General features: G+C 35.5%; 3 protein-coding genes and 2 pseudogenes across 11 annotated transcripts; all 5 read right to left on the bottom strand.

Annotated features, from left to right (window-relative positions):
- Positions 1 to 10430: 10430 nt before the first annotated feature.
- On the bottom strand, positions 10431 to 12865 carry LOC115958858 (annotated as a pseudogene).
- A 10081-nt stretch (positions 12866 to 22946) lies between these two features.
- Positions 22947 to 39955, bottom strand: LOC115961978 (annotated as a pseudogene).
- Positions 39956 to 43948: 3993 nt separating this feature from the next.
- Positions 43949 to 48871, bottom strand: LOC115961977 (glutamate-rich protein 6B-like). Its single transcript, XM_031080859.1, has 2 exons — positions 48843 to 48871; positions 43949 to 44240 (listed from the first exon to the last, which is right to left on the bottom strand). The coding sequence occupies exons 1-2, from the start codon at positions 48869 to 48871 to the stop codon at positions 43949 to 43951; spliced, it is 321 nt and encodes a 106-aa protein (XP_030936719.1).
- A 3648-nt stretch (positions 48872 to 52519) lies between these two features.
- Positions 52520 to 64682, bottom strand: LOC115959063 (disease resistance protein RPS4B-like). Of its 9 annotated transcripts, none has more exons than XR_004084749.1 (6): positions 64463 to 64672; positions 63711 to 64362; positions 63155 to 63333; positions 61508 to 61734; positions 53338 to 53463; positions 52520 to 52914 (listed from the first exon to the last, which is right to left on the bottom strand). XR_004084749.1 is itself a non-coding variant. In XM_031077365.1 (3 exons), exons 1-2 carry the CDS (start codon positions 64649 to 64651, stop codon positions 63712 to 63714), a joined length of 840 nt encoding a protein of 279 aa, XP_030933225.1. In that variant the 5' UTR covers positions 64652 to 64682; the 3' UTR covers positions 62939 to 63333; position 63711. The 9 variants fall into 9 exon arrangements, 2 of the variants coding, with proteins under 2 accessions (XP_030933225.1, XP_030933224.1); XR_004084747.1 differs by having other exon boundaries at positions 53338 to 53518; positions 63155 to 63217; positions 64463 to 64671; XR_004084751.1 differs by having other exon boundaries at positions 52520 to 52909; positions 63155 to 63217; positions 64463 to 64671.
- Positions 64683 to 64854: 172 nt separating this feature from the next.
- On the bottom strand, positions 64855 to 68403 carry LOC115961976 (TMV resistance protein N-like). Its single transcript, XM_031080858.1, has 5 exons — positions 67916 to 68403; positions 66071 to 67169; positions 65622 to 65963; positions 64955 to 65536; positions 64855 to 64887 (listed from the first exon to the last, which is right to left on the bottom strand). Exons 1-5 carry the CDS (start codon positions 68401 to 68403, stop codon positions 64855 to 64857), a joined length of 2544 nt encoding a protein of 847 aa, XP_030936718.1.
- Between the last annotated feature and the right edge of the window lie 3066 nt (positions 68404 to 71469).

The following is a 71469-nucleotide window of genomic DNA, read 5'->3' as shown; positions in this document are numbered from 1 at the left end:
ATCAGTGTGTACTAACTCCAATTTTTCAGCCTTCGGTGTCCTGCCAGTTTTCAAGAAGCTCACCTTTTTCTGCTTTCCTAAGATGCAACTTTCACACATGTCAAAATCAATGGACTTCAATTCTGGTAGTTTTCCTTTTGACAGCAGCATCTTCATCCCTTTCTCACTCATGTGACCAAGTCTGCGGTGCCATAGGCTTGTATCAGTACTTGCATCAGCAACTGCAATTGTGTCTCTCGGACTTGAGGTCATGTACAGAGTACCAGTTTTCTTTCCACGAGCCAATACCCTAGCTCCCTTTGTAACCTTCCAAGTACCACCAACAAACAGTATTGCATGTCCTTCATCATCAAGTTGTCCAACAGAAATCAGATTCCTCCTCAGGTCAGGAATATGTCGAATCTTCTCCAGTAACCAAACAGACCCATTAGGCAACAATATTCGAACATCTCCCATACCCACAACATCCAAGGCTGAACCATCAGCCAAATACACCTTACCAAAATCACCTGCAACATAATTCTGTATGATTTCTCGGTGTGGAGTGGTATGAAACGAAGCTCCTGAATCCAAAACCCAATCATCAAGTGGACTGTCTACTGCAAGAAGTAATGCATCCTGTACCTCTTCTGTTACAGCATTAGCAGAATCATCTTCATTCTTCTTCTTAGGATTTTTGCATTGATTCCTAAAGTGACCTGTTTTCCCACAATTCCAGCATTGTACTTGTTGGCCTGATCTAGATTTACTTCTGTTCCGATTAGAATTTCTGGATTTTGATCTGCCCCGATTTGAATTTCTGTTATTACCTCTGCCTCTTGTCTCAAGGTTTAGGGCAGAACCAGATCCTGAGGATTCACCTGCATCTCTTCTGCGAATCTCCTCAGCCAGAATTAAATCTCGTATATCATTGTACTTGAGTTTTTCCTTTCCTGTAGAATTGCTTACTGCCATCCTCATTGCCTCCCAACTGTTTGGCAAAGAAGCCAAGACGATCAGAGCACGAATCTCATCATCAAAATCAATTTCTACAGACGACAATTGATTTGTGATAGTATTAAATTCATTCAGATGTTGTGCTACTGATGCATTCTCTGCCATCTTCAGATTGAACAGTTTCTTCATCAAGTGCACCTTATTGTTTGCTGACGGCTTTTCATACATACCAGACAAAGCCTTCATCAAATCTGCTGTGGTCTTTTCTTTTACAACATTGTGTGCAACAGACCTAGACAGAGTTAACCTAATAACTCCCAATACCTATCTGTCAAGAAGAGCCCATTCCTCAGCCTTCATAGCCTCAGGTTTTTCCCCTAGAAGCGGTAGATGCAACTTCCTCCCATAAAGGTAATCCTCAATTTGCATCCTCCAAAATCCAAAGTCTGTGCCATCAAACTTTTCTATTCCAGACGCCTTTCCTGCTTCCTCTGCCATTGCTCTCACTCAAACCTAACCCTAGGCTCTGATACCAGTTGTAGGGAATTTAACCAAAAATTCCTAACCTGTGAGAAACAAAACAAATAGAGAAAACACACGTCAAAGAAAATAATCACACGCACAAGACAATATTTACGTGGTTCGGCAATTTGCCTACGTCCACGGAGTTGCAGGGATTTCACTATTATCAGGGAAAATACAATAGTGCACAAGAACACTCTCAAGAAACCCAAATCCCAATTACACCCTAGCACTCTCTCACAGAAAAAAATAAGAATAGAAGCTGACTGCCTCTCTTTTCTCTATTTTCTCTCATGCGGCTACTCACTAGGTTAATTAGGATTTCTCTCCATATATGTTCTCACGGCTGCACTTTTTCTCTCAAACCTAATATATATATATATATATATATATATATGTGAAGGTCGGCTACACTAGGAACTAAATTCCTAGTTGAATTCGGTCAACTTGGGCTTGTAGAAATTCAAGCCACATGAGCCCACTTCAACACAAATAACTCTCTATAACAAAAAACTGTAAGTAGGGGTAATATGCCCGCGTGGGTAATGGAGGGATCTGGGTATGTGAATGTATTTGAAATTTTAAATATGAGAAAGAGAAGAAAACCTGTCTCCATTTGTACTCTTTGTGGAAGGGTTCTTAGGTAGTGGATTCATGTGTTTTGATTTACGCAATGAATTATTTGATTTACACATATTTTAATCCAAATAATGCTTCAAGAAATAACTAAATATGAAATTATTAATTTAAAGTTGTGTTTAATAATTTCAAAATTTATTAATTTTTTTTATATCATAATAGCCCCACACTTTCAATAATGATAATCCAAATTACTCACATATGAATTTTCCTCAATTTTCATGTATATATTTACAAAATGTAAAACATTTTACTCTTCAAATAATTTATATAAATATCATATGGGCTCAAATATCACATTTAACACATTAGACATACCACTATACTCACAAATTACTCCGAATTTTCACCTTTTCTTAGAATTCCTAAGACCTCAATTTTAGCAAATCAACTCTAAAATAATTTAATAAATATTTTCAAAATTTAATTTAATCAATTCTAACCAAATTTTAGGAACTAATTAATGTTTTTTCTCTTGGATTGAATAAGGTGCATGCAACTCCACAATAAATTAAATCTACAACCAATAGTATTATGATATCTTATTAATTAAACTTAATTTGGACTAAAATAGACTAATTAAAATTAAGAGTTCATAATCATGTGTGATTGGAACTTAATTCAAGCAAGTACACATTAACTTTTAAACATGTTTTCTTGATATCTTTCAATCCGGTGGTCTCCTATTAAAGCTCATGAATTGTCATTTTGATCATTATGACTTCAAGATTTAGTTTATGTAATGCGATTGGAAATCAAATGATCAAAAGTTCAATTTTACCCCTGTGATGTGATGTGATGATAATATGCAAAATGAGATGTCTATAACCATATGATATGTTGCATAGTGTCAATAATCCAAGAAGTGCAATCAAAGGCTGTTCTTTATACTATTTGAGAAGAAAAACTGAATGACTCAGGTCAACATTAGGATTTTGATTTGGATGATATAGAAGAGGAGTACCTGAGAAATTATGCATAAGGGAACTTTGAGATGCAGATTGAAGATGAGATCGAGAGATCATGATATTGGCTGCTTGATGAGGAGCTCCAATCTTGGATTCCCCAATATACTGAGCACTGAGAAGTCCAACAGATGGTGGCATTGTTCTTGGGTTATTGGACATTGAAATCCATATTTTCAACAGATGGAGAATTGGTGGAATTGGTGTTAGCCTGCACTGGAGATCCACCATTTCCATTGGATCTAGAAACCTGGTTCATTGAGGACTTAGATCTGGACTTTTAACCTGGTGGATATTCATGAAGTTTGTAGCATTTATCAGCTACTGAGCTACAATGACAACAAATTGACCTTTCCTCCTTGTTATTGTATCTTCCTCCAGAATTGGCTTGCAGTTTGAATAGAGAAAAAAGAGAGTACACCTTGCTGATAGATGATACTGACTCACTCATGAGGGTTTAGCTACTATACCATAATTCTCATTCAAGCCCACGAGAAACCTCATCATATAATCTTGTTTTTCTTTGCTTCACAAGAACATTCAGGCATTGGATCCTAGCTAACCAATTCATCCCAAGTTGATTTGAAATTAGCGAAATAGTCACTGATTGAAAGGTTGTTTTGAGAAATGTGAGAAATTCCATTGTCATGGGTGGCTCTGTTTTTTTCTTCGTGGAATCAAAATCTTTTGAGTTTTCTGTAGAGTAAGGTGGTATGTTTTACCAGCTGCATATTTACGAGAGAGGCAGAGATTCTCTAAGATCAATATTTATGGGAAGAGGAAGTGCAAAGAGACTGTTGTTCTATGTGGAAGAACTGATCTCTGGGCAGTCTAGTGGGCAGTTTGCAAAATCTTGCCGTGAGGGGGACAAATGCTTTATTCTTCAGTTGGGTTCCAACTCTCATGGAGCTTTCTTATTAATTTTGGAACTCACTCATGGTCATCGTCAGGGTTTTATAGTGGTGCCTGAAGGAAAGACGGGGAGTGGTTGGAGAGGTTTTGGGTTACACCTGAGGAAGGTGTTAGCCTCGGAGTCTCTAGCTCCCAAGCAAGCTATCACAGGTATTTTTACAGATGCCTCAAAATCCTTTGCGTCAATGGTGGTGGGGAAACAGAATATCAACGAAGGCGGAGGTCATAAAGGGAAGAAAAAAAATGTATTGATTCAAAATACACATCCTGAGCAACCTGAGGTGAAGAGTCTGTCAGGCTCTAGCCGTAATAACAGTGAGGAAAGTATCCTAGGACAGAGGGAGCCTCTTGGGGTGAAGATTTTGTCAGAATCCAGCCGTGTTAACCGGGTTACCTACAAGGATAGTACTCTGGGATAAAGAGATCAAATTGGGGCTAAGATTTTGTCAACAATAGATGGGATTAAAGATAAAGGTATTAAAGTTGAGTTGACTTTGGATATGATGTTGCGTTTGGAGCGTGGGTTAGATGGGAATTGGGCTTTAGTGTGGTCTGAAGTTAAGGAAGTGGGCCCAAAAGTTGTGTAACCTAAAAAGCCCACTATTCAGAATCTTCAAAAGGTTAATACCTTTGGCCCATTCAAATATGTCAAGCCCAAACCTGTTTGGAGGCCTCGCCAAAGTCAATCTTTGGCAAACCCAGTCCACAGGCAGTGGGGTAATACTGAACTTGTAGCCTTGGGTGCGCGTGAGTCTCAGGTTCTGCCTTCGGGACAAGTGGTTGCGAGCTTGAGTGTCGATGGGTCGTTGTCGATGAGTATTGGATACTCCGGTGACCAGAAAAGAGTTGGCGTCAAGGTGTAGTTTTGTTTTAGGCTTTCTCGACTCCGGCAAGGCTGTCTTTTCTGGGTTCTCGGGCTCCGGTGTCGAGGGAACTCAAGGATTAGGCAGGTGGGATGCTGGGTTCACCGGGGATTTGGTGATTACCTTGGCAATGGTTGGTTTTCAACCTTCGATTATGAAAGAGGGGCCGCCGTTCTTGTGTCGGCAACCTTGGGTGGATCTCAATAGATTTTCCCCCCTCTTAGGCTTGGGTTTTGGTTTGGAAGTTGAAGTCGGGGAAGGGGAAGCTCATGAAGAAGAACGGAGTAATGGATTAGTGGATTGTGATGGGGATTTTCAGCCAGAGTTTGGGCTGCAAATTCTCCCATGGGAAGCTAGTGGGGTGGATGACAGTGGTTGTGACTCTAGTGAGAAGGATAATTGGGTGTTGGATTGTGAACCTTTGCCTCAATGTGAATCTTTGCCTCAAGACTTTATCAAGGGAACACAGGTGATGGAGTCTGGGCCACCTTCGTATTGGGTATCACAATTGATGATTTTTTTTTTTTGTAAAATGGTGGGTTTCCCTATAGTGAAACATGAAGCTCAATGTTTGGCTCTGTTTCGCATCCTGGAATAGTAATGTCTCAAGGTGAATGATGCTAGGGTGTTTAAGCGATCTGCAAACTTAGGGACGAGAGGTCTCAGGGAGCTTAAGGGGCTTATTTCTTATGTTAATTACGACGGAGTTTCTGCTAGAAATAGGAAGGGGGGTGCTGATTGTCTTAAATGACTCTACGACTATTGTCTTGGAAAGTAAGGGGGCTTAACAATCCCCGAAAGAGAGTGATTTGTAAGAATCTACTAAGAGAATGGAAGTGTGATAATTGTATGTTTTCAAGAAACAAAGGTTTCTTCTTGTGACGTTGTTTTTGTGCGGAGTTTATGGGGTAGTCCTTTTATTGATTGGGCTGCTTTGGATGCTGTGCAGACTTCGGGAGGGGTCCTGCTAATTTGGGATAAGAGGGTTTTTGAGAAGTTGGATGTTATGGTTGGTCAGTTTTTTGTCAGTGTATCATTGAGAGGAGTGGTGGATGATTTTGTGTGGGCTTGTATAGGTGTGTATGGTCCTAATGACAATAGTTAGCGGTCTACCTCATGGGATGAGTTATCCCAGGTGCGTGCTAGGTGGCCTATGGCTTGGTGTCTTGTAGGTGATTTCAATATTATTAGGTACCCTAGTGAAAGGATTGGCTGTGAGTCTTTTAGCCCTGCTATGTTCGTATTTTTGGATTTTATTGAGAATAATTCTTTAGTTGATTTACCTTTAGAGGGGGCCTCCTTCACTTGGTTTAGATATTCTGGTGTCCCTTTTATGTTAGGAATTGATAGGGCATTGGTTTCTCTTGATTGGGAGGAGCATTATGTCAATGTATCCCAACCGGTGCTTCCCCGGTTCTTTCTGACCATTGCCCTCTTTTGTTGGAAGCTGGTGTTGTTTGGCGTGGTCGAAGTGCCTTTAAATTTGAAAATATGTGGTTAAAAGTTGAGGGTTTTGTTGATAGAGTTAAGCATTGGTGGGATGGGTACAGTTTCACGGGCTCTCCAAGCTTCATTTTGGCACAAAAATTGAAGGCTTTGAAAGCAGATTTAAAAAAATGGAACATGGAGGAGTTTGGTGATTTGGCTTTCAAAAAGAAGAACTTGCTGATTGAGCTAATGGGATTAGATGCGAGGGAGGAGTTGGTGGGACTTTCAGATGAGGATTAGATTCGTCGCCTTCAAATCAAAGGTGACATAGATCAGTTGGCTTCTCCTGAGGAGATTTCCTGGAGGCAAAAGTCTCGGGCCTTGTATGTGAAGGAGGGCGATAATAATACTCGCTTCTTTCAAAAATTAGCAAACTCCCATAGAAATGCTAATCAAATTAAAAGGATTGAGGTGGATGGTGTTCTTTATGAGGATGAACCTGATGTTCGCTCTCAGTTAGTTATTTTCTATCAAGGACTGTTTAAGGAAACTGAGGTGGGGCGTCCCACAATGGATGGGTTAGATTTTGCTTGTATCGAAGAGGGTGAGCGGTTATCGTTAGAGAAGGAGTTCTCGAAGGAGGAAGTCACCCAGGTATTAAGGGAGATGGAGGGGGATAAAGCCCCTGGTCCTGATGGTTTCACCATAACTTTTTTCCACACTTGTTGGAGTGTGGTGGAAAAGGATGTTATGGATTTTTTCTCCTATTTTCACCGACACTTGGGGTTTGAGAGGTCTATGAATGCTTCGTTTATCACTTTAATTCCTAAGAAGGGTAATGTCGTTAACATCAAGGATTTTTGTCCCATCAGTTTGGTGAGTAGCGTGTACAAGTTGCTATCTAAGGTTTTGGCTAATAGGTTGAAGGTGGTTTTGGACAAGCTCATATCTGAGACTCAAAATGCGTTTGTTGGCGGAAGGCAGATTCTGGATTCAGTGTTTATTGCAAACGAATGCCTGGATAGTAGGTTGAAGAGCAGAAGTTCAGGGGTGATATGCAAGCTTGATATTGAAAAAGCTTATGATCATGTGAACTGGGAAGCCTTGTTTTATTTGTTGGATCGGATGGGTTTTGGGATGAAATGGAGGGGGTGGATTAAGGTTGTGTTACGTCTGTCCGTTTTTCTGTCCTGGTAAATGGATCTGCTGAAGGTTTTTTTGGATGCTCGCGTGGATTGAGACAAGGGGATCCACTATCCCCGCTAGGTGGGTGATGGAACTCGTATCTGCTTTTGGCATGATAGGTGGATTGGTGAGAATTCTTTAAAAGATCGCTATCCTGCGCTTTATGCATGTTCAGCGGTCAAGGATGCTTGCATCTCTGAGGTTTTGTGGGCTCTAGAAGGGGGTACTGTTAGAGTGTGGAATTTAAGGTTTTATAGAGCGTTTGAAGATTAGGAGTTGGCTGCTTTTTACTCTCTTTTTCAGCTTATCCATCCTCGTATTCCTAGGGGTGATAGGAGAGATACTCTTCGCTAGCGGCTGAAAGGGGATGGGAAGTTTGACACTTGGTCTTACTACCATGAGATTCGGGGTGCCTCGAATTCTTTATTTCCTTGGAAGGGTGTTTGGAAACCAAAGATTCCTAAGCGCGTGGCTTTTTTTCTGTGGACTGCTGCCCATGGTCGGATCCTCACTTTGGATAACCTAATGCTTAAGGGTCGTCCTTTAGCTAATTGGTGTTGTATGTGTTGCTGTGATGGAGAGTCGGTAGACCACCTTCTTCTTCACTGTCCTATTATTCATTCCCTATGGGCTTTCATGCTTCAGGCTTTTGGTATTCATTGGGTTATGCCGGGTTTGGTGGCGGGTTTGTTATCTAGTTGGCATCAATGGCTTGGGAAGCATAATTCAGAAATTTGGAACTTGGTTCCAGGGTGCTTAATGTGGATTGTGTGGTTGGAGCGAAATCGTCAATCTTTTGAAGATAAAGAGAAAACATTGGAGGAGTTAAAGATTTTATGCCAACGCAGTCTAATGGAGTGGTCTCGTTGCTGGGGTTTTACTGAGTGTTCTTCCCTCTCTGAGTTTATGCCTTTCCTTAGCTTAGTTTCCTAACTTCTCTCTTGCTATTGTGTTGTGTAGTGTTGTGCTGTGTTGCTGTTTTGTTGCTGTTGTGTTGTGTAGTGTTGTTCATCATCAGGAACATCTTGTACTTCTCTTTTTTTTTTTTCCCCTCTTTAATATAAGTTTTCTAATTACCTATCAAAAAAAAAAAAAAAAAAAAAGTAATGCATATATTCTCAGGGAATTTCCTTGAGATTACCTGTGCTTCAAACCCAACCAGATTTGCCTGGGAGTCTCGGTATACATCACACTGTAAGCTATGCTCTTCAGGATTGAATTAATGAGACAGGACAGTACTGTCGTGTTACAACAAATCCAAGCATTGAACAAAAGAGCAGTAGTTTATGTCATGGTGATCTCGCCATTAACGAAACCAATTTTGTTCGTTGCTGTAACAGCAACGATCATAGATCTTGCAAAAGAGGGATAGTTATCACTACAAATCAGTGGCTGAGTGACAAGAGAGCTCCCAGGGCCATCACTATTACTGAGGTGTAGTGGGGATTGGAATTCAAATAATCTGCCATAGAATTTGGAGATTGAGTAATAGATTGATTGGAGGATGCCATGGATGAATATCAGAGAAGCTCTTATTTTCACTCTTCCTTTCTCTCGAGACTTTCTCTCTAAATATGAATGATGGATTGAATTATTAACCATGAGAGCGTAATGAATAATAAAACCAACTGTGTAGCTTAAAAGAAAAGAAAAGAAAATAGCATCTAGAATTGTAACAAGGATGTTTGAGATAGTCGTTACCACGTGAATAAAAAGATGAATCTTTCAATTTAGTCCGACAGCAAGCTCCTAGATGCACTAGGTCCTGGATCGTTAAAATCGTCATTACCACTGAATGAAGAGACGAATCTATTAATTTCCCTAAATTTCTCAAGTTCTTTCTTAAAACTCCGGAACTCACTAAGCTTCATTTCATCATGAAGGACACCATCCCAACCCTCACAAGCAATAATGCTGTTTCTGCTGCGTTGTGTAATTGTTTGGTAGAACCCTTCCACACTCTGCTCGTATACCAAACTGACCCCACATTTGTGAACTTTCTCCGTTGAGCCACAGCTCTCAAATACAACCTTAATCTGATTGTATTCACCATTCGGAAAAGTAGCAAACCAATCATCACGAGACAAATACAATATCCAAATGTCACCTGCACCAAAAGACACTTCAAAGAAATTTTCGGAGTTGAGTTGACCGTGAAGTGAATCACCAAAGGCTATCACACGAGCTCTAAAACCAAATGTTTTGTTGGAATTTAATTCAAAAAGAAAGTCATATCCTTCCAACTTAGCACAGAGAGCGAATCCCATCCACCTACTATTACACCAATTTGGAGGCAGGTCTATACTTACTGAGTTCCCCACACGTTGATGAGTTAACCACCGAGGAATTTCAAATGCAGGAATAATTATTTGAAATTCAGTTCTTGATCCTTCCTTTTTCTTTTCGGTAGGAGTTTCATATCCAGTTTCATATCCTTCAGCATTTATATATCTAACAGTTGATGGAAGCTCTGGCAATGATTGAAGCTTACAGCAGTTGGACAAATTATATTACAAAAAGCTTCCAAATCAGTTGGACAATATCTCACAGCCTGTAATGCTATGGTGTGGAACAGAGTATAACGGTTAAACACAGGGGCGTAGCCAGGAATACAGACTTGGGGGGGCCGGGTTGTAACAGAAATATGCCAAATATAATTTTTAAGTCTATTGGATACAAAATTATCAACTTTCATATATTATTATATACTTGAACATGTTGGGAATTCAACCGAAATTTCAAACCTGTGATAAACAAAAAAATAGAGAAAACAAAACGCCAAAAGTAAAACAATCACATGCACAAGACAGTATTTACGTGGTTCGGCAATTTGCCTACGTCCACGGAGTTGCAGGGATTTCACTATTATCAAAGAAAATTACAATGTGCGGCTACAGTGTTTTTCTTTCTCAAAAACAACAATAAGACAAAACCCTAATCACCAAAAAAAACAGCTTTTATATCCTGCGCACAGGATTTACAATGGGTTACAAAATGGGCCAAAAATTTTTTGTCGGCCCAAGCCTCCGCTCCATGGACTAAGCCTCAGTAAATCTCCCATTATTCGGGTCAGGTCGGGTCATCAACCGAATCAAATCATGCCTGACGACGATTTTTCATGGAATAAAATTCATCCATTATCATCTCAATAGTGAAATTCCCTGCAATTTCCTTCTCTATATAAATTATCATATTATCTGCCAAAAACTCATCCTCCATTCTATTGCAAAGTCTTGTTTTTAACAACTTCATAGCTGAGAAAGCTCATTCTGTAGTTGCTGTAGAAACTGGAAGGGTCAACACAAGACGAATAAGTCTATCAATCAAAAAATATATTTTAGACTTTCCTGAAATTTTTAATCCCCTACATAGTTCGGAAATTGTACTCATATTCTGAAAATCTGGATGTTTTATCACATCAAGCTCATAATGTCGCAATTGAGACTCCAAAAGTTCTTGTTCATGTTCAGTGAAATCTTGAGGATAATATTTCTTAACCAAATTGCATATATCAACAATCTTGAATAATCTAAAAGCATCCTTGGGATTTAAAGCTGAACTAAGAATGACAAGTTCCGTTGTTAGCTCACAAAATCTACTTTTCAATTCTTGCAATTGAAAGTCTATTGTAACTGTAAATATGCCAATTCTAAAATGATGTTCCATTGTTAAATCGTCATCTTGACGACGATATCTACCTCGACCTTTAGTGTAACGAGCATTCATATCAGGAATATCAATTTCATGTTGCTCACAAAATGATATAACACTAGCAAGTAAAGGCTCCCATCCATCATCTCTCAACTTTTGAATAAGTGATTTTGTAGTTGAAACTAAATGCATGGCATTTAAAAGGTCTTGAGATTGTTGTTGCAAAGCTTGACAAAGAACATTAGTAATTCCCATTATCTCTTTCATCAAATGCAAGATTAAAATAAATTCAAATGATGTTAATACCTGATAAGCTCCCTCGACATCACCGCGTTGTTTATAATTAGCCCCTTCCTCAGAAATAATGTTGATAACTTTGCAAGTAGCATCAAACATTTTAATCAAACTACAAATAGATTGAAAATGAGATCCCCACCTAGTATCTCCAGCTCGTTGCAAAGTACCAATCTGGTTTGCACCTCTTCCAGTCTCAATTTCATTAGAAGCAATCATATTCTCAACTTGTTCTGCTTGAGCATGTTGCAATTCATCATTACGCTTACTAGAACCAACAACAATATTGATAATATTGACCAAATGATCAAAGAATTGATGAACATCTTTTACTTCTCTAGATGCTGTAACTAGAGCTAATTGCAACCTATGAGCCATACAATGTACATAATAAGCATATGGGCAATCTTTAAGAAAAAGAGCTTGTAATCCATTCCATTCACCACGCATGTTACTAGCCCCATCATATCCTTGACCTCGAATATTTTCAATGTGGAGGTTATAACGAGAAAGGACAGCACATATCTCATTCTTTAAAGTCAATGCAGTAGTGTCTCTAACATGCACAACATGAAAAAAACGCTCTTTAATAAAACCTTCTTTATCAACAAATCTCAAAATGATGGCCATTTGCTCTCTCTTCGACTCATCCCGAGCTTCATCAACAAGAATGCAGAATTTTGCATCTCCAGTTTCTTCACGAATAGCATTTCGCACATTATTAGCAAGAATATGCAAAATCTCCTTTTGAATTGTGGGTGATGTATATTTGGCATTTCCAGGAGCATTTTCCAAGACAACACTAGCTACTTTGTCATTAAAAGTTGATGTGAATTTTATCAATTCAATGAAATTGCCTCTATTTTTTGAATCAAGACTTTCATCATGACCTCTAAAAGCACAAGCTTGGAATGCTAGCCATCGAGCACACTCTATTGAGGTTTTGAGCCGCAACCGATTATTCTCTAATTCTTTTGACGTTTGTTTCTCAATTAGCTTGTCAATATGTCGTGAATAATTCTGTAAATCCTCGCAACATTTCACAGCAATTTTATGTGGAGAGTTTGGTTCTTTCCCTTCATGACGAATTAAAGGACAATTCATTCCATCTTTCACCTTTTTCCAATTATTAAAACCTGTTGAAATGAATACATCTGATCCGGGACGACCTATTGGTTTCTTACTAAAAAGGTAGCAAGGTAGACAATATAATGCATCCGTTGTAGGTGAGTATTCCAACCAAGTCTTATGTGAATCAAACCATGAAGGTTTAAATCGACGACGATGAGTATCATCATTGTATGGACAGACTATATTTTCAGGTTGGTATGGACCCTCTATGAGATAAGCTCGTCGGATTTTATCTTGTTTATTGATAGGAAATTCACATATTTGTTTACGTGTTCCTGGATCACGATCTATCTCTTCAGATTGAAGGTTTGGACATTTGGAGGGGTGTTCATCAGGCATCGAAGTATTAACATTTGTTTCTATAGCCACAGGTGTCCTAATTTCTGAATTGCTAACATCTTTTTTCTTAAAGAATGCATCAATTGTTTTTCGTTTGTTCATAATTCTTTTAGCTTCAAGAATATGACTCAATTAACCTGAAAAGAATTTTAAAAAATAAAATTTTAATTAGAAATTTTTGCTTAGTTATATGAATGTTATTCATACTCAAAGAAAAAAACAAAATTTTCACTATAATTTAAACAGTTAACCCATTTTTAATACAACTTTAATTAATAATAACCCCTCAAATAATTTAATTAATTTATCTTTTATAATGTATTGGTTAATTTAATTATATAGCTTAAATTATTAAACAATTAAACAATTAACTTTTGAACAATTAAATAATTCTTAAAAAATTACAATAAATGATAGCAATAATTTAATTATTAGCTGTTGAATAAATATTAATTCTTATTTAATAATGTTGGTTTACACTAAAAACCAACACACTGACCATTGACCAATGAAAAGGGATAACCGGATAAGATAAAGACAAAGAGAAAAAAAACAAAAAAGGTAAAGATCAACCAATGAATAAGATAAAGACAAACAGAAAAATAAAAAAGGTAAAGATCAACCAATGAATGACTTAACGTTTGCTATTAAAGTTAAAAGAATAAAAGGACTCAGGGCTCAGGCAGATTTCATTTCCACTAAGCCATTCGGTCATTCAGTGAGATAGAGAGAGAGAGAGAGAGAGAGAGAGAGTCAGAGAGAAAAACCTTGAGGGAGGGCCGGACTGCCGGAGCCGGAGCCGGAGCGGAGGAAGCAACGAGTCAACGGCAGATCTCCGATGAGTGATGACCGATCTACCGTCTGGCGCCGACGATCTACAAAAATTTCGTTTCATTTTTCATTTTAGTGATAGTGAGATAAACAAAGAGAGAAAAAGAGAGAAATACCTTGAGGGAGGGCCGGAGGGAGCACCGGAGCAGAGGCCGATCTCCGATCTGCGATGAGGGGCGAGCGACGACGGCGACGACGAGCGAGCTGCGGCGTCGCGGCGACGTGACCGTGGGTTTGCTGGGGTTTGGTTTTTATTTGTGTATTGGAGATTTTTTTTTTTTTAAGATAAAAACCTCTGTCTCTATGTGTTCTCTGTGTTTCTTTCTGTGTTCTCTGAGTGTTTGGTTTGCTGTTGAGTTTGATTTGCTGTTGAGTTTGATTTGCTCTGTATAGGCAATATCGGGCATTGGGGTATGCATTCTCTGCCACCGATTTGATTTCTCTGGCAGGGACGTGATGGGTGGATTTTCATTTTCTGATTCTCTGTAATTTTATTTTTTTTTATTTTTTTTTATTTTTTTATTTTTTCGGTTGAGAATGCGTGGGCTTGCCGTGAGCGAGCTACTGGGCTCACCGTGGGCTTAGCTTGCCGTGGGCTTCTCTGTAAATTTTTTTTTTTTTTCAGATTTTAGTTCAATTTTTTTTGGGCTTTTTTTTTTTTTTTTTTTTTTGTGCTTGAAAGTAGAACAGATAATTTTTTTTTTTTTTTTTTTTTTTAATTTGAGGATGTTTCTAATTTTTGATTGAGGCCTGGGAGAATGGGTGAGAATTGGTAGGGGGGGCCGGCTGTCTAAGGTTGGGGGGGCCTAATTATTTTTTCTTCATAGTCTAATGGGAAAATTTTTTTTTTTGCAGGGGCCACGGCCCCCCCAAGCCACTACGTGGCTCCGCCCCTGGTTAAACAACCAGTAGACCAATATTATATTAAAGAGAAAGTTTAGGCGCACTGTTGAAATTGAAAGCGACAATCCAAAGCATCATAGCAGAGAGAAGAGCAATGATCAAGCACAAGTGGCAGAGTCAAGGAGTTGTTGGGAATCAGTGCCATATTGTGAACAGTTCATCCATTGCTTTGAAGAGATGATGTCACGTGGCTAAGGAGGCAGTTAGAGATTGAGCTACACGTGTAATGCTTAGATAGGATCCTTCTTGTAACTGATTTTCCCTCTAAAATAGGGAGTTAGTTTTCCTGTTTTTCCTTTTGCTTGCTTGGACAGTGTATATATAGAATTAGGTGCTATGCATTACTCAGTTGTTTGTATTCATTTTCTCAAAATCAATAATATCTGAGAGAGTTCTATAAGTTTTTACACGCACAACTTTTGCTACAACTTTAAAGTGGTCAACAGTGAGTAGAAGAGAAAATGTGGCGAGTCCATGTGAAAGTGATTGTTCACCATTCATAGTCGACTACTTCAAGTTATGGTAAAAGTGGAGGCAAATTGAGTGGTTGTAGAAAAAAGTTATATTTATACATGTAATCTTTCCAATAGTGTATAAAATCTTACCTTTCTACTAAAAAACCAGTAACTGAGGAAGAGCTCAAAAGGCACAAAGGGTAGTACAAGTAGAGGAGAGCCTTTTCTACAACTTGTTAAACCTTTTCTTCAAGCATGGGATCAACAGATGTCATTAGCGTTTCAGGTTAAAATTCCTGATTACAACTTTATAGTTCTACTGGGTCTTACTTCACCATTACAATTTTGCCTATTTTTTTCCCTAATATCAATTATCAATTAACAAAGGAGACCCCAATTGTAAGATAAAGAAGCCATGTAGTGCCTTACTGTTTGTCTGTACTCTGCATATCATCATGATGTTATAAGACAAAGCCTACATTACTGCACTGCCAAGCTTGGGCAACAGCTAGCAATTAAAAAGCTTCAATGCAATTGCATCAAACAATCTGAAAGTGACACACACCGTATATATGGGACAACCACATCAATTCACCTAGATGGAACAACATGACATCTGTTTCCAAGTTCCAAATAAGACAATTGAAAGTTTATAATTCCAAATTGTCAACAAGAAATACCTCAGGCCCTATTTTTCTTAATACAACAAACATAAAAACGAAACTGTTTCTTTAGATGAATTCTCTTTCCTCCTTTTTCTTAATACATTAATCTTCACCATCAAAAATGAAAAAAGTTGCATTAGTTTAATTATTAAGTTTTTTGGGTCTTTCCTTCACATATGTATTCAAATTTCAAATATAGCAGCTTAATAATATTCGAGGTCTATTAGACTCAACAAGAAAACTAAACAAATGATTTCATCATCCTTTTTACAATTGTAAGCCACCACGGCAGTGCAATAAAAATTAATTAAAAGAAGCAAAAGAAAAACTCTCTTGAATCTACCTTTGAAATAGTTGATGCAGTGGGGGAAAAAAATCACATGGCTAGCCTGAGAGAAAACAGCCTCTTTGGTGAAAAATGGCCCAAATTTTCTTCTTTCCTTCTGATTTTACAACACTGGAGTTGGACAATCTCTCCTCGCCAATAAACTACAAAGTCCAATAATCGTATCCAGTATGGGGGGCAACTAGCAGAAAAAAGAATCACAAATTACTGGACTCAAACGAAAGAATATGACACTAATTAATGAATTTTAAAAAATAAATATACTGCTGCCAAAAAAAAAAAAATCCGTAAAAGGGAGAGAGATATGGACTTACAAAAACTTCAGAGAAAAAGGATATTATCAGCTGTACAGATTCATCAAAGCTACTACTTTCACTGGGATTCCTCTTTTTCGGAATCAGTGTTACCTTGTCCTTGTGTTCTTAAATTTTCAATCCAATTTCCCAAATGTCGAATGGATCTTTCAATTAGATTAGGGAGCTATATCCTCTTTGGGTGTGGTACATCTACCTCATTAGAGGTACCTTCTCCATTGGTTCCATCATAGTCATCACGGCTTCGCTTAGTTTTGGTATCTTTTGCTAAACCTTCGAATCATACTCATAAGGAGTGCTGCTACAGCTGCAGCTGCTGCTGCTGCTGCTGCACCGGGCATAGTTTGGTTCAGATCTTCAACGTCTTGCTCGAATATCAAACGGCCCCCGCATTTCATAACCTCCAATCCTGGACCATTGTGTGTAAATTTAATCTCAATCTGTGTGAATATATCAACTTCTGCTTGACTCAATTTTTCTTTCCATTCCTTATTGAATGATTGAACAATGGGATAGTAATTCTGCAATAAGTGATACGTTTCAACCTCACCAAATTCTTCCGAAAAACAAGCCACTAACCACAAATTTATCGCTTTTCAATGAACACCGAAGTATATGTGTAGCTCTATAACTTCTAAAGTTGAACAATGAATTAAGTTGGGGAAATGGATGATGCTGGCAGAATACAAAAACAGCGCACACAGTGACTCCCATCAATTTATTACATAAATTTGAAGGCACTTGCAGATTCATTGAAGCCCCTACGCTTTGATGGGTGAACCATTTCGGAATTTCTCTTCCAGGAATAGCGAACTGATGACTTCTTTTCCTCTGAAACATACAAAATTACAAAGTCATGATATTTAGGGGGGGGGGGAGAGAGAGAGAGAGAGAGAGAGAGAGAGAGAGAGAGAGAGAGAGAGATAGACAGACAGACAGACCTGAGACTGAAAGTAATTTCTTAGCATTGCTAAACACATGTCAGGGTAGTCTTGATAGTCAATCAGTTTGATACAATTGATAAGATGAATAAACGGATGAAAATTGGCATCAAGTCTTAATGGTAATGTATCCAATGAGGTACAACCATCAGCATATATATCTTCAATATTTAATGGAAGCTGTGGCAAAGATCGAAGATGTGTGCAACCACTTAGAAGAAGAGACTTCATATTAGATAGTCCAGTGATACTTTTAGGAAGGCCAACAAAATTATTTCCCCTAAGATCCAAATGACTTAAAGAATGCAAACAACCAAGACCATCAAGGATTGCCTGAAATTTGCAATAACTTAGATTCAATTGGGTCAAAGACCATAAATCAGAAAGAGAACGCCCTAACATGCCCGTGGGATCTACTCTTCTTTTTTGCATTAAAGTAAAACTGAGGAGTTTATTTGATGATACAGATGATAAGCCTTCACATCCACGAAGAGATAGTACTTTGAGATTTTTTAAGAGAACAAATGAAGAAGGTAATTCTATTATAGCAGTTCCACTTACATCTAGCTCCTCCAGACCTTTGATATTCCCCAAATTCTCTGGCAGTTTATTGATTTTTGAGCAGCTGGACAAAGTGAGAATTTTTAGAGACATCAAATAACAACAAACATTTGGAAGACTTAAAAGGTTTTTGCAGTCTCTTAGATCCAACTTAATAAGGCCAGTTAAATGCTCCACTGACAATGGTAGTTCTTTTATGGCAGTCTCATTCAAATAAAGTTCTGCAAACTTGACATATTTCCCACAACCTTTGGAAACTTCTTTAGTCTTGAACAACTAGAAAGAATAAAAATTTCAAGAGATTCCAAGTTGATCTTGGGTGGAAGGCTCTCAAGGAACTTGCAACCATTCAAATCCAATTGAATGAGCCATTTGAGATTTCCAAGAGATGCATGAATCTTAGATAGTCTTATACAACATTGAAGAATCAGCTGCTTAAGAATTGGGGCTCCACTTAGGTTTGGCACCTCAATCAAGTTTTGGGAGTCACTTAGGTCAATAAATCTTAACTCGTCTAAATTCTGTTATAAACCAAAAAAATTATTAGATAAACTCAAGTATTAATGAAAAGGAAGAAGATACACATTTGCTTGAGTGAAAATCTTACCATAATTCCTTTACACAGTTGTTTGACGCAATTGCAATGCATTCTGAGTTCAACAAGTTTGTTTAGTTGAAAACTAGTTGGCATGGATTTAAAAGGATATCCATGCCATTCTATAATGCGTAACTCATCAGGAAGATAATTAAGGCTTTTCAGAAGTTGCATAGTACCATTTGTGAAGTATTGTGGAAATTTCTCATTTCCAATTTTAAGCAATCTCAAATTTTTCATCTTTGAGAAGGCTTCAGCACGCAAGTGTTCCATTTTTTGAATAGGTAGTTTTAGCATTATGCCTTCAATTGCCTCTGTTCCCTAATAAATAAAAACAATGAATTTAGAATAATTGGTAAATTCTTGGAAAATTTTATAGTAACATATATACTTCTTAAAGTTCTGGTTTATACTAGTCAACTTACAATATTATTCTTCAATACACGAAGGGCATGTCCTAAGGTTTGAAGATACAAATACTATCAATTTTTGGACTTCACTTGCCATAACAGCTAGGCTCAGAAATAACAAAGAAGAATGGCACATAAAAGAAATTCAAGTATATGCCAATGAATGATATATATATATATATATATATATATATTTGATCAGCTTTTATTCTGACAATCTATCATCCCAGCCAAGGTTTGTCTTGTGCCATTTGAGTGGCGAGTGTCTCACGTGCACCATGATCAGTGAAAGGAGGCAATATGGTGACTTACAAAAAATTCAGTGAAGAAAGTTTATAAGCCTTCTGGATTTGCCAAAGCTACCATTTTCACTGGTATTTCTCATAATCAGAGTCACCTTGTGTGCTTAAACTCCCGATCAAATTTCCCAAACTTGGCATGAATCTTTCAATATTATTAGAGCTACCTTCTTCACTAGCATGTCCTGCTACATCTGTTATGTCTATGTTGAATGCTGGTGTGATTGTATTTGATGTCCTAGTAAGAGTCAAGATGTAATTAGGACAAGCTAGGATTTGTGATGAGAGTTTTGTTCTTATTTTAATTTATCTATATCATGTCTAGTTATTCTATTGTTGATACAAGTATATTGTGTGTGGCTTTGTACTGTGTCTTTACTTAATAATATATTTTCATTCATCCAAAAAAGGAAAACTGGGTACAATATCATGTAGGCATGCAACTTTGGAAAATTTGATTGACAAGAAACTTAAATAGAGGAAATACGTAAATTTGGTATAAATTTCTGCTAACTGTTGAAGTATTCATCCACAGAAATTTGGAAGAGAAAAAAATGAGGCAGTGCTAATGTGAGTTGAAGTTACCCATGGTAAAGTCAAATCACAAAGAAAAGAGGAAATAAATGAGCTATTTTAAATAAATCTTTGACAGAGGACTAGAGGGTGGATGACACACCAATAACATAGAAATGAAGAGCTCAAAAATATTGAAGGTAGCAGTGCAAGCAAAGGAGGGGTTACTCTACAACTCAGTTTCCCTTGTCTTTAAGAATGGGATCAATGGTATTCTCTTTAGTTTGAAATATCCATCACAGCTACTAGTTCTACTGGGTCTTGCTTCACCATTACAATTTTGCTTATTTCTTTCTCTATTATCAAACATCAATTGACAAACGAGACCCCAATTATTTGATAAAAATGCCATGTAGTGACAAAGCCCATGCTTCTACGCTGTCAAGCTTGGGCAACAGCTAGCATTTGAAGCTTCAATGCAACTGTATTGATTCAACCAATCTGGAACTGACCCACATATTATATAGGAGAACCATGTCAATTCACCAGGATGGAACAACATGACATTGGTTTCCAAATGACTAATAAGACTATCCTAATTCCAAATCTTCAAGGATGGTAGCTGGATGCTCATAGACTGAAAAAGAAGTGCGTAGATAAAGGTCTTAGTTAGTGCACAAAACTTCCACTTTTTGCAGAGTTTGGAGAGGTCATGGTAGGCAGCCTTAACACAATAAATGATATTCAATCAATAGCAGAGAATCAATCTACCGCAAATTTAAAAGAAAGAAATCAATATTATTGCTTTACGTAATTAACTCAATAGAGCTAACCTGTCATATAGAGACACAGATTAGGAGTTGACAACATTTCATTTCTAGAATTAGATTTTCAATGAAAACTGAAAATAATGGTATTAATTTAGTCTCTTATTTTGAGACCCAGAAAAACAAGAAGGCCTGCATTAGAAGGAGCCTAATTTAACTATTATAGGCCCAATTTCAGGGCAAACTCAGCAAAAACTCCAAATAACTAAAAGCAAAATTTCCACATATTTCTAATCAAGAAAACAGAACAAAGTCAGCAAAATTTGTAACTACCTTAGAGATCATCAACAATATAATCAAAAAAAATAATTGATCAGGTTTCAGACTTTGGAAAATTTCGAAGTCCAGGTCTATATGTTGTACTACAAGACCAATCATTTAAAGGCTACAATCCCACACACATATCTGGGAGCAAAATCCTTTTCAAGTCTTTCAACATATAAGGAAAATTTCATTGCTAGAGTAACAATCAAATTACCTTAGACATAAAAGGCCAAGTTGCATAGGTTTAAATATTAATTAATTGACTCTTTACTTCACACACACACACACACACATGTATATAAGAGAGGTTAAAGTTACCCTTTTTTAAAAACATATATTTTCATAAAATCTAATGGTCAAAAACTACTATTCATGTCCTTAAATGAGCTCCCTGCCGACAATATATATATATTTCCAAAATTTAACACATTCTCTCTCTAATACCGAAAATTATCACCTTCTCTCTCTATGCTCACTTCCTCCTCCTCCTCCTCCTCCCTCTCCACTGCTTTTGCTGAGTGCCAACAACTTGGTTGTGTTGGCCATAAAACCAGTTGGGTCTAATATAAAGTAAACCTATGGCCTTCAATTTCAATGCCACTGGAGAAGATAAAAAAGTATAGGGAAACTACTATCCATACATTTGGTTGTCATTATTGTAACAACAACGGGCGTTTGAGTGGTAGAGGTTTAAATGATGAGAATGTAAATAGAATAACACAATATTTACATGGAAAACCCTTTTGGAGGAGCAAGGAGAGTGAAAAACCACAGGTGAGGTAGGGAATCCTTTACCTCTAGCCATTAGTATTACTGATATTGGAAAAAAGGGTGAACAATGAAGTATCTTAGAGAGGTGAATTGTGCTTTTTATGGAGGTCAATCCCCCTCACCAAGGGAGGAGATGGACCACTTACAAATGTTGAATCCTTATTGGTTGTGAATACAGTACAAAAAGATTTTCTAAAGTAGAGGAATCGTGAAAATAACCCTTAACATCCCCAAAATGACAAAAGGTATGCACACAATCAGCCATCAAGCAATAGTTCCACAAGAACTTCTTGATGTTGCCCAGCATTTCAATGAGCACGTTTAGAGGCCACATGAGCATATGTCATTCTCACTTATCCTTTAGTCCATGGCTACAAGAAGGAAAGGGAATTGTACCCTTTGCATAAGCTCAAAACTCTGGCATTCTTTCCCCAAAACAAGGAATAAATTACACTGAATCTAATCAAAAGAGCTCACAACCTCAATTAGCCACTACAATCAATTATATTAAACATATATGTGTTTGTATGTATGTAGTCACAAGTGATGTACTAAAACGAATTACAATTGGAAAAGGGCTGCTCTTTAAACCATTTCTGTAATGGTCTATATTATCAACTAAATACTAGAACATGTGAATTGTATCTAGAAATAATAAACATATGAAATTCCCTAAGTTGTGGCTATACTCCCAGTTCTACTTTTGTTAGAGAATCCATGTTCTAAAAGTCAAATCAAATAATATCCTCAAAAATTTTGAATTTTCATGCAGTAGAAGTAAAAGCCACCATATTATGAGATAAAAAAAATGTATCCCCATTGACACTAGAAAGCAAGAGAAAAAAAATAATTAAGAGTTCAAAAGGATTAATTACCAGAGCTGTTAGAGGCAAATCAGTCTTGTAGAAGCTAAGCACCCAGGATGACATTTGGATTAAACAAAAAAAATCCTGCCAGTCCTTTTCTTTGGCATTGCAATCAAAGACAAATCCTTCCAACAATCTGCATCTACCGTGAGCAATAAAGAAAGTGTATCATTTTCGACAAAATCTCTTTGAACTTGGCTGAAGTATATGGTATAAAGGTGAAATTGATAAATTGGTGGATGTATATCAACAACCAAATTCTGCCAGCTACCCAGCTGGATATGGATATGTTGGATGGGAACATCTCATAGGACTGTACTGGTTACCAAGCTTCATCTATACACTCCTTAGAGGTTGTAGTATGCAATTGAGCTGTTAGCTTGCTTGTCTCTTCCATTACCCCATTATAATATTAGCAACTTGCTTTCCTACAGAGATGTCAGATCCTACCCTGATATTTCAACACCTCAGCTGTGACAAATCCAGCAAAGAGAAAGGAAATCTATGCACATTGGCTTCATCAGTAGTCACCACATGAGCAGATCCCATTCTTGAAGTGATGAAATCACTTCACATCCCTCACAACAATCTCTCTGTTAACAATTTTCGTAATGAATTTGGTTGCTTCATGGCAATCCCCACACACCCTAAGGTTCTTTATGATCAGTAATCTAGTTCCAAGCCCTGTGTTTAAGAGATCGAAAGCAATAGCAAGCCTCTCACTCTGATTACATAACTTTCTCTTCAAGGGAATGCAACACAAATTCAGTCTTTGGGACATATCCAATAGCTCTCATTTTGTGGGCCAACTTATCCAAAAGTTGCATCATATTCTCATATTGATAATGACTCTTATCTTCCATAAGAAAAGCATGAAGTTTTCCTTTCACTTCCACTACACTATACGCTGGCTCTTTCTCCACCCATCTTTTTCATGATTTTTCTCGCACTAGCTACATCATCCCACTTCCCTCTGCCTTTGTATAGTAGTTTGAGACCAAAGTATAAATTCCCAAGTCATCTGGATTTAGCTCAAGAACCTTCTTTGCGGCCATCTCTCCAATCAACAACTTGCCATTTTTGCAACAACCTGACAGGAGAGCAACCCAAACAGCAAGCCCAGATTCAGTATTCATGGAATCTATTAGCTCGCACATTCATAACAATTTTCGTAATGAAATCACTTCACATCCCTCACAACAATCTATTATCATCATCTGGTTTTAAATTTGTTTTTGTCATCTCTAGGAAGGACAGAGCTTCTTTCCATGCCTATGAATTTCATAGCCGGTAATGATTATATTCCAAGATCGTGTCGTTGGAATTTGTTTGATCAAAGAGAGTGCATGCCCAAGAAAGGGCTCCACATTTTGAATATGTGTCAAACACTGCAGTACCTAATACTTGATCAAAGTTGAGCCTTCTCACAATATATCTGTGTTAGATTTACCCAATTTCCAAAACCCAACTTGGGAACATGCTAGAAGTGCACTCACATGACACCAAATCTAGTCTGTATCCACAACCCAGCATCTCTTCCAATCTTCAAAACCATTTTGAGCAAAGCCAGAAATAAATGCACCTAAAGATATGGCATTCTTATAAGGCATCTTCTTGGAAACATGACAAGCAAAGCTTCAAATGTCCATTCTTGGCATACATATCCACAAGCTAGTTTGAACTACAAAATTCATAGGAAGATCTTTCTGAATCAAATACCCTTGAACAGAAAGGCCCAGTTTTTAGTCCCCAATATTTGCACAAACCTGTGTGAACCCCACCATCACAACCCCATCTCCTTCCATTCCCTCCTTTTGCATTCACCTATACATATCAAACGCTTCTATTGGCAGCCCACTCTTTGCAAACCCACTTACCATAGGTATCCAACAAACAAGGTCCTTTCTCAGCATACTATCAAATGCCACAATTGCTTCATCCATCTTCTGACACTTTGCATACAAATTCAAAACTGAAGACCAACAAACACATCAAACTCAAACCCACAATCCATTGCTTTACAACAAAGTTCCTCTCCTGTTTTCAAATCCGACAACCTCAAACATTCCTTGAGGGCCACCGTGAAAGTCAAGTTATCGTTATTGGGTCTAACACCTTCAAAGATCATCTGACGATATAGATTTAGAACTTCATCTGGGTACTCATTGTGTGAATAGGCTATTATCATGGCATTCCATGCATCTATGCCTCTTTGAGGCAATACATCAAACACTTTTTGGGAAACTTCAATGTCGCCTATATTTACACATGAAATATACTTTGGAGCACAATGCTCTTATCTACCAAAATACAGTGAGTGTATAATATCAGATAATTTAATTAGAAAGAATGTCTCCTTGCTCAAACTACCTTGATTAAATTTACTTGTCTAGCACCACAAATTCAATAGCTAAGAATTTCCTGAAGAGCTAATGTGACAAAGCCTAATCCATGAGAACAAATACATGGGCTATTTAAATAAATCTTTGGCAGGAGACTAGGGGTGGATGACATACCAGTAACTTAGAAATGAAGGCAGCAATACAAGCATAGGAGATGTTATTCTACCACTCATTTTCCCTTGGGATCAATGGGTATTCACTTCTAGGTTGAAATTCCATGTCACAAATTCCAGTTCTTGTGAGTCTTGCTTCACCAGTCCATCACAATTTTGCTTTATTATCAAATAAAGAAGCCGTTTAGTGACAAAGCCCACACTGTCAAGCTTGGGCAACAGCTAGCATTTGATATTCACTTGATACCAGAGTATCCCTCTACTGAAAATATTCTAAAGAAATAAATCAATTTTATAGTTTTTCTCTTTTAACTCAATAGAGCTAACTTGTCATTTAAACACAAACATCAAGAATTCTAGACAAAGTTTCATCCTTATATCAATTTGTTTAACTGAAAACAGAAAATAATGATATTTTGTAAGTTTCTTATATTGGGACACAAACAAACAAGTCAGAATTCAGAAGGAGCCTAATTCTTCTACTGTTTCAGGCATAATTCTTGGGCAAACCATCACAAAATCCAAATACCAAAAAGGGAAATTTCTACAGCTTTCTAATCAACCAAACAATGAATGGGTGGTGTGGTGTGGGGTTTAAAAAAAAAAGAAAAAAAAAAGTGGGGTCCTTTAAACATAAGAGACACAGTTGCACTTAAAGAAGCAATTTTATCACCTTTGCTGCAATTTCAACTCACACGTAACCCCAACCCCCAAATGCAATACAATTAATTAAAAGACGCAAAAGGAATGCTCTCTTGAATCTAATTTCAAAACAGGGTCCAAAATTTCTTCTTTACATTTGATTTTACCACGCTGGAATGGCACGCATCTATTGCACGGAAAGTTGCAGTAAATTCTATGAAAAGAGAGCAAAAACAAGAGTGGCAAATTTACCCTTCATACAATCAGTTGCGACACTTTGTCCTCGCCAACTAGAGTCCAATAACTTCTTGGTATCAACTATTAGAAATTGGAATAACAAATTTGTTAACCCATATATATGGCCCTTGTCACAGACTAAAATGAAAATTAAAGAAAATGCAAGCATATGCCAAATGAATATTTAAAAAAGAAAAAAATTAAATAAGAAAGAGGGGACTTACAAAAAAATCAGAAAAAAAAAAGTTTATCAGCCATGCATATTCATGAAAGCTAGCAAATCCAAATTCACTAAAATTCCTCTTCCTCTTCGTTGCAATTATAGTCACCTTGTTCTTGTTTGCTTGAATTCCCAATCCAATTTCCCAAACGTGGAATGAATCCCTCGATTATATTAGGGAGTACTCGTATCCTCTTTGGGTGTGGTACATCTACTTCATTAGAGGTACCTTCTCCACTTGGTCCAGCCATATCTCCATCAGAGTCATCATGATGATTTCATCGCTTAGTTTTTGTATCTTTTGCTGAATCTTCAAAACCATCCTCATATGGAGTGATGACACAGTTGCTACTCCCAACCTTAGTTTGCTTGAGATCTTCAATGTTGTTAGATTCTAAGACTTTAGGAATTAATGTATTAAAACTTCAATTTGTATTATGTTGGCAAACCATGATCAAAACATTGAGTCTAGGTTTAGGCTTGCTCAAAATATGTTTATTTGTAAAATTGAAATCGAGTGATTGCAGAATTTATTGGACTAAATCTGCAAGGCTCAATCGATCGAAAATTAGACTCGATCTATCGAACTACTTGCAGATTTATTTTTTTGCAAAATTCCAATTCAGCCCAAACTCTACTTAAACGTATTGGGTTTCAAGTAAAACACTCCTAATATATAAAGGAAACCCTAAGGATGTTTTTATAAGTTTTTTAGAGAGATTAGAATGCATCTTGTGCCTCTTCTGTAGATCTAGGGTTTGGTACCCAAAAGCTCTCTAAGGCTGTTGTTTATGTTGTGTGTATGAATCTCTTGTGAGATCTAGAGGTGTTTGCCTTCATACATACTAAGGGTTATCAAGATCGAGATTGATGTCGAGAGCTTGGCGATCGTTTCAGTTGTTGCACAAAGAGCTTAAAGAGAAACACAAGTGGTGTACTTGTGGTTGCTGTGAATCCAAGAAAGAAGTAGTCCGTGGAGTTGGAGCTGTTACGTGGTCGTGGTAGTAAGTTTCCTACTCGAGGTAGCAATAGGATGTTAGTGGTCTAAGTTGCTATTGTGTAAACTTCAAATCTTTCATAGTGGATCTGTTTTACCTTGAGGATAGCTAGGTTAAATCCTCCTCAGGTTTTTTATCGGTTTGGTTTTTCTGGATTATCATATCGTTGTGTTCTTTATTTTCCGCACTATTTCAATGATATGATTTATCTGTGTTAACCTAGATCTGCATAATTTACCTAAGTTAATCAATTGGCTAAATAACTAGGTTAATTTGTTTGTGTTTAAAGGGTCTAAAAACGTACAAATGTCTTGCTCATAATATACCAAACGAGCCCCACATTTAGTAACCTCCCAGCCTGGATCATTGGTTTCAAATGTAACCTCAATTTGGCTGAATCCATTTGCATCGCTTTGACTCAATGTTTCTTTCCATTCCTTATTGAAGAAATTATAGGAATAATATATCAACGAAAGGTGATATGTTTCAAACAAACCAAACTCTTTAGATATATGTAGGCCCAATTGATAAGCTTCAAATCCGTTGGCTTTAACGGAACACCAAAGTGAAGGCAGAGAATCATCAAGTCCAAAAGCTTCATCAAGTGGGTGGCGGAAAACAAAGCACGTGGTGATTCCCAAAAATTTGTTACATAAATATGAAGGCACTTGCAATTTCACCGAATCCCCCACATTTTGGTTGCCATACCATTTTGGAATTTCACTTACAGGAATCTGGACACTATAGTATGAACGACTTTGATTATAGTTTCTCTAAAACTAGGAAAAAAAAAATTAAATAAATAAAAATCATGATGCTTAATTAGAACTTCACATGTAAAAAAAACACACATAGAGAAGGAGAGAGAACTGGTAATTAATGAAATAACGTCTTAGCATTGTTGACAACACGTCTCTGTAACCTTGATTCTCAATTAATTTGATGCAATTGAGAAGATCCATTGTTGGACAAAAATCATCATCTGGTCTTATTGATAATGTTTCCAATGAGGTACAATCTCTTGCATGAATATTCTCAATACTTAATGGAAGCTCTGGAAATGATTGAAGGCTCGTGCAATAATTCAAATCAAGAACTTCCAGATTAGATAGTTGCATCATACTTTTAGGAAGGCAAACAAGTTTTTTTCCTTTTAGATCCAACTTTGATGAAGATGACAAACAACAAATAGCATCAGGAATTGTTTGGAGATTGCAATAATGGACAAAATGGGCTTCTGCCCTTTTTGGGCAAATTAATTAGCCTTTTGCCCTTCTTCCTAAACTAATTAGGGAAATGCCCTTCTTTTAAAACTCGATTTTCTCAAAATCGAGTTAAAAAAAAAATAATTCTGGAGCCCTATAGTGACGTTTTAAGAACCTATAGTGACGTTTTATAACTTGGTATCCATGAAATCGAGTTATAGGCAATAAAATTGCCGTTTATTGCCTATAACTCGATTTCATGGATATCAAGTTACAAAACGCCACTATAGGTCCTTGAAAACGTCACTATAGGGCTTAACTCGATTTTGAAAAAGTCGAGTTTCAAAAGAGGGGCATTTCTCTAATTAGTTTGGGAAGAAGGGCAAAAGGCTAATTAATTTGCCCGAAAAGGCCAGAAGCCCATTTTGTCCTTGTAATAACTTATATCAAGTTTAGTCAACGAACATAAGCCTGATAAAGCATGCACTAAAATGCCCATTGGATTCGGATCTAGACTTCTTCTTACCATTAAAGGCAAATTTAGGAGTTTAGTGGAAGATTTAGGTGATAGCCCTTCACATCGATGAAGAGACACTACTCTAAGATTTTTTAAGAGATTGATGGATGTAGGTAGCCCTTTTACAGCAGTTCCCCTCACATCTAGCTCCTTTAAGCCTTTGAGATTCTCCAATGTCTCTGGCAATTCATCAAGTTTTGAGTAGCCAGATAATGTAAGAATTTTTAGAGACATCCAACTACAACAAGAATTTGGAAGACTTGAAAGATTTTTGCAATCTCTTAGATCCAATTTAATAAGACCAATGAAATGCTTCATTGATAACGGTAGATCTTTTATAGCAGTCTCATTGAAATAAAGTTCTGACAAATGAGACATATTTCCCACAACATTTGGAAACTTTTTTAGTCTTGAACAACTAGACAGAACTAAAACTTCCAGAGATTCCAAGTTGATCTTTTTGTGGAAGGCTCTTAAGACACTTGTAACCATTCAGATCTAGTCGAATAAGCTGTTTGAGATTTCCAATAGATGCATGAATCTTCGACAATTTTGTACAACCTTGAAAAATCAATTTCTTAAGATTTGGGACTCTACTGAGGTTTGGGGTCTTGATCAAGTTTTGAGAGTCACTTAATTCAATAAGTTTTAACTCATCTAAAATTTGTTATAAACCAATAAATAATAAGAAAAACTCAAGCCTAAATGAAAAGGAAGAAAAATACACAATTGAATTAGTGTAAATCTTACCATAATTCCTTTCCATAGTTGTTTGATGCCGCTACAATGCATTTTCAATTCAACAAGTTTGTTTGGTTGGAAACCAGTTGGCATAGATTTTAAAGGATATCCATGCCATTCTATAATGCGCAACTCATTGGAAAGATAGCAAAGGCCTTCTGGAAGTTGCAGATTACCGATTTTAAGCATTCTCATTTTTTTCATCTTTGAGAAGACTTCAGCATTTAAATGTTCCTTTCTTTGATCAGATGTTTTTAGCATTATGGCTTCAACTACCTCTGTTCCCTAATAATCAATAATAAATGAAATTAGAATAGTTTATGAACATTTGAAGAATTTGTGTGTGCGCGTGCACGCGCATGTGTGTGTGTGATTCTCCAAGTTTAAGTTTAGATTTGTTAGCTTACAGTATTTTTATTCAATACATGAAGGACATCCTCATACATCCATAACCTACTACGTCCACCGGGCTCTTTAGGGGATTCACGACGAACTATTTCATGGCCCATTTCTTGTAGCAAATCATGCATCTACAATTTCCCCGATATGCCAATGGTTATGAGAGATTTTTCCATAAGGATATCAATATTGTAGTCTGGGTAGTAACCAAAACTTTCTAGTACATCTCTTATGCCACCTTTGTTCTCTCCTTCGAAGAAACATGCAATATCTAAAAATAGTTCTTTCTGCATATTCGTTAACCCATCAAAACTAATTTGAAGTATATCCAAAATTTTGTTATTAAGTTTTGATTTTAGTTTATCACGAGCAGTTCTCCATGCATCGATTCTTCTACCAAATAGTGAAGAACCTAAAACTTTAAGAGCTAAAGGAAGGCCTTTTGCGTAATTCACAAAATCCATATAACTTTATTTAGGATAGGTTTTCTTAAAAGCACCCCAACTAAAAAGCTCTAAAGCTTCATCATCGTTCAACCCCTTAATTGTATATATATCATCCACTCCATTTCTTTTCAAGAGATGACTATCTCTACTAGTTATAATAATTCTACTCCCTGGACCAAACCAATCATGTCTCCCTACTAATGCTTTTAGTTGTTCATCTCTATCCACATCATCAAGAACAATAAGAACCTTTTTATTATGTAGTGTATTTCCTATAACATTGATTCCCTCATAAAAATTCCATATATCTATTTCACTTTCTACAAGGATCTTAGATAGAAGTTGCTTTTGTAAAAAAAGTAGATCTTGATTTTTAGTTTCTTCTTTAACATTAGCAATAAAGCTGCTAGCTTCAAAATTGCCAAAAATTCTTTTATAAATTTCTTGTGCAAGAGTTGTTTTGCCTATTCCACCCATCCCACAAATCCCAACAAAGCAAACATTGCCCAACCCTTCACCTTAATATAAATCCAACACTTCCTCCACACCGGATTCTATTTCAACAAGGTCCTTGGAAATGGTACTTTGGAATGCTAGATTCAATTTGCTAAATATCCTTTTAAGGATTTCTTGGATAGCAATTGATTCATGCCTACAAAGAAGATAGTAGAACAATAATTTTGTTAACTACAATCATATCATATATCTATATATTACTAAAAGCTGAAGCGTAGCATTTAATGTTGCTATGCTCAGGTTAAGCCACATCAGCTGTCATGTCATTACCATTCTTTTTCCTGAATTTGTCCTGCGATTTAAAATTAGTTTTCTTAAATTTAAAAATACTAATAAAAAGAAAATAATTCCCAACCCTTTGTGTTCCACGGTTACAATTTTAGATGGCAACCCTTTGTGTTCCACGGTTACAATTTTAAATAGCAACCCTTTGTGTTCCACGGTTACAATCTCAAACGGCAACCCTTCAGCATCCTAACTCCAGACTTTGGCTTTCTAACTCCTTCATCTCTTCCTCTCCTCACGCTATATTAATATTGAAAATCTAGACAATTCAGTTTAGGTCTCTAAATCCCAATTGCTCTTGACCTCTATTCTTGTGGCTGCCTGCATAATAGTTCAATGTAAGAATTAGATTAATAGTGTTGTTCTTTTATATTGTTGTTTTTTTTTTCTTTTTTAATTTTGTTACTACCTTTTTTGTGTTGTGGGTCATATATGAGTTTTTATGTATTTAGGTTAGGTATTTGTACTGATATATGATTGTTGTTTCTATGTTTAAAATTGATTTTTTTTTTGAATGTTTGAGATGGTAACATTATTGGTTTATATTGTGTTATCCGTGTGATAGAGTTTTAGTAGTATTCGTGCCTACAGAAATTCAATTTGCTAAGGTATTTTAGTAGTTAGCAAATTGAATTACAGAGTTTAAAATTCAATACTATACTTAGAACATGATACTTCTCCTTTTTTCTTGGTCTCCTCATTTAAGTGAATCCCTCCTTCATCATAGAAATTGATTTAAAATTCCTTCTATTAGCTTTGATTGTTCTCTTGGCTATATCATAAAAGACTTTTTTGATATAATCTTTTTATGGTAATTATCGTCATTTTTGTTGTAGTTGAATCAAAATATGATTATGCTAGATCCGCATAATTAGTAGTTGTTGTATCTTCATCATTATCACAAGTTTAAGATAGTGATTACCCTCATCAATAGCTGTTGCGTCTTCTTCATTGCCAAAGTTGATTATCTTAACAAAAATTTTATTTATCTGATTGTACCACGTGTATTTATTTACTTATGAATTCTATTTGATTGTAAGATTTTTATGTCTTTTGATATAAATTAACTAGCTGGTATGCTAGCCAAACCGCTTGCTTCTTTTGTTTTTTTTTTTTAATATTTTACTTTGCCTCCAACATTGTCGTAATTGGTTGTCTCTTTAATGGCATGTTCTGTCTCCATCGCTATATATATATATATATATATATATATATATTGTTTTGTAAGATCCAAGCAAGAAAGAGTTTAAGATGCTTGCTGTGTTTTTCTCTCAAATTTTTTACAGCATGAACTACTTGCGGTATTGAAGTAATTATTGAATATTTTATATCAATAGTTATTTGTTAATAGGTGTTTGATGACTTTTGGATATGAAAAGTTTTAGGTTAAATGGGTAACAACTTTAATTTTGTTAATTTTTGCTTTCTATATTACTAATAGTGATTTATCATGTTAAATTGGTAGTTTATTTGTATATTAATCAGCTACAATGTTGTAATGTTATTTATTTTTTCTTTCTAATTTGTGAGGTTTAATTCAAATAATTTTGAATAAGTCCTCTGAAATCAAATTCAATATAAAAGAAATTTTGTTAGAGACTCTGTAAGACTAAGGGGAGCTTGAAGATAATATAAGTTTTGGCCTCATATAATATACTTATATTGTGAGTTTTAGATGCTACAAGTAGTATTGTAGTAACTTACATATGAAACTCTAGATGTAATGCAAATAGTTAAGGATAATGACATTCACTAATATTTGTCTTTTAATTTAAATGGTATTTTGCATAATTGCTTTGCATTCATTAGATTTCATTTTCAGTAATTTTCCGCGCATCGCACGGGTTAGTGACTAGTAACATATTAAAGTGGAAGCAAAATCAAGAATCCAAATTAGATTCTAATTAAACTATAATTTTGTGTCCTATTATTTGATGCCAAGTGTCTTTAGAATGCAATCCAATTTTATGTCAAGTGTCCTTCCAATTATACTCTAACTGTGTGTCAATTATATTTACATGCGAATTCCAATATCTAAATTTAGAAAATATAAAAATATTTAATTCAAATTTATTATACTCCTATGTAATACCATGAATGTGTACAATGATACAATCTATTATATATATATATATATATATATGTATATATATATATATTTATAAAAACACATTCACACAAGCATACACAATGATGTATGTATGTACTGCATCCCTAGATTTGCATGGGTTATAAACTTGTGTAATATATTACACTGAAAGCTCAACCAAGAATCCATACTAGATTTCAATTGCACTTGAATTTTGTGCCAAACGTAAATGTCTTATAATTTGATGTCAAGTGTCTTTAGATTCTTTTGCACTCTAACTCTATGTCATGTGTTCTTTTAACTATACCCTAATTTTGTGTTAATAATTCTATTTCCAAATTAATACATCTAAACTTTAGAAAAATACATATAAATTCTCCATTTGAATTTATTATGCTTTTACTTAACCTATGAATGGTATAGTATATTACTTCTTAGAGAGGAATATATATATATATAATTGTGATTATTCTTGATTGCACCTGTGCACATACATAGATCATAAGCCAATATACAAAAAATACAAGAGAGTGTGAGACAAAACTTCGTTAAATAGCAAGCTTATGACATAGCAATGTAACTTAGGTTTCATTTGTTTCTATCTTTGTACTTTTTTTTTTTTTTGCTTTTATTCTTTGCAATAAGAAAAACTAAAAATAGATATACTAAATAGACCAATTGAAGTTTTGTTGCATTTAAGCATTAAAATCAAATAAAACTTTTTTTTGTTTTGTTTTGTTAATATAAGATATAAATTCTAATGTAGTCTAATCTAAGTGTATATGTGTGTGAAGTTCCATTTTGGAGACTTAAACTCCCGGCTCTTACCCCCCACACTTCATATGCACTTATACTTATGAAATGACTATCGCGCCAAGGGTGTGCAGTGATAATAAACTTAATTTGTAATCAAGTGGAAATTATAAAAAGGAAAGAGTCATTGAAGTGAAGTTATCTAAAGTAATAAATTTTATGTAGGTTTGGAGATATGCTTGAAGGCTATATAAACTGATGCATTCGTCATTTACATGCCAAGATTGAGGGAAAAAGATAAAAGTAGCTCTTTTTCTTCTTTCTTTTCCAGTTGAGAGTAGTAGGTGGGGTTTAAATTCCAAATTTTTTATTCAACGAGAAAAAACTTTACCATTTAAGCTATTTTGAATCCATGCTACCTCCAAGCAAAACTATTAATTAATGTCAATTAAGTAGATGTCTAAACTTCCCTCTCAAAAAAAAGTAGATGTCTAAACATAGTTGTCCTGATCATGGGCTGGATCTGAGTCTTGTTACACTTACAAGATACATAAGAAGTATTAGACATTTAGAACTGAAAGGAGGGAAGCATTTGAAATGAGATATTAGGGGGTCAACTACAGCTAGGAAAGCCTCTTTGACTAGACAAATCACTTATAGAATGCGGATTAATTACCAAGTTTGTGTCTTTATTTGTCCACATTGAGTAATTCAGTAATAGACTACCATGCCTTAAACTATGTACAAGGTTCTTCGAGGAAAAACTGAAATTTTCTTTGATTCGATTGGACAAGAAAAAGAAAATAAAATTTTTCATATCAAATGTTAATCTAGGGGGAAGTGAATAGTTTTAGAGAGTACAAAATCACAAAATTTATACTTATAATTTGAACAAAAATAATCTGCAAAAACAAATGATACCTATCATTTACGTGCCATCCAGAAATATTGCCAACTTCTTTCTAAGCAATTTTCCATGCTTGCACATCCTCTATGTTAATCTTGGGATCTTTGTCATGTTTAGCAAAGGCTTCAGCAAGAATCTCCATCTGATTCCGTACATCAGAGGGATCCACATGATAAAAGATAGGCAAAATTGTCAACCCAGTCTTTGTCATGCATTCAACAATCTTTGCTAGTTCAATCAATCACCACCTTGAAGAAGCATAATTTTTTGAGAGAACAACTATTGCATATTTGGACTCTTCTATTGCTTTCAAGAGCTCTTGAGAAATATACTTTCCTCACTAAAGTTTCTCATCATCCATGAAGGTGATAATGCCTTTTTGTTTCAAAGCAGTATAGAGATGGTCTCTAAAATTCTTGCGGGTGTCATCACTGCAAAAACTAAGGAACACATCATATTTCCAAGAAGAATAAGAGGGGGAAGAGGGGGTGGTGGAGGCTATTTGAGTGGCCATGGAAGCAACTGGAAATTTACTAGCTTGTAAAACGATGTAGCAGAAAGTGTTTCAGAATTGGAGGAATATAGGAATAACAAGAAGAGACCTTAGATTCAGGAAATTGCAGGTGTGACTGAAAAAGCTCAAAACGCCGGCATGCACAGGTCAACAATTCATCAATTAGAAAACAAATCCTCTTCTATTGCACGACTTTGCTGCCAGCTGTCATGATTATATTCTTTTATTTTATTTTATTTATTCTTAGTTGAATACTTTTGGTCGTTGTTCTGCCACTTGCACGAGCACCTACTTTGTTTCAACAATCAGTAGCTGAGCATAATTATCTTCCTCCTTGATTGATTCCAATACTCATTGTTCTCCTTTGACCATAATTATCTTCCTCTTTATTTTATGATATGTAATTTGAAAAGGGTAATTGCTAGTTTACACACTTTGTTGCGCACACCATACCTTCAATTTATTTTTTGAACTAAAACCGTTACTTCAAGTCACAATTTCAATTTGAAAACCAAAATGTGTGTAATAGACACTACCTTATTGATAATTTCAAGTCTTTGTTTTGCCTTGTAGATTCTAGGAAGAAGGTGAGGGAAAGGTGCATGCCTACACTGTTCAAAAATTGAACTGTTGACTTTACTCAAAACATATGGAAGTCTATGTTTGGAGCAGTTGATTGGGAACAAAAGATCTTCGTTTGGAAATTGGCAATAAAACAAGCATATGGAACTCCGTATGTGCTTAGTCTTAACAATTATAAGCACTAGTTGAAGACCCACATGATGTGTGGGAATAGATAATTATTTTATAATTGTGGTATAAAATATAATTTGTTTTCTAAATTTTGTTCTTCCTAAAAATTAAACAATTTCTAAAATTATTTCATTTTTCTAACTCTACCAATATATTATTTTATTATTTTGGGTTGCGTTTGATTGATATTATTCATTTATGAGGTGTTCCATATTATTCGAAATTATGTTAGTGCACTATGTTTTTCTATTTATTTTTTTGTGCAATTAAACTTTTTAAGTTTTGAATAAATCATTCAAATTCCTCATTCTCTTAAAGAAGATTATTATGATAATAAAAAATCATAACAAAATTGCACTTAATGTTACTCAAATAATTGATAGACACATTCAAATGCATAGCCAAGACTTTTTATTTTTATTTATATAAATTCAAATTCTCACTTACAAAATAACTAAGTAACTCAAACAAAAATTAAATCAAAACTATAAGAGGGAGAGAGATTACTTATAATATAGAAAACTCGAAAATATAACACTAAAACGTATTAACCCAAAATAAAGTTTAAAAAAAATACAATGATTCGTCAACCAAAAGTAGAGTTGCAAGAAAGAATAAAAAATCGAGAGAGAGAGAGAGAGAGAGAGAGAGATTAACAAATTTATAAAAAATAAGATATGAACAAAAAGAGTAAAAATATAAGATATAGTAATAAACATCAAATTATCCAAATCATGCTATATAATATAATAATGATATATTCTTATATACTATCTTTATAATGTAACAGGATGACATCTTTTAAATCAAAGAAAAAAAAAATCATCGTAAATACAAAACCAAATCACATCAATCTAAAGTGAAGTTCTAAAAAACATAAAAAATTCATCAACTTAAAGTAAGCTTCAAAAACAGCTTATGTTGATAATATGAGATTGATAATTAATTCAATAACCTACAACAGAACGTTAATTATTCAATAACTGAAAATATATTTGCATTTCTTTATAGTGTAATATGAGGCTAGCCATACCATGCACATCAACCACATTATAGGATGTATAAATTTTTTTAAAAAAATTATGAATAATTATGAAACTCTTCAATTCACAATTATCAATAATACTTAGGAAAGGAACTCATAATCTCAATCAAAGAAAAATAAATGAAAACATAGAAACTCATATGGTCTAGGCATATTTGATAACCCAAAAGGATATGCACCTCAAAATTTGACATGGTCATGTTTAATTTAGGCCAAATATATATGTTCATTACTTCAGTTCAACACATAACAATGATAACATAAACAACAATTGTAATTGACAATTAACAGTGGTATACTTAGGTTTCCCAAGCATTAGTGGTATACTTATTCCTTACTCCCATATCTACATCAGATTGGCTGAAATCACAAACATAAATTCTATGATGTGGCTTGATGCAAATGAGCTGCAAACAAATATTAATGATAAATATGAAATATATATATATATATATATTTTTTTTTTTTTCTGATACATTGAACCATGATCACAAAGGATTGGGAGTGGACCATGATTTCTCTTGCACAACAAATCCATAGGAGTCACATAATTGGAAATCAAGACCACCAAAAAATGAAAAAAAGAATTAGAGAAAGAGAGAGAAATAACATTTTGTGTGTGAGAAAACTATGCACAGAAGGTGAGAGAGAATTGGAAATTTATAATAAGAAGATGAGAATAAGAAGAGTTAAAAATAAAGGAAGATAAAGGGATAGAGGAAGAGAGATATTACTGTAGTTAATAGTGGGAAGATGAAAGGGTAAAAGGGAGGGGAATAGGTTTGTGAATGTGTAACAATAAACTAAGAAAATTAAGAGAGAGAGAGAGAGAGAAAGAGAGTTGGAAGTAAGTGGATGATGTGGCTGCTGATGTGTTTCAACAGAAGTGTAGCAACAATAAATGCTACGCTCTAGGTTTTAGATATATAATATATATATATATATATATATATATATATGGAACAGGAGGGCTTCAGGTCAACTAGCCCTCCTCCTCTTCTAACTGTGAATGTCCAAGAGAATACAGATTCCCTATAGGTTTAGGGTGTTAGAAATTATCTCAAATTCCTATTTGGATTTTGGTTTCGCTATTAGGTTTCATTGGTAAGAGAGGAAAAATTTTTCCTTATTGTAGAAGAAAAAAAAATTCTCCTTAGTATAGACTGAAAAAATATTACCATAGGAAGCAAAATTTTAAGCCAATTATAAAATGCCACATCAAAATTTAGTGGCAAATTCTAAATTAATGTTTTTAAATTAGATGATGACATGTGTCATCCAAATTGACATCACATTGGCATATCAAAATTTGCCACGTGTCATTTGGCCCACAAGATAAAGATAAATTTCCTATTCAAAACTAATGGATAATTATCTTTATTAAAATAAATAAATAAATAACTAAATAAATAAAATAAAGATAAATTTTCTATCAAAATTGGTAGATAATTATCTTTATTAAAATAAATAAATTAAATAGAGACAATTATTTATCTTTGTTGATTGTTATCTTTATCAAAATAGATAAATAGAGATAATTATCTCTAAGAAGAATTTGGGCCAATCAAAAGTCTACTAAATACTTTCAAGTATATCAATTCAAAGTGGAGCTTATCCTCTAAAATCACTATAAATAGAGAACATCCCCTTTCATTTTGAAGACCAAGTTTTCAAGAGGCCCAAGCTTTGGAGAAATTATGTCTCAAGAATCATTGAAGAACTTGAAGAACAATCCAAGGGCTTAAAGAACTTGAAGGACAACAAATCTCTAACAAGCTCAAGGCTAGAGATTCGTTGTGAAGTCCGTTCAATCCATCTTCCAACCAAAATCAAGAAGATCTCTTGTTCGAGTTCTTTGAAGTTCTATTGGAATTAAGCTAAAAAGCCTCCATAAACCTCAACAAACTCAAATCTTTGAAACTCAACAGATCAAGCCTCTAAAGCCCCAAAGAACTTCAACCTAAGAGCCTTCACATTCGAAGACTTGAAGAACAATAAATCTCTAATAAGCTCAAAGCTAGAGATTTGTTGTGAAGATCATTCAATCCATCTTCCAGCCAAAGTCAAGAAGATCTCTTGTTCGAGTCAAGTTCAAAGAAGATAGAATCAGAGGGTATTCTTTTATAAAAGAATTGAAATAGAGATTGTACTCATTATTCATCAATACAAATTTATATTTGCAAACCATATTTCTTTTCAATTGTTTGATTTTCTGCAATTGGGAAATTTTGTGTTTACAAATTTTTGGCACGCCCAGTGGGACCATCTCTACCTCTCATCTCTTCTTCATTAACTTGTCACATCTTTTGAAGTTATATGGCTTCAAAGAACACTCAAATAAACAATCCTCTTTTTGGAACAAGTGAAGTTGATCCACTCGATTCAAACTCTTCATCAAGTTCTGACACTTCCTATGCTGGACCTATGACAAGGGAAAGAACAAAAGCTCTTGTAGAGGTTTATGCTCAACCAACACCTATACCCTAGCCCTCACCTGTTTTCAACACTTTTAAAGCTCAAAAGTCGTAAATAGCTTCATCTACGCAGGGGGAAAGCAAAGACGTAGCTGGTCTTGTCAAAGAAATGTTATCTCAGCAAAATTTGTCTCAAACTTCGGAATCAATCCAAGAAGTTCCAATAGCTGAAGAAGAAAACAAGTCACCTGATGGCTCTGAGTTCTCCTTTTCATAAAATATTGCTACTTCCAAGATTAGGGACTCTCCTTGCTCTGTTAGCTCATTCGCCATGCCAATCATGATGACTAACACTACATCTCTGTAGGAACAAGCCTCGACGACAGCTTAGACTTTAGAAGAATTAATGAAGTCTATGAAAGAAAGGGAAGCATTGAGAGACGCACAAATAACTCTCCTAATGGATAAGATGGGGAATACATCTGGATTGAATCATAAAGATGAAAGCTCTAGGCCGAAACAAACCCATAATGACAAACCTGAGAGTTCAACAAAGGATCTCAATTTCTCTACAGATGGGTCTATCTCTCTTGACCAACTCAAGGAGTTAATCAAGGAAACTATCAAAGACCAAGTTGGGGGTGGAAGTCAAGCATCCATTGCCTACGCTAAACCATACACTCAAAGGATAGATCTCTTGAGGATGCCTCAAAACTATCAACCACCGAAGTTCCAACAATTTGAGGGTAAAGGCAATCCAAGGCGGCATATAGCTCATTTTGTGTAAACTTGTAACAATGTTGGTACTTATGGGGATCTCATGGTCAAGCAATTTGTTCGATCATTGAAAGGAAATGCGTTTGATTGGTATACTGATCTAGCACCTGGCTTTATTGATCGTTGGAATCAAATAGAAAGAGAATTCCTAAATCGTTTTTATAGTACTCGACGCACTGTTAGCATGATAGAGCTCACCAATTCAGAACAGTGGAAAGAAGAGCCGGTCATTGATTACATTCAATGGTGGAGAAACCTTAGTCTTAATTGCAAGGATCAATTATCTGAGTCGTCTGCAATTGAGATGTGTATTTAAAGAATGAATTGGGCTATAAGCTACATCCTTCAAGGAATAAAGCCCAAAACATTTGAAGAATTAGCAACATGTGCCCATGACATGGAGCTTAGTATTGCTTCCAATGGTCACCAAGGCCCGCCTGTTCAAGAACCTTGCAATGGGAGAGAAAGACAGGATACTCGCAAAGGGGGAAAATTCCCTCCTAAACCGGAAAACAAGCAATCTTTAATTGTAACTACTACTCCTCTCAAAGTTCCAGTTAAGCCCAAGATGAAAGAACAGATGTCTGCTCTCACTCAAGATTAGAGAAAAAGAAGACCAAAATTACAAGAGATGCAAGAAAAGCAATATCCATTCCTTGATTTTGATATCTCCAAGATGTTAGATCATTTACTTTAGTTGAAGTTAATTGAGCTACCAGAGATGAAACGTCCTGAAGAGGCTAACCAAACAAATGATCCCAAGTATTGCAAGTATCATCGCCTCATAGGCCACCCTATAGAACAATGCTTTGTGTTGAAAGATAAAATCATGGAGCTAGCCCATTAAGGAAAGATCACATTTGACAATGAAGTTGTGACTACCAATTTAGCCATGGTGGCCTTAACAACTATTTCTACTATTCTCACCATACAATTTGGTTCATTTGAGCCTATTGAGGTGAAAGTACATTTCCCCCCAATGCCAGTTCCCGAGAATTATATTTTTTCATCTCTTACATGTTATCAAGTAAGTGGTGAACAAGACTCTTTAGATAATGAGGAAGAAACAGAGCGAGCTATTGTGTATAGAGCATATTGGTCTTCAATCATTTTCACTAATGATGACCATTTGTTGGGATCCAAGATTTATAATCGTCCCTTATTTGTGACTGGCTACATTCGAGAACAAGAAGTCAATCATATCCTTATTGATGGATCTGCAGTCAATATCCTCCCACTCAAAATATTGAAAGAACTTGGAATCTCCTTGGATGAACTACTTCCCAGTAAATTGATGATTCAAGGCTTTAATCAAGGTGGACAAAGAGCTATTGGGAAGATTAGACTTCATATGCTCATTGGTGAAATGGAATCAAGTGCACTCTTTCATGTCATTGATGCCAAGACCACTTACAAAGTGCTTATTGGAAGACCATGGTTGCATGAGTATGATGTTGTGCCATCTACGTATCACCAATGCTTTAAATATTTCCAAGATGGACAAGTTAAGAAGATAGTAGCTGATCACAAGCCCTTTACTGTAGCTGAATCACATTTTGTTGATGCAAAATTTTACTTGGAAGATGATACGCAAGAAGAAGAACAAGTCATTGTTTCACCATCTAGCAAAGAAGTAAACCTTCACTCCAAAAATTCAAGGATTGACTCTCCAATTGAGGAGAAGGAAGCCAAGCCAATTGAGGAGAAGGAAACCAAGCAAACAAAGACTTCCACAAAAGAGAAGAAGCATTAAGCTTCTAAAGCAACTAAGCTAGCTCCTGTGTTACACTATGTCCTAGTCACCAAAAGAAAAGAGGGCCAATCACCCTTTTCAGGAGATGGAGAGTCAGTATTGGAAGATCTGCAGGGATTAACTCTTCCAGTTGCTAAAATCACAAAATCAAGAATCTCAAGCCAACTATTGAAAGGGTTCACAAGACCATCCCAAGGACCGATTGTTGAACATGGGACTTTGCCCACCAAATGAGCCAAAGAGGGTTTTGACCCTAATGCATATAGACTCATGGCTAAAGCTGGTTATGACTATGAAAAGCCGAGTGGTTTGGGTAAGCTCATCCCTGAAGCCTCTGGAAAAGAAGAACATAAGGCGTCAAAGGCTAAAGGTTTCAGTGTAATAAGTTCTAAGGCTGGAATTGGATACACCCCACCAACTCCTGTTCATATTCCCATCTGAAAAGCTAGTGTTTCAGTAATTTTGGCAAATTATGAGGAAGAAGAACAATTTTCGAACCTATCAAAGAAATCATCTATTTTTGATTGCATTGGGTGACCCACTTTACATATCTCAGTCTTTGATAGGTTGGGGCCAGAAGAAGATAACTCTGTTATTGGCACTCAAGGCTTTATTTTCACAAGACTCGGTCACTCAACTCCTTCTCAAGTTGGCACTCGAGGTTAAGTTCTCATAAGGCTCAGTCATTCAATCCCTTCTCAACTCTTAAAAGATTTAAAGGCAAAGCGAAAGCAGAATGAAAGGACAAATTTCCTCCCTAGAGGTGCTAACGACATACTTATTGTTGATCAAGATTCAAATGAGATTCGAAGCTCCATTCCATCTTGTATGAAACGTAGAACCATTTGGGAAGTGAATACTGGAGAAGCCTTAACTGTAAAAAGGTGTACAATGGTGACCACAAACCAAGAAGTCGAAGATGATGTTAAGGATGCTCCACCCATATTTGAAGAAGGCATATGAGCTATAGTTGATGAATTAAAGGAAATCAACATTGATACAACTGAAGACGTTTTGAGAATTGGCCTTATCAATGGCAAGTTCTTGAAGCATTACTATGCTTGAAGTTTGAAATGCTCCTTGGTAAGAGCCTAAAACTGCCTACTTCAACACTTAAAGAGTACATGATGTTCTCCCATTACTTTTGAAAGTGTTCATAAATTAAAAAAAAAGAAAAAGAAAAAAAAGAACCCGCTAGGTTGAAAACCTTTTAAAAGGAAACCTAGGCAAAAGTTAGGGTATTAAAAGCTCGTTAGGTTGAAAACCTTTAAAAAGGCGGCCTAGGCAAAAGTTAGAAAACAAAAAACCAAAAAAAAAAAAAAAAAAAAAATCCTTGAAATACGTAATGACTTGATCCCCCTCAAGGGGTACGTAGGCAGCTTGGCATACTATGCTAAGTTCAGTCACATGTCCAAAAAATATATATATTTCTCGAGCCATGAAAAGTCACCATGAAAGCAAACATCATTGTGAGAATGTTGCTTGGCATCTCTAAAATGTGATTTCTCTCTCCTCTTTAAAGTCTAAGTAGTTCTACCTTTCACGTTTAAAGTCTTGGTGGTACGTATCTCCTTGCATCTTCAAAAACTTGGTGGCATCTCTTTGCATCTCTAAAGTCTTTGCTGAGTTGGATCACCTCCAATCATCGAAGTGTTGGTGTCATCTTCTCGCATAATTAAACTTTGAGTGGTGTCACCTCTCATCTCTAAAGTCCGGTACTCGTCATTTTATACCTTTAAAAAGTATTATAGCAAGAAGCCAAAGCACATCCATTGCAAAGAAGCCAAAGTTCATCCTTAGATTGTTGCATCAACAGTTGCTCCATTAAAGCAGTCTTCATCTTCAAGATTGTCTCCATCCTTAAGATAGTCTTCGTCTTCAAGGAAGTCTTCGTATCCAAGATAGACTTCGTCTTCAAGATTGTCTTCGTCTTCAAGATCGTTTTCAAGATTGTCTTCATCTTCAAGATAGTCTTCATCTTCAAGGAAGTCTTCGTATCCAAGATAGACTTCATCTTCAAGATTGTCTCCATCCTTAAGATAGTCTTCGTCTTCAAGGAAGTCTTCGTATCCAAGATTGTCTTGAAGTCTTCATATCCAAGATAGACTTCATCTTCAAGATTGTCTTCATCCTTAAGATAGTCTTCGTCTTCAAGGAAGTCTTCGTATCCAAGATAGACTTCGTCTTCAAGATTGTCTCCATCCTTAAGATTGGGTGACTTTTAGCTAAGGGTCCTTCAACATTGAGAGAAAAAAAGACTCTTTTAGAAGAACATAAAGTAGATTTCTTCAAAAAGTAATTTGAGTGCTTATCTATTTGTGTGTGTGTAAGGTTTATGACATAGTTTTTTTTTTTTTTTTTGGTGAGAGATTTTGTTTATGTTTGTTTTTGTAAGGTATGTGAGTGTTGTTTGTGAGTGTACGTGAGTTTGGTTTGAGGTTAGATTAAGTGTAGTTGTAATCCACACTGTTGATAGTGAATTTTGTTAAGCATTGCTTGTGGACATAGGCTTGGAATTGGCCAAATTACATTAAATATTGTTGTTTTCTGTGGTTTTTTTTATATTATTTTTTGTGTAAATGTGCTTTTGCTAGCCCCTAATAACAACTATTGGTAATTAATTAATTATTGTTGTGACCACAATCAAGGAAGGCGAAGAGTTTTTACATAGGAAGAACACCAAATGATGAAATACTATGCTTTAGAACTTAAATATATAGAGAAGATAATATAATCAATTATAATATGTTACATATATCATAGAACATGAGACCAAAAGTTAACTGTCACAAATTCTAAATAATTTCTTCTATAATAAGAATACAAAAAGAGAAATCCTATGAATGATAGACAATTTCTAAAACCCTATGATTACCACCACAATGCAATTAAAACAAGGTTGAATATGTTAAAGTCCTAAGGCCACTCAATATCGTCTCGACGAATAATATCTCCATTGATGTGAGGCCAAGTTATTGCGCGTGTTGTATCACCACCAGCCACTACTAGCACCACATTGATTTGCCCTCAATGGCATTTGTAAGCACTAAATGTCAATTTTTTTTCCCCTGATCTCAAATCGTTTGCAAAAACAAATTAAACCATAAAAATATAAGCATTTTGTAGAAAATAATTAATATATTTTATTCAGTCGATGCCGTTAAAAGAAATCTGCTAACCACATGCATTAACCAAAGTTGTGTTGCATCACATTATTTAACATACCATTCTTCTCAACCTTTTATTCTTGAATAAGGATTCTCGGTTTCAGTCTCCACCTAGCTAAAAACCTTTTTTTTTTTTTTAAGTAAAGAAAAATTTTATTAGGAAAAAAAAAAAACCCCTGGTATAACGGGTAGTGTACTAAGAGAGAAGCACACTCAGTTCAAAATACAATGATCAAACAAGTGTAAGAGAGAACCTGTGCACACAATAATTCTTCTATTTTTGTCATTATCATCTTAGAGAGTAAAATTACCATATTAGAGTGTTAAATTGCCAATTCTCCAAAAAGTTTAAGCAATTAAAAATAATAAATTTAATCATTTAATCATAATTCTAACATAATGCCTAACTTTCATTTGGGTATATACAAAATTCTCTCTCCATTTGTGTGTGTGAAGGATAGAGAACAGTGAAAACTTTTTCACTGAAACAAAAATCAAAGATAAAGAGAAAACATAGTAAGAAATCTTTTTCCCCTTTTTTTTCCAATCATGAAACATTAAAATAAAGGCATAAATGCACTTTTAGTCCCTACATTTTGGCTTTTTTCCATTTTGGTCCCTACATTTTCATTTTACCACTTTTAGTCTCTAAACCAATTAACGCGTGACATTTAAGTCCTTACCGTCACCCAACTAACAGAAAAAGCTGACGTGGCTGATGGCACATTAAAATAATAATTAAAAAATGCCACATCAGCATCTAAATTAATTTTAATTAAATAAAAAAAATTAAAAACAAAAAATTACATGAATTGAGATCTAAGAACATAAGAACTTGTTCTTCAATGTTCTTCTTAAATCAAGAAATAAACCCAGCAACTACATCAAACCTAGAATCAAAGAGCAAACCTAGAATAAAAGAACATGAACATCAAGGAACATGAACATCAAACCTACAGGAAAAAAAAAAAAAAGAAAAAAAAGAAAAAAAGAAACATCACCAAATCAAAGAGCATGAACAAGAGCAAACACAGGAAAACCCACACGAAACCACACCCAAACCAAACCATCCAAAGAATAGAAACCCAGCAAAGCACCCAACTCATCCCCTCCCAAACCAAACCATAATCAAAGAAATTTCGAATACCACAACAAATTAATAACTTAAAAAACAAAAAGAAATTTCAAAATGCGAAATTCCCAGCAAATGCCAAAACCAAATCTCTAGCAAACCCCAAACCCTAAATGTCTAGAAACGATCACCGATTAGACCAACAACAACAACAAACCCTGAAATCCCAACCAACGAACCCAGTTGAACCCAGCACCCACCAACATCTCTTTCTCTAAACCCAGATCCGATCAAACCCAGTCAAACCCACCAAGGATCATCGATTAAAGCCGAAGAGAAAGCCCAGATCCCAGTAAACCCAGTCGAACCCAGCACCCACCATCTCTTTCTCTAAACCCAGATCCAATCAAACCCAGTCAAACCCACCAACAATCATCGATCAAAGTCGAAGAGAAAGCCCATATCCTAGCAAACCTAGTCGAACCTAGCACCCACCATCTCTTTCTCTAAACCTAGATCCAAAGAGAAAGCCGAAAGAGAGATAGAGATAGAGATTTTGATCTGAGAGAGAGAGAGAGAGAGAGAGAGAGAGAGAGAGAGAGAGAGAGAGAGAGAGAGAGCTTTAGATGAAAGAGAGCTTCATTTTAGATGAGAGAGAGCTTTAGTAAGTTGAATCTAGTGGATGAGCAATGACCAAAATGTATTTGGTCATATTCGCTGATGTTGTTGCTGGGTTTGGTGTTGTTGATGGGTTTGATGAGAGAGAGATTCATTTAATTTAAATAAAAAATGACCAATTAGCGAATATGGAAAATGTTGTTGCTGGGTTTGCTCTTTGATTCTGGGTTTGATGTCGTTGTTGGGTTGATGTTCATGTTCTTTTATCCTGGATTTGCTTTTTGATTCTGGGTTTGATGTCGTTGCTGGGTTTATTTCTTGATTTAAGAAGAACATTGAAGAACAAGTTCTTATGTTTTTAGATCTCAATTCATGTAATTTTTTGTTTTTAATTTTGTTTTTAATTTTTTTATTTAATTAAAATCAATTTAGATGCCGATGTGGCATTTTTTAATGCCAAAATAGATTTTTTTAATTATTATTTTAATGTGCCGTTAGCCACGTCAGTTTTTTCTGTTAGTTGGGTGATGGTAAGGACTTAAATGTCACGCATTAATTGGTTTAGGGACTAAAAGTAGTAAAATGAAAATGTAGGGACCAAAATGGAAAAAAGCCAAAATGTAGGGACTAAAAGTGTATTTACGCCTAAAATAAATCATTTTAATGTTGGAATTTTCTTCCAACTAGTTTTGTGCATGTTCTGACTTCAATTCACTAACTCTAATTAATCCAGAATAAATGGTCCATTATTCGTTTGATCTTTGCAGACACATGCAATGTTGATTTATCTAGCAAATATTCTTTATTGACTTTAAAGTCTAAATATGTGCTTTTTAATGTACAATTGTAGTCTAACCTTAACACCAAGTTACATCTGGTGTAACTTTTATAAATTTACACTTTTTTTACACCATAGATTTCTAAGAGATCTAATGGTTAAAAAAACATCATTAAATGCTATTGTTTTCCACTTTACTACCAAATTAATACTAGCATTCTCTCTCTCTTTCTCTCTCTCCTTATTTATTGCTTTCCACCATATAATATTTTCTTCAACACAATCTAACAAAAAAAATTGAAAAATAATCCCAACTGTGTCCAACATTTAGTATCTCTGAATAATTCGTAGTAGGCAACTTTTCTATCAATAATCTACAACATTTGATATGTTTCTATGTGGAGTTATATCAAAACCACTAAAAACATCAACTAGAAGAAGAACCAATAAATATATAAACAAAAAAATTAATAACAATAGAGACCAAATCTTTTGACACCCAAATGGGGCATTGAAGTGTTCTTTTCTGCCTTTTTGTGCAAAACTCTATTTCAAGTGTGTATATTCATAGTCATTATGCCTACTCTTCCGAAAGAAGACATAAATCCTGTCCACCAAATTACCACAGAAAAATTCAGTGGAATGTTTTCAACGATGATGTAGAGTTGTTTGCTTGTAGTCACTTTGTTTTACTTGAGTTCCCATGCCCTAGCAAGTCACAATTTGTTCCCTCACAAAGGCACTCCTATGGGTTTGCATAGAAATAATCTTCCTCCTTTGGCTTATCTGCAATAACCCTACGATGAGTTGGTTGTCCCATTCTTTTCTCATGAACCAATGCAACGGCAGCTACAAGCTCATTCCATGAAAGTGTTCTATTGTAATGCATATCCAGTAACGGTACAAGACTCTTCCGATCTAGCGGGATGGTTTTTTTTAAACCCAAGATACCTGCAAATCAGAAAGATCTTCAAGATCTTTCAGAAATGCAATAGTTCAACTGTGTTGCCATCGAATAAAATTAAAGCCCACCTCATCATGGTGGGTATACAAACCTGCGATGATCTTCCACAACTTTTGCCATGTTTCCATCATAGGTGGGAATGATGACTCTTGTTATGGGTAGTTTTGTGAAATCAATTATTATGGGATTATTTTTCAATTTTTTTTTGTTAGATTGTGTTGAAGAAAATATTATTTGGTGGAAAGCAATAAATAAGGAGGGAGAGAATGCTAATATTAAAAACTAGTCGCTAACCCGTGCGATGCACGGGAAAACTATTAGAAAATAATAAAGCATGCATATATTAAAAGACAATTTAAGTTCACGTGTGCTTGCAAGGGATACATACCTAAATAGTTCTTGCGGTAGAAATAAAAGTCTTATCTTTGAGATAAAGAACTGATGTAAACAAACTAACCTTACATAAAATAAATTTAAAAAAAAAAAAAAAAAAAAACATAAAACTGATGTCACAGGAAATTTAGCCACATAGTAGTAGTATATAAATCTCTTAAAACCTAAACCTAAACCTAAACGTAAGGACTAAATATTTATGCGCCTTCTCTTGCTTTCCTGATGTATTTGGTTAAAAACATAAAACTGATGTCACGGGAAATTTAGTCACATAGTAGTAATATATAAATCTCTTAAAACCTAAACCTAAACCTAAACCTAAACATAAGGACTAAATATATAAACAAACTAACCTTACAAAAGCTGAACTTTATAAGCTAAAATCTATACCGTGAGTTGTAGATCTTGAATGCTATACCGTGCGTTTAGGGCTTCCTACATCTGGAGAGAGAGGGAGTTTGCAGAAACCAAAGAAAATCTCTCTATAACTTAAGAAACACAATATAATAAAATCAAAGAGATAAAATTTTCAGAGGACAAAATATTATAGATAATTTAAAAGAATTTTGGTTTAATTTTTGAACACCGCAACTCCATAAAATTCATACTAATAATAATATTTTATGATAGCGCAGTTAGAATTTTGGTGGAAAATTGTGGTGCCAGCAAAGGTTTCGGTTTTATATATATATATATATATATATATATAGATGAGTATTCAATGGTGAACAAAGTACTATGTATTAATTAATATATAAACAAAACTAACCTTACAAAAGGTGAACTTTATAAGCTAAAATCTATACCGTGCATTGTAGATCTTGAATGCTTTAGGGCTTCCTACGTCTGGAGAGAGAGAGTTTGCAGAAACCGTGACTTTATATTTCTTAACTTGAGAGAGCGGTAAGGTTGCTAGGGTTTTGTAGATTTTGAATGCTTTAGGGCTTCCTACGTCTGGAGAGAGAGAGTTTGCAAAAATCGTGACTTTATATTTCTTAACTTGAGAGAGGGGTAAGGTTGCTAGGGTTTTGAGAAGTTATAATTTTTATTTATTTATTTATTTTTTAAATATTGTGCTAACGTGTTTAAATATTGTGCTGACGTGGAAAATTGTGGTGCCAGCAAAGGCTTCGGTTTTATATATATATATAGATATTTTTTAAATATTGTGCTGACGTGTTTAAATATTGTGCTGACGTGGAAAATTGTGGTGCCAGCAAAGGCTTCGGTTTTATATATATATATATATATATATATATAGATTAGATAATAAGGTGGAAAACAATAGCATTTAATGGTGTTTTTTAATTGTTAGATCTCTTAGAAATCTACAGTGTAAAAAAGATGTAAGTTTATAAGTTACACCGTAACTTGACACCTGGTGTAACTCTAAAGAGACATTTTTTAAACCATTGGATTTAAGTAAATCCAACGGTAAAAATAAGACAGCCATTAATGCTAATATTTTGATTAAGAACTCATTTATTATCCCTTTATAATATTCTATACTTTATTCTAAACCCAAAAATAGGTATACGTTTCTCACTCTTCTCTCTTTCTCCTCCATCACTCTTCTACCTCCACTGCCATAGGGAAATAATTCAAGAAAAATTGTAATTAGACTTTAGCTTTTGTTATGAACACCATGAGTATATAACCTTTAAAAGAGCTAAATGGAAACAAAGAAGTTCATGTAGCAGATCCAACCAAATGAGATTAAGGCATAGTTGAGTTTGAGTTTCTTTTGTGACGAGATTGTTCGTGATTGTTTGACGAAACTTTTGGCCGACCTAAACTACTATAAACTTTTTATCCTGTCTTTCTTTCTTTCTATGTATGATGAGTCGTTAAAGACAATGGGCGATAAGCCATATAAGCTGGAGAAGAAATAAAACTGAAATTGGCTATATCCAAAGTTCTCCTTAGCTGTCTTGCCGTTTGTCAAATGGCTTAGAGCATCTGGGGGACAAGTTATTGGGAAAAAGTGGCTGCTTTTGTTTAGATAATAATGGGTACAATTATTAAATTCACGATTGATCAGATCATTTCATTTAACAGGGAAATATCAAGCAAATGCTTTTGAGTTTTGAGTATTGATTAAGGACACGTTTGGTAGACTGTAACGGTAATTACATAGGAATAAGAATAGGTATTACAAGGAATACAATGTACTGTAATGTTATAATTATTACCATTCATTTGTTTGGTAACAACACAATAATAGAATCTGAAGACAATGGAATGAAAGTATTTTAAATCAATCTTAAGATATATTTTAGGAAATATCTTACTCATATAATTATATTTCCTAAAAAATAATATTATTTAAATTTGAAAGAGAGATTAGTTATTTGTTTTATGATTTTTTAATTTTCATATTTGTTATATGCATATAGAAAGTTTGTTTATTTGGAATTATATTAATTTTACAAAATTAATACATTTACTAAGGAATAGTTATTACAGCCCATTTAGAAATGAATAGCTATTCCTCATTTTAAAGAATAGCTATTCATAAGGAATGACTATTCCCTATAATAAAAACATAACCAAATTATTGAATAGCTAAACCATAGATATAACTATTACATTTCAGTGCCTATTACAGTCTACCAAACGAACCCTAAATGCTAGCAGGTTTCAAGCTTTCGTTTGATTTGAAAGGATTATTTTGCTGGAGGGAATAGCGGGGAGAGAGTTTATTTTTCTTGTATCACAGGGTCAGCCTCTTTATATGTGGTTCTACGAGCCCATATTAAATTTTGCCACAATTTTGCAATTGCACATAGCAATGTGCCAATGGCCCAATGACCCAATTTAGGTTTGTACCTCTAATGTCAGTGTTCTACAGTTATTTTTTTATTATTATTTTTCCTTCTTCTGCCGGCAATCTATTCATGGAGGTGGAACAATGGTGGAGGAGAAAGAGATAGAGAGAGAAACGTAGAGAGAGAGTCAAATATAACACTTTTTTTGGGTTTAGAGAGATATAAAATATAATAAATGAGAGATAATTAATGAGATTTTAATAAGAATATTAACATTAATGAGGGTCTTTTTTTGACTGTTGGATCTATTTAAATCCAATGATTTAAAAAATGTGTAACTCTTCAGAATTACACCAGTTGTAACTTAAACCCATCTCTCTCTCTCTCTCTCTCTATATATATATATATATAACTTTCAAGGTTTATACAAATAACTCTGTATGCTTGATAGGTGCCAATTCATAACCGAAATGAGAAAGAATGAAAGAAAGGAGGTAGGAAAAAAAACCACTATCATCTCATCAAAATGAGTAGTAGCTTTCAATATACAAAGCTTCAATCATAGTCCTGTTGAATAGAAGTATGATGTCCAATGAGAGAGAGAGAGAGAGAGAGAGAGAGAGAGAGAGATGGTACTTTCAAAGGAAATACACACATTTATTACGAGTAAATCATTTTGGTTGAGTTGAATATCAGGGTGTTGGTCCTCAAAAATCAATATAAATGCTATTTCCACTGATCTGCTTTGGATAAATGGGTCCTCTTAACCTTCCAGAATATAGGTCCTCATACGAGCAACAAGATTCACTCTTGATTATCATTTGGAATATCACTTGCTACTGATTGATGAATGAGATCCACATTGTGATAAGTCTCTTTAGAGAATTTAATGATTGTTTACCCAAACTCTTCCTCCTCTTGAGGGTCTAATAAACCTTGCCCACACTTCTGCACCATCAAACGTGGGAAGTTGCTTACAGCTGAAACCTCAATGTGACTGCACTGAAACATAAAAAATCTGAGAATGATCCACAAGGTATGTTGTAATAGCCAAATATATCCCTCCATATCTAACCACGTGAAGTTCCCTTTAGTGATGCAATAGACTAGGGAAGATTCTAGGCTACCTTTCTTACTATCCAAATGACCACTAATGTGGTGGGTAAGTCTTAATCAAGATTCACTTATGATCAGATGCTCATGAAATGAAAATAAAGCACATAGAGCTAGTCCTTTCCATTTAGTGAAATATGTAGGTAGCTGGATAGAGAGAGAAGGGGCAGTACTTTGATGGCTGAGAATTCACCTTGAGGGAGAACACTTTTATGGAGAATGGTTGATTTGAGAATGATTTTAATGGTCTAAAATATTATTCCAGTACATCTTCACAAATGATGTCCCAATTATCATAAAGTGAAGCCTTACAGTGGATTGAATTTGCCAAATCTGTTGTGCATCTTCTTTGTATACAAGACGGAGTCTGTGCTTCTGCACCATCTATCCTGACCAGTCACTTACAATTGAGACCTCTTATGGATCCAATGACTCTCCCTGCAGTGACAGCAATAACTTTTATGCCATCAGCCCTCTTTGGAGAGTGGAGACACTAGCAGAAACAAATAACAGAATTAACAAACAAAAAGGTGTTCCTAGGAATGGATTTCATCTAATGATAAACATCATGTTTATAGATTGATCTACCATTTAAATACATATTGATTGAGACAGAACTGTTAAATAAACTGATAGCCATAGGATATCAAACAATAAGTTGACAGGTCATGTAGGACAATATTCAACTTTGGAAAAATTGATTGACAGGAAAAGAAAAACAGAGGAAATAAATAAATAACATAAATATTAAAAGATATGCGAGTCAAAGTTATCCATGGAAAATATATATCTTACCAGATCACAAAGAAAAGAAGAAATAAATGAGATTTTTTATATTATTCTATAAAAGAAAACTAAAGAAAGCAGCTGTGCAAGTAGTGGAGGTTAATTCTAAAACTAGTTTTCCATTGTCTTTAAGAATGGCATCAAGGGGTTGTTTGTGTCCTCAAGGTGAACTTCCTAGTCAGAGCTTCTAGTTCTACTAGGTCTTGCCTCATAATTTCAGTTTTACATTTTTCTTTGGCTATTATCAATCATCAATTGATGAATGAGATCCCAATAATCAGATAAAGAGGCCAAGCAATGCCTTACTGTTTGCGTAAACTCTACATATCAGCATGTTAGAACATACAAGACTAACCCACACTTCTGCACTGTCAAGCTTGGCCAATTTAGCAATTGAATCCTCAATAAAGATGATTCTGATCAGAAATAACACGATTACAGATATTCGACTGATAGCCGATAATTTGACAACTACAATTACTTTACAGAAAGAAATTAATAATGCTCAACGAGAGCAACAAGATTGCAGATTTTTGCAAAAGTTTCTTCTTTCCAATTGAGTGGTACAACAACACTGGGATTGCATGCATCTATTGCATTCTCCTATGGAAAATTAAAATAAATTCCATAAAAAGAGAGCAAAAAAGTGCAGATTTTACTCTCCAACAAAATTGACGTGCACACAATCAGTTGGGGCAACTAGCAGAAATAAGAAACACAAATTACTGATCTTAAATGGCCCTTGTCACAGCTTAAAAGGAGAAAGAGATGCAAGCATATGCCAATGAATTTAAAAAGAAAAAAAATAAATATACAGCTACAAACAAACAAGATCCTTTAGAAGGAGAAAGATGGCGACTTGCAAAAAATCAATATTATAGTTCTAAAGAAAGGAATCAATATTATAGCTTTACTCTATAAATCAACAGAGCTAACTTATTAGACACACACACACACACGTCAGGAGTTCTAGACAAAATTTCATCCTTAAATAAATTTGTTTAAATGAAAACAGAAAATAATGACATTTTGTGGACAACTGCTCATGGACGGTTTTTTACTTTGGATAATCTCATGCTTAGGGGTCGCTCTTTGGAAAATTGGTGTTGTGTGTGCCGTTGTAATGGGGAATCTGTGGACCATTTACTTCTTATTGTCCTGTTGTACCCTCTTTACAATGGATCATGCCAGGCTCTGTGGCGCGGTTATTTTGTTGGCATCATTGGCTTGGGAATCATATTCAGATATTTCGAATTTAATTCCAAGTTGTTTGATGTGGATTGTATGGTTGGAACAAAATCATCACTCTTTGATGACGCTAAGAAGATGTTGGAAGAGTTAAAAGTTCTATGCTAGCGTAGTCTTTTTGATTGGTGTCAATGCTGGGGTTTTACGGAGTATTCTTCTTTTTCTGAGTTTATGTTTTCTCTTAGAATAGCCTCTTGATTTCTTTTTCCTGTGTTCATCATCATGAACAACTTATATTTTTTCTTTCTCTTTTCATTAATAATATTGCTTTGATTATCTATCCAAAAAAAAAATAATAATGTCATTTTGTAAGTTTCTTATATTGGGCCCATAAAAACAAGTCAAAACTCAGAAGGAACCTAACTCAAATGTTTTAGGTTTCCATGGCAAACTCAACGCCAAATCCAACTACCTAAAAGCATAATTTCCACAGGTTTCTAATCAACCAAACAATGGGTGGTGTGGTATGGGGTCAAAATTAAAAAAGACAAAAAAGGGGGGTCCTTTAAGTTTTAAATAGTTGTCCAAATTTTAAATAATTTAAGAAAAGGTAAATCAGATCTCTAAACATAAGCAGCCAAGTTGCATTAGTTGTATTATAGTCAACAAGAAAACTTTGCAAATAATTTAATCACCTTTACTGAAATCTAATTCACTTGCAAACCCCCAAAGCCCCTAGCCAGTGCTGTAAGATGTGTAAGATGGAGAAAGTGTAGGGAATTTCACCGAATTCCCAGCCTGTGAGAAACAAAAATAGAGAAAACACACGCCAAAGAAAAATAATCACACGCATAAGAAAATATTTACGTGGTTCGGCAATTTGCCTACGTCCACGGAGTTGCAGGGATTTCACTATTATCAGGAAAAAGTACAGAGTACAACTTGCGGCTACAATATTTTTCTCTCTATATGAAACACGGCAACACAACCTCCTTAAAACCCTAATCACCAAAGTCGGTTTCTACATATACATAATGGGCCAAAATTTTTTTCTCCGCTCCATGGACTAAGCCTCAGTAAATCTCTCATTAAAAATCACGCAATATTATTCGGGTCGGGTCGGGTCGTCAAACCGGATCAAACAAAACTAGGCTCCACAAAGCCCAACAAATCTCCCACTTGGAGACTAGTTCAATCACCAACATCAAACCGCTATCCTCCAAGAAACAATCCCTTATCCCTGCAACTCATCCTCCTGTCCTTAAGTTAGAAGACCAATTGAAGCTGCGCACAGCTTCAACTTCTCAATAGTGACACCTTTAGTCAACATGTCTGCCGGGTTCTTAGATCCACAAATCTTCTCAAGTATTACCAGCTTATCTTCAACAAGGTAACGGATAAAGTGGTATTTTGTTTGTATATGCTTCGACTTTGAATGAAAAGCTGAATTTTTGGCAAGAAAGATTGCACTCTGACTGTCACTGTGTAGAATGCCCATCTCCTGCTTCTTACCCAATTCATCTAAGAAACCATGTGGCCAAATCATCTCCTTTCCAGCTTCAGTTGCTGCAACATACTCAGCTTCTGTAGTAGACAAAGTAACAATCTTCTGTAGATTTGAAGCCCATGATATAGCTGTACCACCTAGAGTAAAAACAAACCCAGTAGTACTCTTTCTACTATCAATATCACCAGCAAAATCAGCATTTACATAACCCTGCAGCTCTGATACCAGTTGTAGGGAATAAAGCTGAATTCCTAACCTGTGAGAAACAAAAAATAGAGAAAACACACGCCAAAGAAAAAAAAACAATTACACGCACAAGATAATATTTACGTGGTTCGGCAATTTGCCTACGTCCACGGAGTTGCAGGAATTTCACTATTTTCAGGGAAGAATACAATACAACATGCGGCTACAATATTTTCTCTATATATAAAACACGGCAACCGACTCCACACCAAAAAACCCTAATTACAAAAGGCGGTTCCACACAATATTATTTGAGTCGGGTCGGGTTGTCAAACTGGATCAAACAAAACTAGGCTCTATAAAACCCAACAAATCTCCCACTTGGAGACTAGTTCAATCACCGACATTAACCGCAATCCTCCAAAAAACAATCCCTCATCCCTGCAACTCATCCTCCTAGAAGACCAATTGAAGCTGCGCACAGCTTCAACTTCTCAATAGTGACACCCTTAGTCAACATGTTTGCTAGGTTCTTAGATCCACAAATCTTCTCAAGTATTACCAGTTTATCTTCAACAAGGTAACAGATAAAATGGTATTTTGTTTGTATATGCTTCGACTTTGAATGAAAAGCCAAATTTTTGGCAAGAAAGATTGCACTTTGACTGTCACTATGTAGAATGCCCATCTTCTGCTTCTTATCCAATTCATCTAAGAAACCATGTAGCCAAATCATCTTCTTTCCAGCTTCAGTTGCTGCAACATACTCAGCTTCTGTAGTAGACAAAGTAACAATCTTCTATAGATTTGAAACCCATGATATAGCTATACCACCCAGAGTAAAAACAAACCCAGTAGTACTCTTTCTACTATCAATATCACTAGCAAAATCAACATCTACATAACCTTGCAGTTTCAAGCTTGCACCTGTGAACCAAAGACATATATCTGATGAACCCTTCATATATCTCAGAATCCATTTGACTGCCTCCCAATGCTGCTTTCCAGGCCTACTCATGAATTTGCTCACAACTCCCACTGCATGTGCAATGTCTGGCCTTGTACACACCATAGCATACATCAAGCTGCCAATAGCTAAGGCATAGGACACCTTGCTCATGTGGTCCCTTTCTTCTTCTGTCTTCGGTGACTGTTCTTTGCTTAGTTTGAAATAACTACCCAAGGGTGTGCTCACTGGTTTAGCTTCATTCATGTTGAACCTGCTGAGAACTTTCTTCACATACTCTGACTGTGAAAGTTTCAATGTACCATTAGCCTTGTCTCTAATGATTCTCATACCAAGGATTTGCTTTGCAGCTCCTAAATCCTTCATTGCAAACTGTTTGGACAATTGCTTCTTCAGATTATTAATCTCCTCAATGCTAGACCCTGCAATAAGCATATCATTCACATACAACAGTAATATAATGTAAGAATTGTCAAAAGACTTAGCATAACAACAGTGATCAACTTCACATTTCTTGAACCCAATTCTATGCATAAAATTGTCAAATTTCTTGTACCGCTGCCTAGGAACTTGTTTTAGGCCATACAAGCTCTTTCTCAGTTTGCAGACTAGATTCTCTTGTCCCTGAACAATGAACCCTTCTGGCTGAATCATGTAAAGGTCTTCCTCCAAGTCACCATGAAGGAATGCTGTCTTCACATCTAACTGCTCAAGATGTAAATTTTCTGCAGCTACTATTCCCAGTATCAGTTTGATTGTTGACATTTTCACAACTGGAGAAAATATCTCTGTGTAGTCAATGCCTTCCTTCTGTTGGAACCCTTTAACAACTAATCTAGCCTTGTAACATTTGCTACCATCATGCTCATTCTTTATTCTGTATACCCACTTGTTGTGCAAAATCTTCTTTCTTACTGGTAATTCAGTCAGTTCCCATGTCTGATTCCCCAACAAGGAATCCATCTCATCCTTCATGGCTAACTCCCACTTGCTTGAATTCTCATCTTGCAAGGCTTCATCATAACACTTTGGCTCACCACCATCAGTCAACAGGAGATAATTTAGAGTGGGTGAATAACGCTGTGAAGGTCTAATGTTCCTGGAAGATCTGCGGACTTCAGCTACAAGTGTACTCGGATCTACCTGTGAATTTACATTCTCCTTATCTTCTTCACCCCTTTTCTGGATAGTACCTTCAGTCAATTCATCTAAGTTGACAAACTCAGATTTCTTTTGATTTATCTCTTTCACATCTGACACTACAGTTGATCTGTCCTTGTACATAACCTGTTCATTAAATATCACATTTCTACTTCTGATGATTTTCCCGTTTTGTTCATCCCAAAACCTATAGCCAAATTTCTCATCACCATAGCCAATGAAAAAACATATTTTAGACTTTGCATCAAGTTTACTACGAGCATCAGAATCAATATGAACATAAGAAACACAACCAAAAACTTATAAGTGTGAAAATTTTACCTCTTTACCACTCCAAACCTCCTCAGGAAGTCTGAACTCCATGGGAACTGATGGTCCTTGGTTTATCAGGTAAGCTGCAGTGCTAACAGCATCAGCCCAGAAAGTTTTTGGTAGTCCAGTATGCAACCTCATGCTTCTAGCACCCTCATTGAGAGTTCTGTTCATGCGTTCAGCCACACCATTTTGCTGTGGTGTCCTAGGAATGGTCTTCTCCATCCTAATTCCCTGTGCAGTACAATACTCACTGAACCCTCCATCTATGTACTCTCCTCCATTATCTGACCTCAAACATTTTACTTTCAAACTTGTTTCTGTCTCAACCATGGCCTTCTATTTCTTAAAAGTTTCAAATACATCAGATTTATTTTTCAAAAAATAAACCCATACCTTTCTGCTTGAGTCATCAATGAAAGTGATGTAGTACCTTGAACCTCCAAGGAATGCAACCGGAGAAAGCCCCCATAAATCAGTGTGTACTAACTCCAATTTTTCAGCCTTTGGTGTTCTGCTAGTTTTCAAGAAGCTCACATTTTTCTGCTTTCCTAAGATGCAACTTTCACACATGTCAAAATCAATGGACTTCAATTCTGGTAGTTTTCCTTTTGACAGCAGCATCTTCATCCCTTTCTCACTCATGTGACCAAGTCTGCGGTGCCATAGGCTTATATCAGTACTTGCATCAGCAACTGCAATTGTGTCTCTTGGACATGAGGTCATATACAGAGTACCAGTCTTCTTTCCACGAGCCAATACCCTAACTCCCTTTGTAACCTTCCAAGTACCACCGACAAATAGTATTGCATGTCCTTCATTATCAAGTTGTCCAACAGAAATCAGATTCCTCCTCAGGTCAGGAATATGAAGAACCTTCTCCAGTAACCAAACAGATCCATTGGGCAACAATATTCGGACGTCTCCCATACCTACAACATCCAAGGCTGAACCATCAGCCAAATACATCTTACCAAAATCACCTGCAACATAATTTTGTATGATTTCTCGGTGTGGAGTGGTATGAAACGAAGCTCCTGAATCCAAAACCCAATCATCAAGTGGACTGTCTACTACAAGAAGTAATGCATCCTGTACCTCTTCTGTTACAGCATTAGCAGAATCATTTCCATTTTTCTTCTTAGGACTTTTGCATTGATTCCTAAAGTGACCTGTTTTTCCATAGTTCCAGCATTGTACTTGTTGGCCTGATCTAGATTTGCTTCTGTTCCGATTAGAATTTCTGGATTTTGATCTGCCTTGGTTTGAATTTCTATCATTACCTCTGCCTCTTGTCTCAAGGTTTAGGGCAGAACCAGATCCTGAGGTTTCACCTGCATCTCTTCTGCGAATCTCCTCAGCCAGAATTAAATCTCGTATGTCATTGTACTTCAGCTTTTCTTTTCCTGTAGAATTGCTTACTGCCATCCTCATTGCCTCCCAACTGTTTAGCAAAGAAGCCAAAACGATCAGAGCACGAATCTCATCATCAAAATCAATTTCTATAGACGACAATTGATTTGTGATAGTGTTAAATTCGTTCAGATGTTGTGCTACTGATGCATTTTCTGCCATCTTCAAATTGAACAATTTCTTCATTAGATGCACCTTGTTGTTTACAGACGGCTTTTCATACATACCGGACAAAGCCTTCATTAGATCTGCTGTGGTCTTCTCCTTTACAATATTGTGTGCAACAGACCTAGACAGAGTTAACCTAATAACTCCTAAAACCTATCTATCAAGAAGCGCCCATTCCTCAGCCTTCATAGCCTCAGGTTTTTCCCCTAGAAGCGGCAGATGCAACTTCCTCCCATAAAGGTAATCCTCGATTTGCATCCTCCAAAATCCAAAGTCTGTGCCATCAAACTTTTCTATTCCAGACACCTTTCCTGCTTCCTCTACCATTGCTCCCACTCAAACCTAACCCTAGGCTCTGATACCAGTTGTAGGGAATTTCACCCAATTCCCAGCCTGTGAGAAACAAAAATAGAGAAAACACACGCCAAAGAAAAATAATCACACGTACAAGAAAATATTTACGTGGTTCGGTAATTTGCCTACGTCCACAGAGTTGCAGGGATTTCACTATTATCAGGAAAAAGTACAGAGTACAACTTGCGGCTACAATATTTTTCTCTCTATATAAGGCAACACAACCTCCTTAAAACCCTAATCACCAAAGTCGGTTTCTACATATACATAATGGGCCAAAAAAATTTTCTCCGCTCCATGGACTAAGCCTCAGTAAATCTCCCATTAAAAACCATGCAATATTATTCAGGTCGGGTCGTCGAACTGGATTAAACAAAACTAGGCTTCACAAAACCCAACAGAAAGATGTGCCTTAAAAAAACCAAAGAAAAAAGGTTTACCAGCTGTGTAGATTCATCAAAGTTTCCACTTTCACTAGGATTCCTCTTCTTCACAATAAGAGTCACCTTGTCGTTGTGTGCAAAAATTCCCAAACCAATTTTCAATTACATATGGTGCTCTATCCACTTTGGGTGTGGTTGTACATCATTAAAGGTACCTTCTGCACTAGGTCCAGCCCCATCCCCATCTTAGTCATCATGCCTTTGCTTAATGTTGGTGTCTTTTCCTGAATCATCAAAATCATCCTTATTAGGAATGATTACATAGCTGCTACACCTAGCCTTAGTTTGTTTGAGATCTTCAATGACTTGCTCGAATACCAAATGGGCACCGCATTTTGTAACCTCCAAGCCTGGACCGAAGGTTTGTAATGTAGCCTCAATCTGACTGAATTCATTAGCTTTGACTCAATTCAATTTTTCAAACCAGTCCTCTCCGAAGAATGTTGAGGGATAATATTCCAGCCAAATATGATACAATTCAATCTTACCAAGTTCCTTGGATAAAGAAGATCCACTTCACCAGATTCATATCTGCTGGCTTTAATGAAACATTGAAGCTCATGCGTATATCTCATATATCCCAAATCTTCAGTACTAGGAAGTTGGTCAAGTGGATAATGCAGGCAGCATAAAAAAATAATGCACAAAGTAATTCCCACATGATATAAAATCAAATTGTGATGTCCTTAAAAGAAGTTCATGGATCTAAAATAAAATAATAAAATAAGAAAGATATCATGTAGGACAGGACTCAACTTCAGAAAATTTAATTGATAGAAAAATTGAACAGAGCAAACACAAATTGCATAAAAATTATTTTTTTACAAAAAATGAGGGAATGCTAATGTGAGTTAAATGTATCCATGGAAAATTCAGATCTCATCAAATCACAAAGAAAAGAAGAAATAAATGATATCTTTTATATAAATCTATGACAGAAGGAAGAGCACAGAAGTAATGAAGGAAACTGTGCAAGTACTGGAAAGGTTATTCTAGAGCTTGTTTTCCCTCATCTTTAAAAATGGGATCAAGGGGTTTTCTTAGACTCTCAAGGTGAAATTCCTCATTAGAGCTTCTAGTTCTACTAGGTCTTGCTCATAATTATAGTTTTATATCTTTCTTTTGCTATTGCCAATCATCAACAGACGAATGAGACACCATTTATCAGATAAAGAGGCCACACAATGGCTTATTGTTTGCTAAAACTACATATCACCATGCTGTTAGAAGAGTAGCCCATGCTTCTGCACTATCAAGGTTGGCCAATTTCTAGCAATTGAATCTTCTTTGCTAGAAATTGAGGCTTATGTATCTTCTAGTAGTCTAGCGTTTGTATTATGATTATGATTCTATTTATTAAGTGCCAAACTCCCTTCCAAAGTGAACTTGAAGCACGTAGAATCAGAAAGCCCCTTCTCAAAATTTAGAATCACAATGAGAAATTGAATACATAAGCACTAAAAACCAAAAGTCCAACCCCTCTCTCACAGCCTGCACACCTTCCACCTTAGCCAAGCCAAGGAACATACCACTTCATAATTGTGCAATGTACCAGCCATATAAACTATAAAATTATCTCAAACTTAAATATAACCAAAATTGAACATCAAATTACAAAACAACATGATAACTGGTAGCTTTTACCTGTTGAACCAGAGCCACCATAGCAGCAAGAAAGACACAAGTTCTTCTGGGGCATAGCTCCAACTGGTGCGTTCAGAAAACATACATAACCTACTATTAGTTCCCCTGCTTTTATGGTAAGGAAAGAAATTCTAGCAAAGTCAAACATAACTGGCATGCTTGAGCCATGCTTATGTGCTCTGAAAACAAAACCATGAGAAAGCATAAAACACAGCATTTCTTCACTCATCCAGTTTCTATGAAAAATATAGGATAAGAAAACAAAATTTAAATGTTTCAATGGAAACCCAGAATTTAAATTTAAATGTTCCAGAATAGAACTGAAAAAATCATTGACTCCATTTTCAGATTTCGAAAGGGTTAATGTGATGAAGAAAAAAAAAAAAATGCCTACGTCAAAAAAGAAGACGACCTCTCTAGTAAAAAGGGTCCAATTGTAGTAAATGATGAACAGTAGACACAATCAATTGCAAACTAGTCCCATAAGAAAGAGAAAGAGGTGACTTACAAAAACATCAAAGAAAAAGAAAAAAAGTTTCCACACAATCAGAGTTACCTTATGTGCATACATTCCCAATCCAATTTTCAATTAGATTAGGGTGCTCTATCCACTTTGGGTGTGGTGGTTCTGGTTCATCATCAGACTCATCCTCATAATAAGGAGTGATGATGCAACTGCTAGACCCAGCCCCAGCCATAGTCTGTTTGAGATCTTCTATGTCTTGCTCGTATACCACATGGGCTCCGCATTTCGTGACCTCCAAGCCTGGACCTTTCGATTCAAATGTAACCTCAATTTGGGTGAATCCATTAGCATCCACTCGATTCAAATTTTCTTCCCAGTCGCTTCCCAAGTGTCTAGAGTGAATATATTCGAGCCAAAGCTGATACGATTCAATCTCACCAAATTCCTCCGATAAAGGAAGGATCACTCTGGTAGATTGATGTCCGTTAGCTTTAACGAAACAACAAACCTTATGCGTACTTATCATATATCTATAATTTTCAGTATGAAGTTGGTGAAATGGATGATGTTGGCAGAATATATAAACAGCGCACACAGCGATTCCCTTAAATTTGTCACTTAATAATAAATGTGATGGCACTTGTAGATTCACTGAAGCCCCCACATTTTGGTGCCTGTACCATTTCGGAATTTCACTTCCAGGAATTGTGAAATACGTATAACGATTCTCCTGATAGCGTCCCTGAAATAAACAAACGAATCATGATGTTTAGAACTTCAAATGCAAGAGAGAGAGAGAGAGAGAGAGAGAGAGAGAGAGAGAGAGAGAGAGAGAAAGAGACCTCACTGATATAATGTCTTAGAATTGTTGACAACAATTCACCGTAGCCTTGATTATTAAGCAATTTGACGCAATTGTGAAGATATATATTCGGCCGAAAATCATATTCTAGACTTAATGATAATGTTTCCAGCGAGGTACACCCTCTTGCATCAATATATGCAATATTTAAAGGAAGCTTGGGCAACATTTGAAGTTGAGTGCAACCACCCAAAAAAATGTCATTCAGATTAGATAGTTGAATGATACTTTTTGGGAGGCAAACAAAATTATTTCTCATTAGATATAATTTTTTTAAAGAAGACAAGCACCCAAGATCATTAGGAATTCTTCGAATATTGCAATAACTTAAATCCAGTTTCGTCAAAGACCACAAGCCAGGTAAAGAACACTCTAACATGCCCATGAGATCAGGACTTCTTCTTCCTTGCATTAAAGGAAAACTTAGGAGCTTATTGAATGATTTAGATACACATCCACGGAGAGATAATACTTTGAGATTTTTTAAGTGAACAACAGATAAAGGTAACTCTGTTATAGCAGTTCCACTCACATCTAGTTCCTCTAAACCTTCAATATTCCCCAAATTTTCTGGCAATTCATTAAGTTTTGAGCACCCAGATAAAGTGAGAATTTTTAGAGACATCAAATAACAACAACCATTTGAAAGACTTAAAAGGTTTATGCAATCTCTTAGGTCCAATTTTATAATGCCAGTAAAATACTCCACTGAGAATGGTAGTTCATTTATCGTAGTCTCACTCAAACAAAGTTCTAACAAACATGACATATTTCCAACAATTTCTGGAAACTTCTTCAATTTTGAACAACCACCAAGATCGAAAATTTCAAGTGCTTCCAAGCTGATCTTGTGAGGAAAGCTTTCGAGACATTTGCAACCATTTAGATCCAATCGAATAAGTTGTTTGAGATCTCCAAGTGATGTGTGAATCTTATATAGTCTTGTACAATGTCGAAGAATCAATTGCTTAAGTTTTGGGGCTCCACTAAGGTTTGGGATCTCAATCAAGTTTTGAGAGTCACTTAGGTCAATGAGTTTTAACTCATCTAAATTCTGTTATAAACCAATAAATAATTAGATAAAGTCAAGGCTTAATGAAAATGAATAAAACACACATTTGCATAACTAAAAATCTTACCATATTTCCTTTCCATAGTTGTTTGATGCCACTACAATGCATTCTTAATTCAACAAGTTTGTTTAGTTGAAAATTGGTTGGTATGCATTTTAAATGATATCCATACCATTCAAGAAGACGTAACTCTTTAGAAATATAATTGAGACCTTGTGGAAGTTGCACCTTACCTCTATTGAGGTCTTTTGGAAGTTGCACAGTACCATTTATGAAGTCTTGTGGAAGTTTCTCAATACCAATTTTGAGCAATCTCAAATTTTTCATCTTTAAGAAGGCTTCAACTCTCAAGTGTTCCACTTTTTGAATAGGTATGTTTAGCATTATGCCTTCAACTACCTCTGTTCCCTAATAAATAAATAAATAAATGAAATTAGAATAATTGGTAAATTCTAAGAAAATTTTATAATAACATATATACTTCTTTAGGTTCAAGTTTATACTAGTCAACTTACACTATTATTCTTCAATACATGAATGACATCCTCATAAATCCACAACCTACTACGTCCACTAGGCTCTTTAGGAGATTCGCGACGAACGATTTCTTGGCCCATATCTTGTAGCAATCCATGCATCCATAAAATTCCTTGGTCATCAATGGTTATGAGAGATTTGTCCATAAGAACGCCAATATTGTAGTCTGGATAATAACAAAAACTTTCTAGAATATCTCTTATGCAATCTTTGTTCTCTCCATTGAAAAAACATGCAATATCTAAAAACAATCCTTTCTGCATATTTGTTAGCCCATCAAAACTTGTTTGAAGTATATCCAAAATGTTTCTATTAGGCTCTTCTTTTAGTTTATCTAGGGCACTTTTCCATTCATTCGTTCTTTTAGCAAACAACGAAGAACCTAAAACTTTAAGAGCTAAAGGAAGGCCATTAGCATAATTCACAAAGTCCTTGGACAAGTTCACATAATTTTCTTTAGGATAAGGTTTATGGAAAGCTCTCCAACTAAAAAGTTGCAAAGCATCATCGTTGTTCAACACCTTAGCTGTATATATATCATCAACACCACATCTTCTCAATAAATGGCTATCTCTGCTTGTTATAATGATCCTACTCCCTAGACCAAACCAATCATGCTCCCCTGCCAATGCTCCTAATTGTTCTTCTCCATCCACATCATCAAGAACAATAAAAACATTTTTATTAGATATTGTATTCCTTATAACATTGATTCCCTCATAGACATTCCATATGTTTATTTCACTTTCCATGAGGATCTTAGAAAGAAGTTGTTTTTGTAAAGAAACTAGACCTTGATTTTTAGTTTCTTCTCCAACATTAGCAATAAAGCTACTAGCTTCAAAGTTACCATAAATTCTTCTATAAATTTCTTGTGCAAGGGCTGTTTTGCCTATTCCACCCATCCCACATATCCCAACAAAGCGAACACCACCCAACCCTTCACCCAAGTATGAATCCAACATTTCCTCCACAAAGGAGTCCATTCCAACAAGGTCCTTAGAAACACAAGGGAGTTTGTGATACAATTCACTAAATATCCTTCCAATGATTTTTTGGATAACTATTGATTCATGGCTGCAAAGAAAATAGCAAAGCAATAATTTAGATTATGTAGAGCTAGCCACATTTAAAGACAAAACATTCATTATAAACATAATCTTAGCTTTGTTTAGCCACATTGAGAGTGCCTAATTATATTTAGAAATTCATTACTAGATGGATTATGGGGGAAATTTTAGAGTAATCAGGCGCCAAATTTATTGCAAGGTCTGTGTAAAGTACATACTTGCATGACTAGAATCTAGTTCTACTAGGATTAGAATAGGGTTAGTCTAGTTTATTCTACAAATAGTTAAATACTCTCTTATCATGTGGCCAAGTAAAAAAAAGTAACCACCGCACACCCTTGGTGAGATGGTCACTCCATAAGTATAAGTGCTTGTGAGGTGTGGGGGGTAAGGGCCAGGATTCAAGTCTCCAAGAGGAAACTTCACACACATATACACTTAGATTAAGCTAGAGTAGAATTCTATATTGTATATAATAAAAAAAGAAAAAAGAAAAAAAGGTAAGTAATAATAAATGTCATTAGGGCATTTGTTAGTGAATCGTTTTAAGAAAGTTTTTATGGAAAAGGGAAAAAAAAAAAATTAATAATTTGACAACTTTTTCAATTTTCCATAAAAGTTTTGTTAAAATTTTCTTAAAATAGTTTGTTATTAATTGCCATAAGGGCACTTGCTAACAGTACCCATAAATAAATTCTAAAAGAGTAAAAAATAAATTGACCATAAATAGCATTATTCCAAAGAAATTCATACTTATCCTTTAAATCCCATCCAGCAAGATCAGCAACTTTTGTCAGAGCAGATTTCCACATTTGCACATTTCCTATGTTATCCTTGAAACTCTCTTCATGTTTAGCAAAGGCTTCTCCAAAAGTCCCTTTATGATTCTGCACATCACTAGGATTTATATAGTGAAAAACAGGTAGAACAACCAATCCCGTCTTTTCCATGCACTCAACGATCTTTGTTAGTTCAGTTAAGCACCAACTCGAAGAAGCATAGTCTCTTGATAGAATAACGACAGCAATCCTCGATTCTTCTATTGCTTTCAAGAGCTCTGGGGCAATAGATGTCCCCTGCTTGAGTTTTTCATCATCCTTGAAAGTGGATATGCCTTTTTGTTTCAATCCTGCATATAAATGATCAGTAAATTTTTTACGGGTGTCTTTGCCTCTAAAACTGAGAAATACATTGTATTTCCATCTCTTAGAAGAAGAAGATGCTGATAGAAGAAGAGCCATAAAGGAAATGGATGAGCTTGAACAGTGAGGATACAGATTCATGAAACTGCAAGTTTGACTGAAAACCCTCCAAAAAGCCTCTTGGTTAGCGCAATGGAAGTATGTGTTTGTAACTTTTAATAAGATTGAGAAGATGGGTCATCAGTTCATTTTTTCTTTTTTCTTTTTTTGATTTTGAGGAACCTCAACGGTTCATTTTTTATGACCCATCAATTAATTTTTTAATAGCGTCGGCGGGCAGGTGGCCATCCCGCTATAAATTGTCGGGATGCCTAATGAACAAGAATGTCCTTTTTATGCTTTTTTTTTCTTCCCCAGGCTTTTTGCAGTGATATTTTATCTTTTTTATTTTACTATAAAACCCATCTCTTGCTGCTATTTTCACGGGGCTGCATCTGCGCAGACCTGCACAGGAAAGTACCTGGAAGATGAGGGCCATCTGCACTCCTGCACACGGAATCTAATAGAAATTGCACTCACTCAATTTCACAATTTATTAGAATGGTGTACTGTAAGTTGACTTAAACATGTGAACAAGTTTCTACCACATTTAGTTAGCCACTTAAACATATTGTAAAATTGAGTATAAAATTGAATGGCAATTCCTCTATAAGTCATTTTTTGCTAAATAATGCGTTTATTTATTTATTTATTTATTTATTTTTTTAACTATTTACCAAATAAAGTTTCTTAGGGAAATAGCCTTGTTTGTAACTAGACTTTCCAAAAGTTGAGTTCAAAGCATTTTAAAAGAACTTGTTTGGCAAAATAACTTTAAAAAAAAAAAAAAAAAACGTTATTTTGCAATTTTGGCCCCTCTGTATTTTATTGTGCCCATTCAAAGTACACTTTATTTCAAGATGCTATAAAATAAAAGACAAAGTTTGTTTTACCATATTCATTGATGTATTATTTCTATATCTTCTTATTGAACAATAATGTCACTTTGTAAATTGGGGATACTTAAATTGAACAATAATATATTTATTTTTCTGAAAAATATTAAAAGTATTATAAATTTATAACAAAAAATTTATAAACTAATGTGATAGTGAATGTAATTGGTGCTAGTTCAACAAAATAATAAATGAGTATTTTATTTTTATTTTTTTGATTGTATATATATATATATGAAAGCTCAAATAATGTGAAACACTATAGTTTGTTTAGATCCCTAATTTTAAAATTACGGCTTAATTACTTTTACTCTAATTTATGTAAGTGCGGAACAAGAGTAAAAGATACGCAATAATAGGAACTACTCTTTAAGCCATAACCACAAGTAAACAATTAACAAATATAAAACTTAAAGAGTAAGGGAAGAGAGATGCAAACACAAGATAACATGATGATGTGTTATCGAAGAGGAAACCAAAGAACTTGGCGAAAAACCTTTCCGCGACCCTCCAAATGAAAATTAATCTACTAGTGAATAAGTTGGAGTACACGGATAACAAAACTATCCTCCAAGCCTAATCTACCCAATATACTTGAGCCCTCTAAGCTCTAGCTACCAATGGACTTGTCGGAGTTTTGTCTTCAGTAGTTATCCGGATCCCACAATACCACCCAATTGCATCCACCAATCCTCAATCGGCTTCTTTTGGCAAATCTTAAATGCTCCCGAGCTCCAAAACACTCTTTACACTCTGAAAAAGTGTGAGTTGTGTTTGGGTACAAATCTCCTCTCAAGGTATAAAAATGAGTGAGGGAAAGGAGAAGAGACTACAAAGGAATTCTCACTTTAGGATGAGTAGCTCTCTCTAAAATGGTGGGTGTGTTGTAGAAACCTCTCTAGGGTTTTCTTCTGAATAGCCTCCTTACAACTTTGTGGATAATGAGGGTATATATAGTAGGGTAAAGAAGAAGAAATGTCACATTTAAAATCCTCCAAGAAGAGAGTTTTACGGGTCACTTGCAAGTTGGCCTGAGTCGCGAAGTGACTCGCAAAATATAGCCTGGCACTTGAAATATAGCTTGGAAAGTGCTCACCAGAAATGAAATCTCACCACCAAGTCTAGCTTTGAAAAAAAGAAATGAATTCTCACCACCAAATAAAAAATAATCCTGTCAACATAAACAATAAATATTTCAAAAAATAATTTTAGGTAGTTTTATATTCAAACAATGGGGTAGACATTGATGCAATTAGAACTATGGTTTAATTAGTGACAAATCTCTTACTTACAGATGACAATTATAAACACTAGTATAAGAAAAAGGAACAAGTAAGCATACACAAGATGATAATTAATTAGTAACCATTGTCTTACATACACACCCATGGCAAGCATATAGTTTGTGCCAATACAAAAAAAAGAAAAAGAAAAAAAAAGAGTGCAAGAGGTACATAAAGATAATCCGATTACTACAACACCAAGCCTAAGCAACCGAGGTTGTAGACAAGCCCCTTTCCTTCAGAGAACATGAAACTGAGGGTTCATTTCGTACTGCTTCTCTAGCCACCTCAGCTGGACCTCCTTACTCTGAACATTAGATGCAAACATGTTCCTATCGTCTAGGTTATTCATGAAGAAGAAGGTGCTGAATATATGAAGGTGATCACCCACTTGCACCCCAGGAAGACTCAACACCATACCCATAATTGCTTGCATCTCATTAGATGTTGTGGTGCAAAATGGTGTATGAGTACTTACACTTCTACTTTCAACAATAACATCTGACATGCTCTTCAAAGAGTTGGACATCTCTTGCACAACTGAACATTTTTTTGTTTTGTTTTTTGTTTTTTGTTTCTTGCAAATTCCCCTAAAAAGGTGGGCACCACTTGCCAAGCCTTTCCCCTTATTCACTACCGGTCTTGCTCTCGACGATGCTGGGCCTTCAACCTCTATTGGGTCAACTGAGTTCGCATAGGGTTCACATTGGGGGTTAACAAATTCTTTGCTATCAGTGGAGTCCCCAGACCCTTCGGTGCATTCCTTTGGTATTTTACCACTCGTGTAGAATGCATTTTTCCCCGTTGCAACCGTGCCTTCAAACATGATTTCCATGGACTTAACATTTGGCTAAGGTTTGTTTTTAAAGGTTAATGCCTTGGGACAT

Source organism: Quercus lobata, chromosome 9 (genome assembly GCF_001633185.2).
Source record: "Quercus lobata isolate SW786 chromosome 9, ValleyOak3.0 Primary Assembly, whole genome shotgun sequence".
Classification (NCBI taxonomy): domain Eukaryota; kingdom Viridiplantae; phylum Streptophyta; class Magnoliopsida; order Fagales; family Fagaceae; genus Quercus; species Quercus lobata.
Note: the sequence above shows the minus strand (reverse complement) of the source record. Positions and strands in the feature narration are given on the sequence as shown.

What these genes read in the sequence shown, in the direction of transcription:
- LOC115961977 (XM_031080859.1), bottom strand. Translation starts at nt 48,871, where the DNA reads ATGGCAAAAGTTGTGGAAGATCATCGCAG. An exon ending in GTTGTGGAAGATCATCGCAG is followed by an intron (nt 44,241 to 48,842) that starts GTTTGTATACCC and finishes TTGGATATGAAG; the next exon opens with ACTTCAAGACAATCTTGGAT.
- LOC115959063 (XM_031077365.1), bottom strand. Translation starts at nt 64,651, where the DNA reads ATGTTGCCCAAGCTTCCTTTAAATATTGCATATATTGATGCAAGAGGG. An exon ending in TAAGACATTATATCAGTGAG is followed by an intron (nt 64,363 to 64,462) that starts GTCTCTTTCTCT and finishes TGTTTATTTCAG; the next exon opens with GGACGCTATCAGGAGAATCG.
- LOC115961976 (XM_031080858.1), bottom strand. Translation starts at nt 68,403, where the DNA reads ATGGCTCTTCTTCTATCAGCATCTTCTTCTTCTAAGAGATGGAAATAC. An exon ending in AACTATGGAAAGGAAATATG is followed by an intron (nt 65,537 to 65,621) that starts GTAAGATTTTTA and finishes GGTTTATAACAG; the next exon opens with AATTTAGATGAGTTAAAACT. An exon ending in TTCACTTAAAAAATCTCAAA is followed by an intron (nt 64,888 to 64,954) that starts GTATTATCTCTC and finishes CTTTAATGCAAG; the next exon opens with GAAGAAGAAGTCCTGATCTC.